At 46.1% G+C, this 62404-nt stretch overlaps 1 protein-coding gene across 2 annotated transcripts; it reads right to left on the reverse strand.

Moving 5' to 3' along the window:
- Window positions 1-38802: 38802 nt before the first annotated feature.
- On the reverse strand, window positions 38803-60048 carry LOC147678846 (uncharacterized). 2 transcript variants are annotated; one of them, XM_086946271.1, is made up of 2 exons: window positions 59919-60048; window positions 38803-41755 (listed from the first exon to the last, which is right to left on the reverse strand). In XM_086946271.1, the coding sequence occupies exons 1-2, from the start codon at window positions 59974-59976 to the stop codon at window positions 40140-40142; spliced, it is 1674 nt and encodes a 557-aa protein (XP_086802397.1). In that variant the 5' UTR covers window positions 59977-60048; the 3' UTR covers window positions 38803-40139. The 2 variants fall into 2 exon arrangements, with proteins under 2 accessions (XP_086802397.1, XP_086802398.1); XM_086946272.1 differs by having other exon boundaries at window positions 59924-59982.
- Window positions 60049-62404: the final 2356 nt, after the last annotated feature.

Genomic DNA, 62404 nt, shown 5'->3' on the forward strand with positions numbered 1-62404 from the left:
AATATTGAATTTAGGGTAAATAATAGCAAATCCTAAAATATCGAAGTCATAAATATCGTTCAATAATGAATGATTTTTTAAAATGTAATAATATTTATTTAATTCATATTTAATTATGTTATTTGTGTTTTTCATGTTTATTGTGTTTATAGGGGTAAAGGTTGGGAAGTAATTTATTTCGAATTAATTAATAAATAGTTGCTCATTAATATTAATTAATTAATTGATTATTAATTATGTTAATTGTGTAATTTGTTTTAGGTGCGGGTTCTGGGTTTATGGGGTAAAGAGTGGAAAGTAATTTATTTTTAATTAATAGTTAGTAATAATTAATTATTCAATAATTTATTATGTAATTATTTTTTTAGGTGTGGCATGTGGAGTTTTTAGGGGTAAAGGGTGAGAAGTAATTTATTTTCAATTAATGAATAATTTGTTGATAATTAATACTCATTAATTGTTAAATATTGTTAGTTCTTTAATAGAAAATTATTATTATTTTTTTTTCTAAAGTTTAATTTTAGGTGCAGGTTGTAGGGATTATAGGAGATTATAGGGGTAAAGGGTGCCCCCACGCTATTCATGCTATATATTAATGGAATAGCTGATTGTATGAGTAGAACTCCTACTGATGCCCCTACACTAGCTGGAGAAAAAGTACCCATCCTGATGTTTGCCGACGACACGTTTATTTTCTCCAAGACCCATAGTGGACTAAAAAAGGCACTAAAAATCTTTGAGGATTTTTGCTGCGAAAGGGGCTTGGAGGTCAACGTGTCTAAGACAAAGTTAATGGCGTTTAACGCACGGAAGGCAAATATGAGGGGTTTTAACATGAAGGATGGACCACTAGAAGTAGTTAATGAGTTTGTCAGGTTTCAGGTCAGCGCGCCTGCCTAATAAACTACATTTACCAGTAACATAGGGCTTTCAACTACTGTTCCCAGAAGTCCCTGCGGTGTTGCAGGATATCACTGGGTGGAGCCTGGCGATCGGGGCTCGTGATTCCTGTTTGACGGAGGTAGCGGCTGCTCCTCTGTGTCCGGAAGATTCCTGTGAATACTTCGTTCATATCGTCTAAGGGTTGAGACTGTTGCCCGGTATAGTAATAGCGCTGGCTAGCGCGTTTGTATTCTGTTCTAAGAACATTTGCGGATCGGAGCAGCTCTGTGTTTTGTCTTCTCTTGCGGAGGCGAGAAACATTCCTTTCCAGGTCTACAGAGTTCGGATGTACACGCGCTGTGCTATCGAACAGTGGTGTGTTATTCAGTATTGTATTTTGGCTTAGCAAGTGGCGGAGTGCAGGGAGGGATGAGGACCTCCGCACTACCGTCATGAATCAGTGACGTTTTTGTTGTTCATACCGGATTTGGATCACTAAATACCAAAGCGGATGGCTGTAGTGAGGGAACTACCACATGCCGTGTTTGGGTTAACTCTTGTGTGTACTCAGCGTAAAGGAGATATTTGCGCTATCGTAGCTAAGGAGGATTACTGTCACCATAAAGCGGATATCCTTACTTTCTTTTAGCACTGACGTGCTGCATATTTCATTGGTGCATTTCTTGATTATTACGGAACTATTCTTCAGAGCTTGCTGAGTAGTGGCTATGGGGTATGATGCTAGTTAGAATTAATGCTGTAGGCAGATGGTGTTTATGCTTCATGTTTTATACGTTTTTTTGTGTTATACAGGATTGAAGGAAGGTAGAAGAAACAGCAGTATGGTGTCTGTGCGCCTTTTACCACAGGTGAATCTATTGGCTGTGGTCTAGTGAGAATTACATGAGTGTAGGGTTAAGAATTGTATTAACCTTTGTACTTTTGTCTTACAGTTTCTTTTTTCCTGCTGCCCCTTCCCTCTTCTCTTTATTCTTTTGGGTTTTTTCCCCTTTTTGGGGTTTTTCCCTCACTGTATCGTCTGAACACCCTGTGTTTATACTTCAGGGTGTTCGGAGGGTCCGCAGGTGGAGCATTGTTACTGCATGAGGATCCTGCGGAGTGCAATCGTGGCAGAGTTCACCTATCTAGGAGTAAACTTCCAAGGTAGCATGAAGTGGGATCAGAAAATTCACTTAGCCTCACATAAACTTAGACAGATTTCGGGGCCCTCTCTCAGCAGTATAACCGCTCCCATTTCAAGCCTATTAGTCCAGCCCTTGATATTTGAAAACTGTCAGTTCAGCATTGTATGGTTCGGAAGTTTGGGGCTGTGAGAACCTGGTAGCTTTTACTCTCTCTGAAAATAGGTTTTTAAGAAATATTACTGGACTTCCCCAGGGCACCCCTAAGTGTCCGCTGTTATTGGATCTAGGTAAGAAACCTATTGCAGCTATAGCCAAACTGCGCCCCCTCCTGTATTGGAGGAGATTATGGTCTACTCCTGAACGTTCTGGCTATGCTCAGGGTTTCTTAGATATTATTAAGGCTGACGCATTGTATCACATTAAATGGCTTGGGGCAGTCCGAAACTTTTTAGGAGAGCTAGGGCTGATTGTATTGTGGACTGATCCTGCAAATGCCATCTTTCCATCAAAAGCCATGCTGAAGGCTAAGTATTGGGACTTGGTCCGAGCAAAATATGCAAGGCAGCAAGTGTCCACCTCCCTTAACAGCCGGTTTATGGATCATAAAGTTGCCCCGAGGCTGGAACCATATTGAGATACAATTACCAAGCCCAAGGATCGCAAGTTGTACTTTCAGTATAGGGTGGGGACACTTCAAGTAAGGTCTTTTACGATGAAATGGTCATCTCAATCGCTAACTAGGTGTCCGGGGTGCAGTGCCATTATTGAGTCTACGGCTCAAATCCTCTTTGTTTGTGTTACCTACACTGCCCCACGTCAGGCTTGGTTGACACCAATCTGCAGGCTCCTAGGTACAACGGTGGCGGCAGAGGCTGAGTGCATTTTGCGTACTGACAACTCACTACCCATTGCATTAGCCATGGCGAAATTTCTAGGCTGGGCATGGATTTTGAGGGCTCGCCTAATTGCACTGAGTCTTTCATATCAGAAATAACAAACTTTTATAATGTGGTATGTGCACATATTTGAATGGTTTTTCTTTTTTAACCTGCTGTTTGAATTGTTTATTTGTCCATATCGTATTCGAGGGGATGTGTATACATTTTATATTCTGATACATATTTTAAAGTGAATCCTGATGTATTTGCCGTTTTGCACATTGCTTTTATGATTATAAAAATCGAATAAAGCTTTATGACTGGGGTGGGAAGTTATTTAATTGTAATGAATTATAATTTGTTTTTAATTAATATTTGTTTAATTGATCCTTAATTATGTTAATTGTGCAATGAATTTCTTATTTAGATTTTAGATGTGGGTTGTTGTAGGGGTTTGGGGTGGGAAGTAAATTAATTTTAGGCAACTGATAAATCTTATCAATTATATTTAATTATTAAATTAATAATTAATTAGGTTAATTGTGTAAATATGTTTTTGTTAAAATATTATGAGTGTGTTTTGTGGGGGTATATTGTGGGAAGTACACTAATTATAATTAATGAATAGGTAATATATAATTAATGAAAATTAGTTTGTTGACTATTTATATTAGTAGTGTAAATAATTCTTTAGGTGCAGGTAGTGAGTTTTGTGATGTTATATGGTGGGAAGTAACTAAACTACATTTATGTAAATAATGTTTTTGTTCATAAATAATTTCTAAATAAAATATATATTTGTATGAAAATTATTGTTTTATTGTATTTATAATAATATTTGAAGGTATTTGTGATATGTATTTAACATTGTAATACGTTTTTGTTTTTAAATTATTTTAATACTAAATATATTTTTATTTTATTTTTCAACATATTTATATATTTTATTTTGTTGAAGATATTTTGTATGTTTTTAATGTTGTACTAACTGGAGTGGGAATAGTACATTTAACCCCTCCGCTATCTAACACTTAATCTACTGTTGTACTAATTGGTGTTGGGAGAAGTACATTTTACCCCTTTGCACTCCAACAGTTTTCTTACTGTGGTACTGGCTGGAATGATTACAGTAAATATTACCTACCCGCAATCCAACGCTTTTAACACTGTTGCATTTATTGAAGGGAGATTTGTACATTTTAACCAGTTTCATAATTTTTGCCATGTGTGAGGTGGGGGTAGTACATTTTGTATATATGTATTTTAATAGTTTGGCATAAATTATAGTGAGAATACTATATGTATTACATTTTTTATTTTATAATTTATTTTATGCTGTTATAATTTATATTATGTTTTTGTTTATTTAAAATAATTTAAATTAATGTTTAAAATAATTTTGACTAAATTTAAAGAATGGCAAGTTGTTGCTTTGTTTTATTTAATTAGAACAGTTTTTTTTTAAAGATTCTATGTTCATGGTATATGTATATCTATTTATTTGTTTTATATTATTTTTAACTTATAATATAAATGTAAATTATTAGTTTAATAACTTTTTTGTAAGTAGATATATAATATATATATATGTGTGTTTACATTTTTATTTAAGTTTATTTGTAATATATATATTAAGATACATATTTTTTTAATTAATGTTACTATTTATTATAGTTAATATTTATTATTTTATTCTATATATATTTAAACATCGATATTTAATACAACTATATTACCAACATTGGTATTTTGTTTTGATCTTTTTGTAGTTTCCATTATAAAGATATGTTATGGTCTCAATATTTTTGTATCTCGACATTTGCAAGGTCGATATTTTGCCAGTAAATCACTCTGAACGAGCATTCAGGAACAGCTCACTTTTCACTCACACTTGGATGCAGAGAGGTACTTGTGTTTTAATACAACCACTGCCAGAGAGCGAATTTCTTTACAGAAAGCCAAAAATTAACATAAATATCCAGGAAATTTGTGGTTCTGAGAGCCAGAGCGCTGACCTCATTGCTGACCTCGTTGCACTAGACTCGGACAGTACATTAAATCTTCAGGAAGTTTGTGATTCTGAGAGCCCCAGCACGGCCCTAGTTGTTCTAGTCCAAGGCAGTACAATAAGGGGCTCATTACGAGGTCAGGAGTAAAGCCTCCGCCCAACCCAGACTCGGAATTGGGACCGACTGAGTTGCCGTCAGCGGCTCCGATCGCTGGATTACAATGTGACCAAACACTCTTCGTTCGGATCCCCATTGTTTCCTGTGGGAGCTTGTGTTCTGCCCGACAACTGGCCGTAACACAGGCTCCCATGGGGAAATGGGGTGTTTGTGTAAAACCTTGCACCCTATCGCAGGCATCCCTTGGTAATTGCTACACAGTGAAGGGTTTTAAAGGGGGGTACCTTGGGTACCCCCTCGGCCACCAACTGCAGGCTGTGTGGCCTAGGGGGCCCTGACAGGGACCCCCAAAATCACTTTCTGACAGCCTTTTTTTGTCGGACAGGCAGACGCGGAAAGGCTGTCAGAAATCGTAATCTCGAGGGCGGCAACGCTGTCCATAAGGGTGTATGATGCGGTTCCAACCGACACAAATACTCCGCGGGTCGCTCTGAACCAATTTGGAATGACCAAGCTGTCTACATTCTGACAGTGAACATCATAATCAGGCTGTTGGAATGTAAACCGTCGGGTTTTGTCTTGAATCACTTAATTGGAACTGTGTTTACAGATCATTAAAGTTCATAAATACATAAATAGTTCATCAGTATTTTCATAAAAAGTATTAAAAAAACAGTGAAAAACGATCATAAAAACACTTAGGGCCCGATTCTGATGCAGGTTGGAAAGCTTCCCGACCGAATCGGTTTGGAAATGGTTTCTGACCCACTCCGATCGGGAGAGTCCCACCGACGGAGTACGATGCATCCGGATACTTCCCGATACGATTTGGTTTGACTCCCATGGACTTCAATGGGAGCATTTGTTCCTAACCGCATCATACTTGGGCCCTTGGTCGGGAAAACACGTTCCTGATCCGATTTGGAAGGAGCAAATGCTGTTGGGAAGCCTTCCTAACTGCATCAGAATCAGGCCCTAGGTGGGAATGCTTTCCTAACCACATCAGAACCAGACCCTACAAGAGAACCTATAACTCATCCCGGGCAAATGTGCTATCTTCTGGAGCATAGTGATCAGGCAGCATTTTTAAGAGCGACATTCCAGGACGACATTGTCTGAAATTGCATTTGGACATGATTGGCAGAATAAACCTTTTGCAGTTTGCCAAATAAAACTTACTAAAGAATAAAATATGTATGTCGGATTATGAAGATACCCCATCACAAGCACAGGTCGGAGGAGCTTGCAAAGAAAAAATACCAGATGGGTAACCCAACATACAGGGAATTAGGTTTAGCCTGAATCTCAATAGTAAAAATCTGTGGCGCATTTTGTCACGGCCGTCAGGTAAGAAAATTGCCCCTCAATTAGTGACGGTGCCTCACTATATACTCGCACCATATCCTGAGTGGATTCCTTTTTTCTGCCATATAATTTAACAAAAGTATGGCGGGCCTTTATAGAGGCAGTCGGTACGAGGAGTTGGGAGCTTGTTACCGTACACGGTGAAAGACAGGAGCGGCGTAAGGTCTGAGAAGAAATACATGGAGCTATCATCAGCTGGAGTATTTTTGACTGCATCTCATCGCTGGTGGAGTAAGGAAGATGGAGGCAACCGCTATTTTTTTAGAAACGCGACAGCAGAAGAATCAGTTTGGTAGAGACTCTCCAGGTCTTGGAGTACATTGGTTTTCACACGGTGAAATCGATTTTGCATGCTTCACTTAATCGACGCTATCACCCTCGTAGACTATTGGAGCCTTCCAGTCGGTAAGAGAGATTAGAGGAAATGGCACTGGTAATGTAGGTCTGAATATTGGCTGTAAGACCACAATTTACAACGCTGACATGCAGGGAGGCACCTCCAGTCTCATGAATTTTAACTGCCAGTGCGGAGAACTGCTGTATGCCCAGTTACCACCAAACTGAGGCAGAATATGGTCAATTGTGACCTTGCACACTGCAATTTTCATCAATTCTGGAATCATTGGTTTCTGACCTTCTGGGATGAACCCGATCAGCCTGAGGATTAAATAAGAATGAACTTTGCCTGACCAAAAGATGGCCGCCACAGTCGACATCATCACGATGTACTGCGAATCCTGGACAATCAAAAAAACTGGTCATCGATCTGACCTGATCTTCCCCCTCTCTCTTCCCCCTACCCTCTCCCCTCTCCGCTCCTACTCTTTCCAGCTTCTGTCCACTGTCATCACCTGCCCCTGCCTCTTATCCCCACCCTGTTTCTGAGTGAACCTCTTCCCTCGACACTTGAGACCGAACTATTTTTTCTGATGCCCGATGGAGCTTCCTGGTTTAGCTATAGGGGAGATGGGCCATGGATTCCCTCCGTGGTCGTCACCTACCCAGTCAGTCTTTAGACAGGCTTCCTTTCATCTCTACGGTTGTCTCTTCCTTTATCCTCACTTTCTCACCTCTCCTATCCCTCACTACTTTTCTTTCTCCTTTCTCTCCTCTCCTAATGTGTTGCTGATTGCTTTATGTAATGTTTAATTGTTGATCTTTTTCTATTATATTGTCGAATCCACATTGTTCCACTTCCTTTCGTCTCTCCTGTTCTCTCCTCCTTCATCCTCCCTCTATTTTATGTCTCTCCTTCTCTCCTCTCTCAATGTATTGAGACTGAACTATGTTATCTGATGCCCGATGGAGCTACCTGGTTTAGCTACAGGGAAGATGGGGCGTGGATTCCATCCTTGGTCGTCACCTACCCAGTCGGTCTTTAAACAGACTTCTTTTTGTCTCTCCTTATTGTCTCTTCCCTTATCTTCACTTTCTCACCTGCCCTACCCCCCACTACTTTTCTCTCTCCTTTCTCTCCTCTCCCAATGTATTGCTGATTGTTTGATGTAATGTGTAATTGTAGATGTTTTTCGGTTATATTGTTGAACCACATTGTTCCACTTCCTTTCTTCTCGCCTGTCCTGTCCTCCCGCATCCTCTCTCTATTTTATGTCTCTTCTTCTCTCCCCTCTCAATGTATTGAGACTGAGCTATTTTGTCTGATGCCCGATGGAGCTACCTGGTTTATCTATAGAGGAGATGGGCCGTGGATTCTCTCCTTGGTCGTCACCTACCCAGTCGGTCTTTAGACAGTCTTCTTTTCGTCTCTCTTTGTCTCTTCCCTTATCCTCCCTTTCTCACCTCCCCTGGCCCCTCCACTACTTCTCTCTGTCCTTTCTCTCCCCTCCTAATTGAACTACTTATTTTTTGATGAACTGTGTAATGTGTTGAACTTGTTCTGTTACATTGTTGATTCTCATGTAAAGCGCTCTGATACCTTCGGGTCTAGCCAATGCTATATAAAACTCTTTAAATAAATAAATAAATGCCCAATCTGCAGAAAGAGATGGAAGTCCCATCACACAGACATGACGGAGCAGAAGAACTGCACCCTAGGGGGCTGATTACGATGTAGGGCGGATCTGCCGTGCATTACCCTTTGCCCGCCACCCATTTTCCCCCGCCGTATTAGTATGGCGGGGGACCCCGGTGGACGGAAAGACCATCTGCCGATTTTTCGCCTGTCAACTTGTCGACCGGGTAGAAAAAGACCACAATATGGTGGCAGTGTCTGTGAGACACCCCATTCATATTATGATGAGTGCAGTAATGAGCCTTTCCATGGCAGCGAAAGGCTTGCTGTCTTTGCTGTTGGGGGTCCGTAGCGGGCGCCCATGGTGTTGGGGGATGCACATGGGGGTACCTATGGTACCCCCCTCCTTGCCATGCACTACGTGGCAGGCATCATGTGGTGCCTGCCATGTAGTGCATGGGAATGCCGTGCACAGTCCATTTACACTGCGAGGGGGCCTGCAGCCAGCAGATCGACCCGCAATGTAAAGGGACGAGGATGCGCCCGCCAGTGTGGCAGGCGCATCGTAATTTACATGGCGGGACCGAAGCAACTTCGGCGGTAGGTCCCTGGCTCTCCTACTGTGGCATCATAATGGACCCCTAGGTGTAAATGGCTAATGTTCATCTTGTGATTGTGCATTCTTCCATGTGGATTGGGACCAGTTGCAACATTTTGTCGTAGACATCTTGGAGTGGGCACTCCTGTCAGTCTGAGATGAGTCAGAGACCATACGGGTGGAGTATTAGGCTGCAGCGAAACCAACTCGTTGTGCAAGTATCAAAAAATAAGGTCTGAGAGTTGTAAATCACCCTGAGACAAGCTGGATATAATAGCATATATTGAATGTTGAATTTTCTCAGCCTCTCTTTTGCTGCAACAAAGAATTACCGCTGCTGTTGGATCATCTTTGTACAGTCCAGGAATATCATTATTTGGAGAGAGTCAAATAGAATCTGGCCTCGACGTCGAGCATATGTCAGGAAGGCCTCCCTGTCTACATAGTTCAGGAGTTTGGCAATTACTGGTCTGGGCCTGGCAGCCAGAGGGGTATCACTCACTAGGGCTTGATGGGCCCAATCAAGCACGAAGCACATCAAGAGGGAATCCACTGGGATGAGAGATCATGGCCACTGAGTGAGGAATTCCATCATAGATGAGCCCTGCCATCTCTGCGGGAATCCTACAAAGCGCATGTTGTTGTTTTTCACACGTCCCTCTGCATCTTCCACATGTGCTACTAGTTCCTTGGTGATTACTGTCAATTTGTTGGCCTTCTGTTAGAGAGTAGATACAGAGTCCTCCATGCTCGAGACCTTTACTTTGGCCTCTGTTATGAGGTTGAATGCATTTAGAAGATCTTGGCGGAGTAGAGTCACCTTAGATCCCACTGCCTCTATCTTGGCACCAAGCATGTCGCACAGCTGTGTTATCACCACCTGAAATGCAGCATTACCTAGGCCCGGCTCAGGAGCCGCACCCTGGTCTATCGCCACAGTGCCCGGGTTTGTATACTTGTCCGTAGTGCTCTGTCTGACTGATGATCCCATGGGTTTATCTTTAGTCATGTTGCGACACCAGGGGTCATCAACATCAAAGCAGTCAGCGTCAAGGGAAGATCCGTGTGACCCACAACACCCCGATCACCCCTTCAAGGGGTGGCAAGACCGGTCAGCCCCTCTAAGAAGGGGATGTGTGGTCCGGGGAACCATTTGTCCCTAGGCGGAAAGCCATACCAGAATCTGGCCTGACCGCTTCCGCGAACCCGGGACTGGTTATAGAGCTGCTCGTCCAATGGGAAGTCGCACCAGGCAGCACCATTTCTATGGTAGGTAGAGAGAGGAAATGGTATAGTACCTTTACAGGTCGACTGGGTCACAAAAGGGTAGCACAGCCTGATTCACGTATGTGATGAAATATCCACGAACTCAATGCCATTTGTCACAATTCATTAAGTTTATTCAACAATTTGCTCCATCTTGATGAGTCACGCCAAAGAAACAGAGTTATATCTTTTCTTGCATCTTCGATTGCACAAGAATTGCCCATCCAGGCTTATTCATTGGCACGTAAACAAACTCCATTGCTCCACCACATTAAAGTCACCCACTGCATTTCTGTCTTGAACCCCTCTACTCCGCCCGCGAATTTGCGGAAGTGCAGCACTTCCACAAAACGGGCGGGGCCGCGTCAGCCATTGGCCAACGGCAGCACCAGCGAGGTAGCGTTGCCGTCGCCAATGGCCGACAGCAGCACTTAAGGGGTTAAATGACCTTCTTCAGGGGTATCTACGATGATTAAAAAATATATATCAGTCACTACTCATTCTTAATGTCAAATACATTAAATATGTTGATTATAAACCCATAGGCAAAATACAAATCGTCACATGTAAAAAAATGTTTAAAAAAATAACAACAATCCCTTGTGCCCGACCTCACCCCACCAAACAATCACATACACCCCCCTGGCTGTGAATTACATAAATCTCGTGATAAACGCAAACAGAATTTCACTAACTCATGCCCTTTCTGGTAATAAGCCTCCAAAACCACAAACATTTGCCCCGTTCCCTGATCTGCCCCCATGACCTCATACTAAAAACACAAAATGCCCCGATATCTACCTGTTGGTGATTAGCTATTAACCAAGCAGTCTTCTTGCCTCAGAACTCTAGTGCCATACTGAACACGATCTCCCTGCGACTTAGTTTTTCAATTAACCATTGTACTCTACTCTGCACCACTCCACTCTACACCACTCCACTCTACACCACTCCATACCACTCCACTCCATACCACTCCACTCTATATCACTCCACTCCACTCTATACCACTCCATACCACTCCACTCTATACCACTCCAGTCTACTCCACACCACTATACTCCACACCACTGCACACTACACTACACCACTCCACTCTACACCACTCCACTCCACACCACTGCACTCTACACCACTGCACTCTACACCACTGCACTCTATACCACTCCACTCTACTCTACACCACTGTACGCTACTCTCCGCCACCCCACTCTACACAACTCCACTCTATACTACTCCACTCTACACAACTCCACTCTAAATCTTGTTCTTATATTGTCACATTTGATATGCATTTACATACAAAGTCCACTCTATGATGCTCCACGCTACTCTCTGCCACTCTCCTACAAACTTTTAGCCATGCTGAACAGCAGCCACGCTCGTGTACAACAAGGCTAAAACACATTGCAAAGCCAATAGCTCTTGTGTGGGTGAGACCTAGTGGCTTTGCCAATGCTAGTTTGCTGTTGAGATTCCTTCCTCATGGCACCTCATAAATCAGTGTCAGCTTCAGTTAAAGCATCAGATGTACTACAGATATCACTGTCCTTCATGTGTTGCCCCGAACCACTGATTCGCTGTTGTTTCCAAGGCACCACCTCTCCATGTGGCACATCCTCGCCTAGCCTTCAAGAACCCCAGACTCAGCATTGCTTTTACAAGTGGCACATCCTTTAAGAGGTGTTTCTGTATTTCCATCACAAAGCCTTCAAGGATTCTACACTCGGCATCACCTGTGCATCTAACACCTGTAGGCCCCCACACATTCTACTCTGCACCACCCTATGGTTCTTGTGCCCTGCAAATCTGCTCTTACAGCTGCCGGTAGGTCTGGGGAAGATGTTTGTTGCTGCCATTGGGGAAGCTGAATTGGACGACAACTGTCTAGGTGAACTAGAGATGGGCGGTTAGTGCTGTGGTACTGGGCTGTCAACTTCTGGGCACCCTGAGATCATGGGCTTCCTCCAGTGCCTGCATGCCACCCTACTGTTCCTGAACTTCTGATGTCCTTCGCAGAAAGCCCTAGATTTATTGATGCACAGACAAAATATCGACTCCAAAATATCGAATGGACAAAATATCGAGTCAAAAATATCGACAATAATAAAATATCGATAACAAAAATATTGTTGGTCAAAATATCGAATAAAATAATGATAAAAAAATATCGAGTACAAAAATATCGACTTAAAAAAATGGACAAGATAAAATATCAATAAATAGTCAAAGTAAAAAATATTGATAATATGTAGAAAAAAGGTTAAAAAAAAAAAATTATTAATAGTAGTATAAATTGTAGTTAATGTTTAGGAGCGGGATGTTGGGTTAATAGGGGATAAGGGTGGGGAGTAATTTAATAATAATTAATTAATTAATAGATGTTTGTAAATATTTTTAATTATTAATTAATTGGTAATTAATTAATATTAATTAGTTAATTAATTAAAATAATTTTGTACATATTTTTAATTAGTAATTAATTGGTAATTAAATAATATTAATTAGTTAATTAATTAATATAATTTTGTACATATTTTTAATTAGTAATTGGTAATTAAATAATATTAATTAGTTAATTACATTAATTAGAGTAATTTATTTATATATATAATTTTTTGTTATTGTTAATTAATTAATTGGGAAAAAATAATATTAATTATTAAATTAAATTAATTACAGCTAATGTGCTAATATATTTACTTTATTGTTATAGTTAATTCATAATTAATTGGTAATTAAATAATATTAATTATTTTTGGGTAAAGGAGTATTTTTAGGGTTCAGGGTCAGTTTTCAGTTTTTGGGTAAAGGGGTATTTTTAGGGTTCATGGTCAGTTTTCCGTTTTTGGGTAAAGGGGTATTTTTAGGGTTCAGGGTCAGTTTTCCGTTTTTGGGTAAAGGGGTATTTTTAGGGTTCAGGGTCAGTTTTTAGTTTTTGGGTAAAGGGGTATTTTTAGGGTTCAGGGTCAGTTTTCAGTTTTTGGGTAAAGGGGTATTTTTAGGGTTCAGGGTCAGTTTTCAGTTCTTGGGTAAAGGGGTATTTTTTGGGTTCAGGGTCAGTTTTCAGTTTTTGGGTAAAGGGGTATTTTTAGGGTTCAGGGTCAGTGTTGGGTTTTTGGGTAAAGGGGTATTTTTAGGGTTCTGGGTATTTTTGTATTTGTATGTCGATTTATAGAGCGCGATTGCTGCCCGGGGGCGTCCAAGCGCTAAAAACCAACAGAACAGGAGGGGGTAGCCAGGGCGTTATCAGACGGCAGTGAAGAGGAAGGTTTTTAACTGTTTCCTAAATGAGGTAAGATTGGGGTTTTTCCTTAGGTGGAGGGGTAGGGTGTTCCATAGCTTGGAGGCATTGTAGGTGAAAGTCCTGCCGCCAGTTCTGGATTTTTTAATTTTGGGGATAGTGGCCGTGAAGGTCTGGTTGGAACGCAGATTCCTAGTGGGTTGATAATGTGACACAAGGTTACGGGTGATGAGGGGACCCGTTTTCCAGAACGCCTGGTGTGCAATGCATAAGGCTTTGAATTGAATTCTTTGGGGAATGGGTAGCCAGTGCAGTTTTTTCAGTCCGATTTTGACTGATTGACGTCGAGGGATCTGAAGCAAAGTGCGCGCGGCGCAGTTCTGTACTGTTTGTAGCCTCCGTATTGTGTACTCTGGGGCAGCGAGGTACAGGGCGTTGTTATAATCCAGTCGTGACTGAATAAGGCCTTGGATGGCTACTTGTTTTGCCTCCATCGGTAGGAGATGGAGTACCTTCCTTAGCACTCTGAGCAGGCCAAAGCAGGTGGCTGCTAGTTTGGTGGATTGTGTGCCAAAGGACAGAGATCTATCGAGCCACACCCCAAGGCTCTTGATACTGTCCTTTGGGGCAGGGGGGGTACCCAGACAGGGTGGCCATATAGTGCCAAGGGAGTTGGGTTTTGCAGGGCCCAGGAGCATAAGCTCTGTCTTGTCCCCATTCATTTTTAATGAGGAGGAGGACATCCAGTCCTTAACTTCCTCGAGGCATTTCTTGAGCCCTCCTTTCGAGGTCTGGCTGGCCTCCTGTGCCAGAGAGACCACTAGCTGAGTGTCGTCAGCGTATGAAAGGATCTTAATTCCATACTGACGAACTTCAGCCAGTGGCCTCATATATATGTTGAAGAGCGCCGGGCTCAATGAAGGTAAAGGGGTAAAAGTGCCTTCAAGGGACTTTATTCAATCTATGTTTGGTGATTTGATTTATTTTGTAAAGAACCAATAAATCGTCCTTATAGTGAATTGATCCAAATTAATCAATTTGTATTATCAACATATAACATATAAACAAAGATATAAGGTGTATACGAAAAAAATGTTTTTATCAAGTAGTTCATTGAAGAAAATCAGTTTCATATACAGATAATTAAGCAAATAAGATTTTAGGACTGTGGGTACACATAAAAATTAATTAATCAGTGACTCAACAGAACCTAAAAGACACCTATCCCAAAACACATTTGAATAAAACAAAAGAGAGGGATGAGGTGTATTGTCGACGTTTCGGTTTCTAGCAGTTATTTGATGAAACCATCCTCAGGACTGTTATTGATTCAGATCTGTATAGAAATATTGTAATCTGCTTGCAGGTTGTTTATGCAGTATACAACGAGAAAATAGTGGACCAGTCACAGTATCCCCGTAGCCTAAAAATTGCGAAAACCGCTCATCAAAACTGAATATCAAGACACAACTTCACTTGTATATGGTTCAGGAGATTATAATCAGCACAATCCGTCCGGTGTAACTCAGACCACGTCTTGTCGAGTCAAAGGAGCGTGTCATCCGAAATGAAACCATGGTGGTTTCATTTCGGATGACACGCTCCTTTGACCGCACCTTGCTGTGATTCTAGACGCTGCAGGACTTGAGACTGCCCACAAGACGAATTAAGCTTCAATTGGTCGTTACGTCTCCTACTTAGTTTTGAGACTCGACAAGACGTGGTCTGAGTTACACCGGACGGATTGTGCTGATTATAATCTCCTGAACCATATACAAGTGAAGTTGTGTCTTGATATTCAGTTTTGATGAGCGGTTTTCGCAATTTTTAGGCTACGGGGATACTGTGACTGGTCCACTATTTTCTCGTTGTATACTGCATAAACAACCTGCAAGCAGATTACAATATTTCTATACAGATCTGAATCAATAACAGTCCTGAGGATGGTTTCATCAAATAACTGCTAGAAACCGAAACGTCGACAATACACCTCATCCCTCTCTTTTGTTTTATTCAAATGTGTTTTGGGATAGGTGTCTTTTAGGTTCTGTTGAGTCACTGATTAATTAATTTTTATGTGTACCCACAGTCCTAAAATCTTATTTGCTTAATTATCTGTATATGAAACTGATTTTCTTCAATGAACTACTTGATAAAAACATTTTTTTCGTATACACCTTGTGTCTTTGTTTATATGTTATATGTTGATAATACAAATTGATTAATTTGGATCAATTCACTATAAGGACGATTTATTGGTTCTTTACAAAATAAATCAAATCACCAAACATAGATTGAATAAAGTCCCTTGAAGGCACTTTTACCCCTTTACCTTTATTACCCAAGCCCTCAAGGGTATTCCGGGTCGCTCACTTCCTTAACTAGGGCTCAATGAAGAGCCCTGCGGGACTCCGCATTTTAGAGGTCTGCTGGTAGAGGAGGATGTTCCGTCGAATACCCGAAAGGTCAGTTTTCAGTTCTTGGGTAAAGGGGTATTTTTTGGGTTCAGGGTCAGTTTTCCCTACTGTTGCACCCACTGGAGTGGGTATAGTAATTTTAACCCCTACGCTATCCAATGCTTTCCCTACGCTTGCACTCTTTGGAGTGGGAATAGTATTTTTTACACTTCTGGTATCGTACGGTAATATAATAGTATCTTATTTAATTATAGTATGTTACTATATATATATATATGTTTTAACAAATAATATTGTAAAAAGATATTTTTATTATTTTTATTTATTATTTAATTATTATAAGTTAATTTAAGCATTTATAAGTATATTTTAGTAATTAAATTTGAATATTAATTTAATTTAACACTGTTTTTAATAAAGTCGATATTTTTTACAACTATATTATTGTAAACGATATTTTGTACTCGATATTTTTGTACTTACCTGTTTGTAGATACAAACTCGATATTTTGACTGTCGATATTTTGTCCACGATATTTTTGCAAGTCGATATTTTGTCCCTCGATATTATTTCAGTGATCCAGATTTATTGTCTAACCAAACTATGGGCCACTAGTGCACTAAACAACTACTTTAGAAAGGTGACCAATAAGGCAGCGAAGCTACAATCCTGTCTTGAAAACAAAATCAAATTCAGCTCCTGCTCTCCTGCATGCATGGTAATCAAACACTGCAACACCCTGGCCCCAGCGCCTTACCTGGCAGTCCCCTTTTCGGCACGCATAAAGCGCAGGATCATGACTCCGCGCATGGTTAACTTACCAACACTAGCAAGCCCACCAACTTGGAAACACGCAGGTCCAACATCATGTAGACTTTGCAAAGGAAAAAAAGATCTTACTCATTGGCTCTGTATCTGTCCCTAACTTCGCACGCTTCATTTACAACTTTTAAAGAAATGTTTCAATAACAGATCTCTACATGTAGTGAATCCATAACAGCATGTCTTAATCCTGGAGACCTGCAGTTAAAGGGCAAATTTTTTTTATTTCTGGCTTTAATGCATTAAGTGCAGAATGATTAGACATATGCCTTTCTGGCATCATGTTTCTCCGCATCTGCGTGAGCTCCATTAGCTCCCAGTAGACAAAATAATCGAATTTAAGGCCATGACTCTGGCTTACCGGACCCTCAAGGGAAAATGTCCTAGTTATCTTTAACAAAGACTTTGCTGTTATAAACAAAATCGATCTCTCCGGTCAAATTCTCAGAATTTGCTTTGTACTCCCCACTTTGAGAAAGCCTGTTTGGGTGGTAGAGCGTTCGCAGTAAGAACAACCAAAATGTGGAAAGCCATGCCTGGGAACCTCTGCCAAGCCACCACAGAGACCCGTATCATAAAAGCGCTGAAGACATGGCTCTTTAGTCTTGACTAGACTTGGATTCAGTGCTCAAACCTCCCTGTGCGTAATGCCTGCTACTAGAGCGCCGGGACACCTCTGTCTTTGAGGTAGCTGTTTGCGCTATACAAGCTCCAGTACTATTATTATTATTAAATTGTGAAATTGTCCTGGCCTTGCATTTTTGCACATATACTGTCACTGTTTCTCAGAATGTACTATTTAATCAACTAATAGAAATATTTATTCATAAATTGAGAAATATTTATGGTTTTAAGAGACCGGATTGTCTTGTGTGGAGCCCCAAAAGTATTGCCCACATCTAGGGAGTGTGGCCCCTGCATCGTGGGGCCTCAACACGCATAAGTGTCTTGTTGGTGGTGAGCAGATTCACCAGTTGTGAGATAAAGTGTGGCCCGTTTCATCGATTGTGCTGCATCTTTCTCGTTCAACACGCCAACTCCATGCTCATTGCGTGAGGTGTCTGATTTAAAAGTTGCGACCCTCGGATGGAGGACGTACATGTAGTATTGTCTCATTCTACCTCGTGCTGCACTGGTGAACTGGAGCCTGTGTGTGACCGGAATTGTCTGGTGCAACCCGTATCAACATGCACCAGGGGTTAAGCCTAATTTCCAGGGTGGTACGGAATATACAACTATTTATTGCGTGTGAATGGTATTGTCTGGTGAGACCCGTATCAACACACAACAGATGCTGTGCCTCATTTCAAGGGAGGTATGGAATTGGCAACTCTTTGTTGTATGTGACGGAACTGTCTGGTGTGACTCAGATTAATGCGCACCAGACATTGTGCCTAATTTCCAGGGAGGTACGGAGTTTTACAACCCTTCCTTGTTTGTGACTGGAACTCCCTGGTGCAACTTTCATCACACAGAACCAGACGTTGCTCCTCATTACTAGGGAGGTGTGAAAGAGCAGATTTGTGTTTCGCTGTGCCCAGATTGCCTGGGTGCTACTGTCATCGACATGTGTCTGATGGGGCGCCTCCTTCTTCTGAGAGGCTCGCCTGCTTCACCCCCATTCCATTGTTCCTTTTGCTCCTTCAGGGTGGTGGATCAACTGCTCTCTCCTTTCCCGGTCCGACGACTTCATGTCGCCAGGTAGTATTGCCCTGATCAGGCCTAGGTGGTGATTGTAAATGACTGGGCTAAGGTAAACTTCCACGAACAATCGGAAGTAACTCAAGAGACTGTGTGACCCCCCCCCGCTGTGCTTCGCAGAACTGGGCTTTGATCAAACAAATATCGCCCTCAGCCTGCTTATGCTTTGCATACCGTGGGTGGACTTTCTGAGTGGTGGCCAAATGCCCATCGGTTGACTGCCTCCTAATTAGGCCTGCTACCTACCGCCGCCTTCTTCCGGGGGGTCCTGACTGAGAGTGACTTTGGCTGCAATCAGCCTAGTATCAGAGAGATGGTTTCCTTTATCTCCAACCCATGGGCGTAGGGTAGTCGGGGTTAGCTGAAAGGTGGAGGAAGGCTTGAGCTATGGGGTCTGCATTTGTGTTATCAACGGACCTATCGGATATAAGTAGCACCGCATCACAGTGCTGTGCGAGTGTGCTCTCCATACAGACCTGCCTGATATCCGTTTGCACACTGTGTTTACTGCGTGAAATTGCTGTGCCAATGCAGTACACATTGACTCAATGATGAGGCAGACTGCTCAGTGCAAGCTACCCAAGGGTGAGCGCAGGTTACACAATGAGTGTAATCAACCCCCCACGCCCCATACCCCCGACAGGAGTGCTAGATTTTGCCTGGTTAGGGCAGAGCCTCAGCCAACCACACAGTGGCAATTCCAACACTTGTTTTCAAATCTGTTTGGTGGATTTTCAACTTCACTTCTGATAACGGGATGTACAATTCTCATTTTTCACCTAGTAGAGCAATTAAGTCAGCATGCCCCCATGAATGGAGGAGAGATCTACTCAATTGAACAATGTTGTTAAACTATCTATGCCATTGTACTTTGGCGAGAATTATTGAACCAGATAAGTTTGGACTCTGTCAAAGTTCAAGATCCTCAAGTGGGTCCTGCTTTTTGGTGCATGAACTGTTTGAAGCAATTTACTTGAATGTCCCATTGGAACAAACACCGATAGTATCCCTCAATACGAACAAAGTGATTCGACAAATGAGATTGCATCAAGTACGCTGTGGTGCAAAGCAGTGAGTAATGCTAAAGTACACAGTGTATGCCGGCTCACCGATGCCAGCGGCAACTGCAGACTCTGGTGAGAGTCAGACGCCAGCAGTGTCTCCGTCCTCAGATTCTACTGGTGCTGTGCGCAAACCTCCTCTTCAACAAGTGCAACACTGTCAGATTCTGCTGGTGGTGTTTTTTTTCATTTCAAAATGAATTACTGACTCTATATTGGTTAGCTAAACACAGATGTTTGCTCCTGTGAAACTTGGTGAAATGGCCCCAAAGTTCTGGATGCGAGAGGAAGCCAAAACCTTTTTCTGATCTGCTGGCCTAGTGATTTAGTTTGTCTGTGTGAAGTGGATCTAGCCAGGGTAGATGTTGTTTCATACTCAATCTTCATTTACTAGTACAATACTGATCCGTTTATAAAGAGTTCCTGTTTCAGTTAGTAAGGTTCAGCATTCACAGTCAGCACTACCTTACAAGGTACGTCTGAAGAGAGATTCAGCTTGAGTTGTTCTACAAGGCATTACAGCATCACCTTAAACATCCTCCAGCCTCAAGTTGATGCCTCTAATCAGACCCTTTTCATACATATGATCTCAATGTCCTCATTCTTTGAGATGCACAAGTTACTTACCTTCGGTAACGATATATCTGTAAGAAAGAGTAGTTAGTATTAGATTACTTACCTTAGAATATCCCCAGGCGTCAGACTGGATCCGGAAATTTTTTGCGTAGCAGTACCCCTGCGCGTCGGTAGGCGTCGTCTGTGGCTCCTTGTCCGTCGCCGTTGGCGCCGGGATGACGCTGCCCTCGCGCGCTGACGTCAGTTCTTATACACAGCTTTTCCGCGCCAGAAACACAGAGCCATGATAAAAACCATGAATCTAGGGCCCTGAAAGGGATGACCTTAACCCTAGATATCGGTTCGCACAACGGGGAGGATGGGTGGGGCGGTAAGGAATCTAATACTAACTACTGTTTCTTACAGATATATTGTTACCGAAGGTTAAGTAACTTGTGCTGTAGTGTAGTTCCTATTTTCCCTATAGGCCCTGCGCATTGGAATAACAAACAGCAGTGTAGACGTAGGACTGAGGTCATCTAGGTCTCTACTGACTATGTTAGACTTAATTTAGGTTGTATGTGAAATACACGGAAGATTATAGGTACTGTACGTTTTTAAGCAGTGTAATCATTCAAAAATAATGCATATATTTTTAGCTGAATGATTTGCGAAAATTACACATGAAATGTCTCTTAATTACAGAAAAGAAGGTCGAGACTATTTCATCACATATAAATGAAATTACTTGTAAGTGTGCTAGAGGCTGAGGTAATATATTGTCTCTAGAATTACTAAAAATAGAAGCTCTGTTCTTTATGAATAGTTCTACTGTAAGCAGAGTACATGTGCCAAAAAAAAAAAAGGTAAATATTTTGGAATTTGGAAAAAATAATTTCTTTTCAGAGGAAAAAATAGTTCCAAATGTTTTCAGTAGCTTTTGTTTTTCAAAGCTGAAGGCTGAATTCAGAGTTCAGGGGAACGCTGTGTGCCGGTTTGCTTAAAAGTTATTCTTTTGGTTCAGGGGAGAACATTACTTCCGATAGATGTGCAAAAAAACAGTCTACAGCTTCAGGTGAAAGTTCGACCATGGTTGAAAATGCTGTAACTGGGCAGTCGTGAGAATGATTGCTATAATCGGTGTCAGGATCAGCAGTGCTCACAGAAGGTCGTACCTGGGTGATGTTGCGCTCATTTCTTGCTTCACTGCCACCACCTAATCGTAGTGGAGAAGTCTCAACGAATGCCGCCATCAGGATTGGTAACCGCTGGGGACAACACGATGCATGATCTGTTACAGGACTTAGCAAAGTATTGATATCCATTGGTACTGCTGATTGTAGTGTAAGACAGGTGTCCAACACGCATTCTTCTCCGCATAGCATACATCGAAGCACAGGTAAGATGCAGTTCTGCCATATAGGTCTGAATGAAAGAAACTAGGTCATATTCAGATCTCTTAGCCGGGCTAATCCAAGGACTTTAGTTATGCGGTCCGGGTAGCGTATTGCAAGGATCGTTTCCTCCATTGTTGCTGGAGTCATGTCTGCGTTTTGGCTTGCCATATCGGAGCAGAAGGGTCAAAAATAAAATTCCTGCTACGAGTCCCAAAAGTAGTGGTAGGCCGCCAAAGACCGAATGGACAAAATTGGGAAAGATGCCCAGGACTGCTTCGAAGGGTGTTAACAGTCCCGAAAAAATTGTCTTAAATACATGTGCGATACCACTGGCATCTGACATATTTAGGATTTGGCTTAGCATTTCTATGAAATGCACGGGGCAATTAGTTGATAAAAGTGTATGTATCTCTGCTGTTGTCCTTGCAACTTGAAGATCATACGTTTCTTTTGATGACGAAATAGGCACAGTTGTCAGTAAAAGCACAGACTTCATTCTGCTTAAAGCATCAATTCGTATAGAAGAGATATTCAACGGAGGCCAAATCGTCGCCTCGGTATCAGTAGGGACGGTTGGATACAATGCTTGCATACAGCAAGTGACCATGGAACTAACGCTTACGAGATATGCTTTCCCTGGCACCATGCCACAACAGCTGTGGTCCGTTATTAGAACGTAACTCCCGTTAGAAAGTTGCCTAAAGAATGGCTCTATTTGTGTTGCAGGTGTGCCGTGCTGGTGGCATGAAAGGTTATTTGAAGTCCCCAATACCTTGGCACAGAAGTATACCGCTTAGTGATTGTTTACAATTATTACCACTAAGAAATACACTCTGGTTTTTGTCACTATAACACGTGTGTGTATAAGGTAATTTCCATGATGACTTAATGTACCCTTTACCCAACCTTTCATAATGGCCTACGGGTATATACTCTTGGCATTTTTTAAATTGGAAAGTTGTTATCGGAATTGGGATTATTCCGTGTATTATCCATTCAATGACAGGTCTTTCTCACATTATCAATGGTAATCTCTCACGTTTTTCAATGCTCAGAATCGTATAGTCTGCTCCTTTTTGTGCCAAACTGATTTGTTTATCAGTAAGGTTAAAGATAGACAACAATGACGTTGTGTTGATTAAACGCCAAGGCATATAGCCTGAACGCAGATTTTGCAACGTCCAGCCTAGCTGTACAATAGAATGTAATTGGGACTGACCATGTTGTAACATTAGCAAGTCCTGATCTATTATATCTTTAGCAGATGATACAATACTGTCCAGTGAATATATTCTGGAGGACAGAGTCATTAACCCATTGTCCACAACAGAAAGTGATTTTTCCAAATTAATACGATCAATTTCTCGTACTTTCTCAGCCGTCTCAATTTGAGTCACTTTCCAAGCTTCGTTGTACGCAGCGTATATACTGGCCACTATGAAACGTTTTTGACGCTGTTTGCGTGGTCCCATTATGAAATCGCGCAAGTCAGCACCGTCTTTAAGTAAAGTCAAGTGTTGCTTAATTTCTGCCAGTGTGGATGTTTGTAGCCATTCAAGGCATAGTTTCCCTACACTGTATGTTGTTACTATCCCTGGATGTTGTCTCTGGGAGTATCTAGGGTCTGGTCTGGTCATTTTTAACCCCTGTATTTTGTTCAGGTATCTATCTTGACATTTATTTGTGTCTGTAGGCCAGATCAACCACTTTTTCCAATCAGGATGTGTTCTATTCTGATGTAAAATTTGGGATATGTCTATCTTAATATCTGTGGTTGTATTATCAGGTATTGGCTTTGGAATAGACGGTTTGTTTAAGTCTTTGATCTTGGCCAGGCCAAGACAGGTAGTCTGTTGATACCATTCAAGAATATTATTTGTTCTGGGATCATGCATGCTCCAAATAATGCTTCTAGGCCTTGCACTTGCCATTCTTTTGTACCCCAGATGGTTTTTGTTTCAATGCTGTTTTTCCAGAAATCAAAACCAAATGTAATAATTTTTTCATAAAATGTTTCCGAATAAATCAATTTGGTATTTGTCAGCATGTTTTTTGTCCCTGTTTTATCTAACAGTTTGTAATAAAATGTTTCTGCATCGCTTGTGTTAAACCCTGAGAAGTATGGGAATTTTTCATAGAATGTTTTTGAACTGCTTTGAGGTGGAGTTGCACAATGTTCCCATTGATTATATTTAAAAACATTTCTAGGTTGAGCAGATTAATGCAAGTAGTGGTGTGCATAGTGGTTATAGCAATATATCTGTTCATAGTTCGATGAACCCTGTAAATAATCATGTTCTGTAAATTTTGCTGACATTACTAAATCTGACATCATATTATTTATACTTTCAAAGTCCCAATCATCAAAGAATGTACTTGGTTTTACAAAATCACTTAATGAAACCATAAACTGGTGAGGATATTTCAAGAGTTCGACCGGACCATAGATTTCGTAATCCGTTTCGTCCCAAACTAACCCGCCGGGTATCGGAATGGCTGTGACATTCACTGATGACAGTTCTCTTTTCTCGATATGAGATGACTTGTGTGGCTTTAGGACCAAGTTGATGTTCTGACTATGTGTGTCCATTGTACTGTATTTTCCCTCAATGAATTTTCCCAAACAAAGTACCATGATGAGCCAAAGCAGGAGGAAAAGTACACCTAACACAATCCAAAATTCTATCCATGGAGAAATAAGATAGGTTTCTTTGAGTTGATGAAAGAGTTCTGTTCCTTTGTCTTTAAAACTTTTTGTTGCTGGCGTTACTTCAGGGTCGCTTTGATCTTCAGAAAAGTTATCGAAATTGATGAAGTAGCCAGATGCAGTTCTGTCAATTGTTGGGATTGCTTTTTCAAATTGTCTTTCATTAGCACAGTCTGAGGCTACATCGTTGTAGACTGGTGTTTCTTGACGAACTGTTTCAATTTGGGTTTCAAGAGGTACAAGTTCCATGGCATTGTTGCATAGTCCTTTTGTATTCACTGCAGGTTTATCAAATGTGATTAGTCTCTCAGTTTGAACCTCTTGGATTGTAGCAAATTTTGGTATTCTGCTATTTCTTGGGAGTCCACTGGGCCTACTACTTATTATTGGCCACATGATTGTGGTTTTACCAGGTCGATGGATACAACTCGGTTCTCCTTTTTACCAGCAAGGGGCGGTAGTACAACTGATCTCGTTCCTTTGACTGCTAAGACAGGTACTGCTTTTCTGTAAACAGGCCCAAATTCCTTCTTCACCGCTATTTTCTCTCTGACCAGATCCCCAATCTTTGGAATCCAGACAGGTGGTGTGTCTTCAGTGGTTGTTGGCTGCTGTTTTAACTTTATGTTGCTCAGGGCTTTTCTTGTTTCATTTAAGTCCTGTAAAACAGCCAAACGATCTTTGATGTCAAAGCATTTTTTCTTATCGTCTACCACTGAAGTTAGACTATTTAAATCCTGAATATACAGTCTAGTTCCGAACAATAGTTCGTACGGGCTGAAACCTTTTAGAGAATTTCTTGGCAGATTGTTAAGACTACGTTGGACACTTGTTAAATGCTGGACCCACCCATCACCCGAACCAAGTACCTTTGCCGTTATAGATTGCTTTATGTCTCGTTTTTTTTTTCCACAATCCCGTTTCCCTCAGAATGGAAGGGACAAGAGTACCGCAACCCAATGCCCATGCTGGTCATGGCCTCCTTATAAGCTCGAGAGCTAAAAGCAGGACCCTGGTCAGAATGAAGCATGGCAATTGCATATGTGCCGATAAAGACTCACAAATCTTTTATAACAGTTCTGGCGTCAGCCGAGCGCTGGGGCCACATCCAAATGAATCTCGTACAGGAATCCACTGCAACCATGATATATTTATAGTTGCCATACCTTTGTAAGGGACCACAGTGGTCCAGGTACACACATGCTAATGGTTTATCTGAGATTAGAAGGGGTGTCTGCACCGGTCGTTTCACTGTTGATACTTTCCTTCTTTGGCATATTTCGCATTCTAGCACATATTTCTTAGTTTGTATTCTCATGCGTGGCCACCAATATCTCTGTTTTAATAATGATATTGTGGCGGAAACACCGGCATGTGCAGAAGCGAGCCCTTCGTGTGCCACTGTAATTAGTCCTAACCTGTGTTTCATGTTTGGAATTACTCTATCTCCCACTTCAGGGATTCGAGCAAAAGGAACATTATTTGCATCGGTTATGTACGAGTACTTTTCTGGAAAGCCTTTTGGGAGTGTTTTTCTGTAATCTTTTACTGACGCACTGACAGCTTGTAGTATGTCGCTGTCTATTTTTGTTTTTGAGCGGGTGATAGCAGCTACGGAAGCCGTTTGCACAGCTGCCTTCGTGGCTTCATCAGCCAATGAATTCCCGCAACGTGAACGCCATCACGTTGATGACTCAATGGGTGTCGTGAACGCCATCACGTTGATGACTCAATGTGTGTATCACGTGAGTCTTTTGTAGTTCTTTCTGTAAAAGAACTACTTGTTGCCAAAGCATTTTATGCTTGATTGTGCCACCTTTTGCATCTTTGAACCCGTTTTCAACCCAATTCTGCAAGTATTCATTATAAGACTGAACGCAATAATATGAATCGCACACTATAAGTGTGGGGAATTCGCGATCGGTATTTTCAAGCACCATCTTAAATGCTAGTAGTTCAGCTCGCTGAGCTGTACAATCTCCTAGAGATTGTGTTTTAGTGACCAGTGGTCTAAATTTTCCTTTGTGCCAACGACCTTTAACAATCGCGCACGCAGCACTGTAAGCTTGTTTACCCCCAACTGCGGGTTGTGCTGATCCGTCTGTATATATTATACATCCGTGGTGTTCTAGAGGCAGGATTTCAGTTGGCAGAGGACATTCATATTCATATTGTAGAAATTCTTGTGTTTTAAGATTAGGATCAAATTCTGTTGCAGCAAGAGAATGAACCCATTGGATCCATCTCGGATGCAGAGCTTTAGCATTTGGAATGCTTGCTTTTGTTACCGCTTCTAGGGCTGGTATCGGTGTAACGATCATTATTCGTTTACCTTGTGCTAGGGCCCTTTCTTTTGCTACAGCAGTCTGAACCGCAGTTAGATTTTTTTCTGTTGAACTGAATTTTATTTCAGCTTTTGTGTACAAGTGTGATTTGTAAGCTATTGGTACTGTTTCTCCCTCATTAGAGGTCAGGTACGTGAATCAGCATCTCCCTGGGATGGCTCGGATTACAAGGTTGCGTGTATTGTCGCGTGTTTCTAATTTTGTTTTAGCTAACATGTCTGTTTGCAGTGATCTCAAAATTTCTGTGTGTTTTTCAGTCCAATTTATTGGTTTGAAATCAGGTTTTATTAATTCGTAGAGGATTAACCCTCTCCGGATAATTTAGAATGTAAGTTCTTCCGAAATTCAGGAAGCCTAGTATCGATTGTAAGTTCTTCAGCGATTTTGGTGCTTGGAGTACAGCGCACTTCTCTAAGAAGTTGTCTGCTAAGCTTTTGCCTTCACTTGATAATTCATATCCTAAAAATAGGACAGTTAGATGGGCAATTTGTGACTTTCTAAAGTTGAATTTTTAACCCTCTGCTGCGAACCCAAGAATTATGGTGTTCACTCTTTTCAAGTGAGTATCCAAGTCGTCGTCTGTGAGATAGATGTCATCGACATAAGATAATGCCTCATCATCATACATTTGTAGTAACTCTGTTACTCTTGCTGAGAATAATCCTGGGCTATTCTTGAATCCCTGTGGGAGTCGACAGAAATTTTCGGTGACCCCATTAGTGAGAAAGCGGTTAAATACCTGCTTTCTGGTGCGATATTTTGACAAAAGAATCCATTAGAAATGTCTAATGTTGTTTTGTATTTTTTGAGAACTATGTTATTCATTAGTGCCGCACTGTGCGAATTTTGTACCGCAAATGTCTTGCAACATGAGTTAAGGTGTCTGTAGTCCAAGACTAGACGATATGAATCGTCTGGTTTGGAGACAGGAAACAAAGGATTGTTAATTTGAGAGGTGCATGTTTCAATCACCCCTTGGTATTCAAGTTGATCCAAGATCTCCCTGGCCTGTTTTTGTTTTCTTCTTGCTTAATTGGGTACTGCCTTTGTGCAGTTGGTTGACTTTTTAACTGGATTTTGTGAGGAGGAGAGTCCTCATCCCATCCTACATGAGTCTTATATAATGCAGGTGCTTGAGCTACTGCCCATTTTCTGGCATTTATGTATTTTCTATGTATTGGAATACGATTTGAGAAGGCAGGCATAATCATTTCCTCGCCATGAGGGCACTCCCTGGCAAACTCTGGTGGCCAATCCTTTTCAGTTAACAGAATGTCATAGCCTTTTGAGAGTTTATCCCAATATAGACCCCTTATTTTCCTAGTCTTATCACCCTCTATACGCAGTGTTATTTCGTATATCTTATGAGGTTCGCTAACTGGTGTCTGCAGTTTCCACTTGAATGTATTCATCTGTGTCCACTGTCTCCAGATGATTCATCAGGATCTTGCGAGCTATGGTGATTTCTGCTGCGCTGTCTAGAATGGTCTGTGCCCACTCTCAGTTTTTCAGCTGTGTCCTCAGTATCCTCGGCATGTTAGATTATTTCAATACTGGCTACCTTCTTTCTTGGAACTTGTAATTTTTTACTTTGAGCAGGTTCCTTGTCTTTGGACTTGACGTGCTCTTCCCTGTGTTCTGACCGTCCTCTTCTTTCCGATTTCTGCGAAAAAGATCGAGAGGGACGTGTATCAATATCTTGATATCTAGCAGGTTTCTTCAAATTATCCCTATTTCTAAGGTTGTATCTTTTTTCAGAGGGCTACCTTTGGGGAGACTGGTGTTCTCGGCTCGGAGCTCTTTCTCTCCGCTGAGGAGACCTTCCTCTGCACTGGAAACTTTTTTCTTTGGGAGTGGATTGTTTATTTCCATCCCAGCTCTTTTTTGGAGTGTTTAGATTATTTTTAATAAATATCTTTTCAGGATTTTCAAGTAGTTGGGGTTTTACCGGTTTCCCACCCAAACTATCTCAACCTAGTTATTCATAAGATTTTTCTATGATTCTGGCAAGTTCAATTGGTTGGTCTGTTATATCTGTTTCTTTCAATTTTTGGCGGATCGTTTTATCCTCCATTGCCAATTGAACTAACTCTCTATATGCCTTTGTTAATTCTTTTATTTTAACTAAGAGTTCTTCACTTGACATTTTATCAATGTCTGGATGTGGTGTGTAGCTGGCTAGAACCGGCCACGTTGCTCCTGGTATACCTAGTGGACCGAGCCTGGTGATGTGATCATTATGTTTTAGGGAGCCTTTAAACCAGAGCAGGTGCTCTTGGTAATTTAGTGGGATTTCCACATCCTCGAAAGGAGTGTATTGTTCCGGAAGTTCCTCTATTTTGTAATAGTGGAATTTGTGTGTTCTAGCGTTTGCCGCTGGAAAGTTTGTCCATTAATAGAAAACCTATCTCTGCCGATATTCGTGTGCCTCTATCACGAAAATGACTGTACCACCTCGTGATGTCAGTCCGTTTTCTATAAGTTTTAAAGTTATAATTTTTCTTATGTTTACCGGAATGAGGATAGCATTCTGGTCATTCTGTAGGAGACTCATGTCATCCTTCATTAGTTTGGCTGCTAATCTAGCTGCTTCCCTTTCGTCTTCACTATCTGGCATTTTTACTGCCAGAAAGGTTTTTTGTTGCAGATCAGGTTTCAAGGAGACAAAAGATTAGGTGCACAATATTTTGGAACACTGTATCCTTCAACGTTGACTATACCAAAAACTCTACATAGGAATCTCTTCTTACTAAATTCTGGCGGATTTTAACCTTTTTCCCACTCCAGACGTCTATTGGAGTATTTACGGGAAAAAGGGTCTGTGTGAAAAAGCACGACTGAGTTACTCTAACGTCTTGCGTTAGTTTTATCGCCTTACCAAACGTTGGGCGCCATGTAGTGTAGTTCCTATTTTCCCTATAGGCCCTGCGCATTGGAATAACAAACAGCAGTGTAGACGTAGGACTGAGGTCATCTAGGTCTCTACTGACTATGTTAGACTTAATTTAGGTTTGCGCCAGCTAGCTCAGAGGTCACTGGAAACTTTCTTGACTGAATAGGAAGGGATCAGCTTCCCTGGTTCAGACAAGAAGGGATTCAGCTTCTGACAACCGAATAAACATGACAACTTTGCTCCATCAGAATAAGAGTCAATCTCTAGAGTCGTGTGAAACAATAGACAGCTATTTCTCTCAGTCAGATGTGCATTCTTAGTTTCACCAGAGAGCAGAGAATAGAGAGACGGGCGTTTTCAATAAAAGGTATTATTTATTGAGCAGTCTTCCTTCTCATGCAAGAGAAATGAATTGCCACAATTGCAATACTTAATGTAAAGTACGTACAGTAAAAGGAGTATTATGAAATAATACTGTAAAAGCATTGATATGGTTTCTTAGCCATAAGACACTTTAAAATGGATAAAATATATATACATATATACATAGGCTAACGTGCTCAACTGGTGCTTCTAAAATACGCCTGTACCTGACCTAAGCCTACTACGTGGGAAGAATTAAGTAAGTAGCAGTTTAAGTTAAGTAGGTTTTTTGCCAAGAATCTGACTCAAGAATTCTCTCTAAGGGATTAGTCAGCACTGTACCTTGGGAATAGAATGTAGGAGGTCTGGTATTTCTCTCTCAGGACTCGATATCCCAGTCACCCGCAAGGGTAGGCTGGAAACGCCGGAGCTGGATTTTCTCGGCAGGATAAAAGACAGCGTCTTTCTCAGCGCTTTCTAGGAATCTAAGGAAGTAGCTTTTGCCATGCCTTGGGCTGCAAGGGCGATTTACTGAAATATGGATCTGTTTCTTATGCCATTATAGGGATATTTATTGATTATAGCCGTGTAAGGGCTTAAAATGGTGATATTGATTCAGGTTCCTAGATAAAAACACTACAGTGCATCTGAAAGAAACAGGTTAGTATTAGATTCCTTACCTTAGAATAGATTCCCCAGCAATACCAACCCCGGTGGTGGGTCTGCGAACCAATAATCACACCCGAAAGTCCTGGAGGACGGAACGGCCAAAGAAGCCATCCCTCCGGACTTGGCTGTCCAGTCAGTAGTGTCTTGCGAACGTGTGCAGCGAAGCCCACGTAGCTGCCTGACAGATGTCCTGTAAGGGGACTCCCCGGCCCAGGGCAGTAGTAGCAGCCGTGGCGCGAGTGGAATGGCCCTCAGCCCAACAGGAGGCTCCTTTTTAGCCAAAGTGTAGCATACCTTGATGCACAACACGACCCACCGAGAGATGGTCCGCTTGTGCACTGCCCGACCTTTCTTAGCGCCCACGTAACCAACAAAGAGTTAGTCATCCACCCGGAACTGGTGTGTGCGATCCAAATAGAATGAGAGCGCACGTTTTGGGTCCAGACGGTGGAGCCGCTCTTCCTCTTTAGAGGGATGCGGAGGCAAAAAGAAGGTGGGCAAGGTGATGGACTGCCCGATGTGGAAGGCTGTGACTACCTTGGGCAGGAAAGAGGGTCTTGTCCGCAACACAACCTTGTCCGGATGGACAGAAAGGAAGGGAGGCTTGGATGAAACCGCCTGGAGCTCGCTCACTCACTCACTCTCCTGGCAGAGGTGATGGCAACCAGGAAAGCAGTCTTAAGGGTAAGAAGACGGAGAGAACAGTTATGAAGAAGCTCGAAGGGAGCGCACATCAGAAAAGTAAGTACAAGGTTCAAGTCCCACTGAGGCATCACAAAAGGAACAGGGGGAAACATACAAGGGATGCCCTTAAAGAATCAGTTAACGACCGGGGACTTGAACAAAGAAGGCTGATCAGGTAGCCTTAGGAAGGCGGAAAGAGCAGAAAGGTAGCCCTTGAAAGTGCCCAGAGCAGAGCCCTGCTGGGCAAGAGAAAGAAGGAAGAGAACCTCAGAAAGAGGGGTAGAAAGGGGATCCACAGCCTTTGTTGTGCACCATGCCACAAACTTGTTCCACCTGCAGGCGTATACCGACTTTGTGGAGGGACGCCTGGCTGCCAGAATACATCACAAACTTCAGGAGGCAAGTCAAATGGCCTCAACTGTCGCCGCTCAATCTCCAAGCATGGAGGTGGAGACTGGACAGATTCGGGTCGAGGACCGTCCCCTGCTGCTGCGACAGAAGGTCCTCCTGAAGAGGCAGACGAATCGGGGGATCGACAGACATACTGAGTAGCTCGGGATACCAGTATCTTTGTGCCCAGTCCGGAGCCCGGTCACGCTTGATCCTCTTCAGCACTCTGGGCAGAAGTGGTATAGGCGGAAAGGCGTACAACAGACCGCAGCTCCACTCGCGGCGAAAAGCGTCTCCGAGCGAGTGCCGCCTTGGAAATTCTAACGCGCAGAATTGATGACATTGCGCGTTCTCTTCTGTGGCAAATAGATCTAACCAAGGCTCTTCCCACTGCTGAAAGAGGCCTTGCGTCACGTCCGAGTTCAGACGCCATTCGTGATCCATCATGCACCGACAGCTTAGTTTTTCCGCCCTGGCGTTCAGGGAACCTGCCAGGTGTTGAACCACTAGGGTCACGCCCTGATGTTCCAGCCACTGCCAGAGGCGCAGAGCTTCCTGGCATAGGGTCCACGACCCCACCCCGCCAGGTTTGTTGCAGTACCACAAGGCGGTGGTGTTGTCCGTGAAAAACCTGCACTACACTCCCCTGGACAGAGGGGAGGAATGCCTTCAGTGCAAGCCGGATCGCCCGCAGCTCTAGAAGGTTGATGTGGAGCCGGGACTCCGCCGGAGACCAGAGGCCTCTGATCTCCGCCTCTCCCATGTGGCCTTCCCAGCCCTGGAGGGACGCGTCCGTTACAACAACGTGCTCCGGTTGGGGTAGGGAGAGGGAGAGGGGTCTGCCGCTGACCCAATCGCGGTCCGTGAGCCACCACTGCAACTGTCTAGCAGTGCCCTCCGAGATCAAGACATGGTCGGACAGGTTGCCCTGAAGCCCTGATGCTGGGCCCTCTGAAACTTCAGGTCCCACTGCAGAGCCCGCATCTGCCACCTGGCGTGATGCACCAGAAGGATGCAGGAGGCCATCAGCCCCAAAAGCTGCAGCGTCAACCTGACCGAGACTAGGGATAACGGCTGAAAGATCGGAATCAGAGCCTGAATATCCCGAACCCGCTGTTCGGGAGGATAAACCCGAAACTGCGCCGAGTCCAGACCGCTCCGATAAAGAGGAGCTTCTGAGAGGGACACAGGTGTGACTTTGGCACATTGATGGAGAACCCCAGCTGGTGCTGGAGGTCGCTGACGACTGTCTGGGACGAGCCCGCCTTCAACAACCAGTCGTCGAGGTAGGGGAAGACTGAAACCCCTAACCTGCGCAGATGAGCTGCGACCACCACCATCACTTTCGTGAACACCCATGGGGCGCTGGTAAGGCCAAAGGGGAGCACGGTAAACTGAAAGGGCTCGTGGCCTACCATGAACCGCAGGTAACGTCGGTGGGCCGGCAGGACGGGGATATGAAAATAAGCGTCCTGCAAGTTTAACGCTACCATCCAGTCTCCTGGGTCCAGGGCAGCTAGGACCTGAGCTAGTGTCAGCATCGTGAACTTCTCCTGCCGGAGGAAACCGTTGACGTTCTGCAGGTCCAAGATAGGGCGTAGGCTCTCTTTGCCCTTCTTGGGTATCAGAAAGTAGTGGGAGTAACAACCACACCTTACTTCTGGCCCAGGAACGCGCTCAATGGCCCCCTTGGCTGCAGGGGCGGGTGTGGACTGGCCTTGCCTTTGTCCCTGACCGCCGCCATGACGGTTTCCACATCCGCCACCGCGCTGGACGGTAGTCTACGGCCCGTGGCTGGCAGGACGTGTGGGGGCGCCCCTTCCTTGGCCACGAAAGGAGCGAAAAGCAGCCGTTTGCTGGCGTGGGGCAGAGAGGCACAAGGACCTGGCCGTAGCCCTGGAGTCCTTAAAGCACTCAAGCGCATGGTCTGCCTTGTCGCCATAGAGGCGACGGCCATCACACGGCATGTCCATAAGGGTGTTTTGGACATCAGCTGAAAAGTTGGCAGACCTCAACCAGGCGTGGCGACGAATCACCACATTTGTTGCCATCGCTCTCTCCAGTGAGTCTGTGGTATCTAGTCCACACCGGATGGAGTACCGTGCTGCATCTCAACCCTCCGCAAGGGCTTGGGTGAGTTTAGTCTGGACCTCCGCCGGACATTGTGGCAGCACGTCGGCGACCGTGTCCCACAGAGAGTGGGTATAACGGCCCAAGAGGCACGCTGTGTTGACTTACCGCAGCCCTAAGCTCAGGGAGGAGAATACCTTTTTTTCTGTATTGCTCGTACCTCTTGGATTCCCGATTGGGGGAGCCGTCGGGAATGCAGTCTGGGAGTTAGAGGCTTAGATGACCAGGCTCTCGGGGGTGGGATGGGTGGACAGGAAGCAAGGGTCACCCGGAGCCGGGCGGTGGCGTCTAGCCACGTTCCTATCTACAGGCTGACCTGAAGCGGGCTTGGACCAAGTGCCCAAAAGAACGTCAGACAAGGCCTCATTAAACGGCAGCAGAGGCTCGGCAGAGCTTGCCTGCAGTTTAAGGATCTCAGTGAAGAGGTTAGTCCGCACGGCAGCGACAGGGAGCTCCAGGCCCAAGGCCTTGGCCGCCCGCATCAGTACCACACTATAGTCAGCCCCCTCCTCCGTTGCCACGGTAGGAGGGGAGACAAAACCAGTGTCTGGCGAGGTGTCCAGACCCCTGGCCTCCCCTAGCTCACCTGTCCAGTCCTGATAAGACTGGCACTCCTGTGCCAGAGGGTCCTCAGACCCCTCCAATCCCCCTCGCCACCCATCTCCTGAGACTCAGGACCAAAGGATGGGGCCGGGTCATAGAAGTAGAAATCTCCCATCGGCATCGAGAGCAGCGCCGTTCCGGCGCCGCACCCGAATCGAGGGAGGGATCAGGACCGGCGCAGCTCGGAGGCGGCGCCGGGGGCGACACCCTGGGGGCCGGCGCCAGCGAGGTCGTGAGGTCGACCGGCGACAACCAGGATCCGGACCCGGATCCTGTGGGGGCCTGCAGCACCACGACCGAAGTCACCGGCGGCGTCGGGACCGAAGCACCCGACTGCGTCGGGCCGACCCGATGAGACCCCCAGTCAGGGCCGCTGAGTCCGGAGGCGCCGCGGAGCCTGATGGAGCAGTGAGCGACCTCATGGGCGTGAGGAAGGCCTCGATCTCCTCCGGCGTCGCGTTCTGCCCAGGGACCGACGGGTATGAAGCAGGCTGTGACGCCCGTGGCTCCGGCGGAGCCGCGAGGGCGGTGTGGCCCGAACCCCCGGCCGCGCCACGCGAGCATCGGGGGGAGTCGGAAGAGCGATGGCGTCTCTTTGACTTCTCGTGCTTACCTGAGGACTTCAAGCCCGAAGACAGAGGACGACTCCCGGAGCTATGGTAGCTCCGACCCCGCAACCGATCCCTTGACCTCTTCGCGGATCAGGACCTCGAGCGGCTTTAAGAAATAAGTTTTATATGCCCTGGTGAGGGAAAACTGCCCATTTAATTTTCCCCATTGTAGACACTTCGCTCCATAAGCTAACATAGCAATATTTTATGCAGAGATAAATATTGCTAGGAAAGGAGTGGAATATCATTGAAGGACTTAAAAGATTGTTTTTGATAACTGCAACAACTTGCCACTGTTGAATATATCATAACTGGTACAGACGATAAATTATGGAACTTTCTCTTCTGCAATCCAAAATCCAGATTTCTAGTGCTCGCTGCTGATTGGTCAGCCTTAGCCAGGATGCTTTGAGTAGGTGGTAAGTGGCCTGGCAGGAGCAGAGGTTATCTGATGGAGGGAGCTCTGCAAGTGGGTAGCATGGGTCCTGCAGATGGGACTGGGTAATTCAAACTGAGCTCAATGAGAGAGCAGATCAGTTAGGAATGCCAGGCCCACCTTCCCCCACATCCTCTGTCCCAGCCAGATGGCAGGTTCAGAACAGGAATTTGCAGGGGTCAGGGGGAGAAGAGCTAATGGAAATGAGCCACACTGTGAGTTGGTTTAGCTGCCTCTTACTCCTCTGGAGAGATTTCATCCATGTTGGATTGTGGCAGTGCAGTGGTTTGTGGGATAAGAAGATGTCACACTTTGGAGGAAGTTGTCATGCTTTTGGGTGGCACCTAGCATCTCACTGGAGAGAGGTGCCCCTGCTTGTTGCCACAGAAAACTGAATAAATATCTGAGAGATGCATAGCCTCTCAGTTCTGCTGCTTGAAACTACAAGGAAAAGAAGTATTGTCCTGCTGGAATCTGAGTTTGCACCCAAAGGTCCTGCACTCTGAATGACTGTGCTTGCTGCACAATTTGGTACTACAGCCCTGGGGACTGTGCCTTGCTTCAAGAAGGGTTAAAAGTGGCCTCTGTGTAAGCTACAGGTCAACAGAGCTCACCTGCATCATCTCCACCAAGAGTCCCCAGCCTGGAGTATGTCCAGTGGATGTTTAAGGATTTGGCCAGGTGAAGTTTGGGAATTGTGGTACAGACTTCCCAGAGATACCAGAGCTTAGAATTTGGGCTTTGCACACTGTGAATCCACAAGGAGACCTTTAGGAAGCACCTCCTGAAGTTTGGGGAACTTTTGGGGAAAAGCTCTGTAACGTTACCAACCCGACGATAGAGTCAAGCAGGCCTCCTTCAACCGCGACCCAGACAGAATTTCAGGTTCGCCTCACTGAAGGCTCCAAACTTCCAGGATTTAACCAGGGCCTCAAGAAACGTTAAGGCGGCGAACCTGCTCCGAATAAGCACTATAAAGTGGTTAATCTTTAAAAATGCCTATCTCCGGTACCCTACATTGGATTTTTGTCATTTTGGTGTCTATTTCCTAATAAAAATATTTCCTATTTTTTAAAATTAGCGTGGGAATTTTATTGGGCGTTGTGTCTTACTTATTTCAAGTATTGGTGTTTTTAAATGCTTTATCCTCCTGTCTCGCAAGTTAGGCCTGACTGCTCGTGGTCAGCTACCAAGGGTTGAGCAACAAGCTAATTTACTGAGACCTTAACTGGACTCTATACTGTGTTAGTGGATTTATTAATAGTGGCAGGTGCAAATTTAGCCCTACCAATAACCCACTTCCAAACAGAAGTCTTCAGTCTTGCACCGATCGGTGTCTGTCCAGCAGCTCTCCAGGTGCCTCCCTGCTCGTCTGCCTACACTGTCACGTCAGGCAAGTGTTGCAACAGACTAGCGCTGCAGTGGGAAATGGCCTGGCAATAAACATCACTGCAGCTCGTTAGGTGTGTGCAGAATGCACTGACAATACTTGCACTGGGAATGGCAGTGTACTAGGACTCTGGGAGAGAAGCAGCAGAGGCGGCATCAACCAAAAGGAGGCAAGCAGACTGCACAATGCAATCACAGCTCCAGTGGGGCGACGGAAGCTGCTGTACGTATGAATTCATTCATGATAAGCATTTCATGGTTAGTTTACTCAGCAGGAAGTGTCCCCTTCACACATTCTAGGTGTTTTCAGTTAGTGTTACAGCTTAGAACGGACTCACTTTGACAGACATAGGGCCTGGGTCTCAAGTTTGCCATCATTCATAGAAAATACAACACAGCACTCAAGAATAACAGGACCCTGCCTGCTGGGGGCAGGAGGAAGGATTGTAGGACGCTGTCTGCTGAGGACCGGTGGAAATATCGCAGGACCCTGCCCGCTGAGGACCGGTGGACATGTGGAAGGATCGCAGGACCCTGCCCGCTGAGGACTGGTGGACATGAGAACAGATGGCAGGACCCTGCTCCCGGAGGACTGGTGGATATTTAGAAGGATGGCAGGACCCTGTCTGCTGAGGACCGGTGGACATGTGGAAGGATGGCAGGACTCTGCCCGTGGAGGTCTGGTGGACATGTGGAAGGATCGTAGGACCCTGTCTGCTGAGGATTAGTGGACATGTGAAAGGATCATAGGACCCTGTCTGCTGAGTACCGGTGGACATGGGAAGGATGGCAGGACTGTGTCAATCTAGGACCAGTGGACATGGGGAAGGATCGTAGGACAATGCCTGTCGAGGTCTGGTGGACATGTGGAAGGATCGTAGCACCTTGTCTGCTGAGGACCGGTAGAAATGGAGAAGGATCGTAGAACCCTGTCTGCTGAGGACCAGTGGACATGTGAAAGGATTGTAGGACCCTGTTTGCTGAGGACCGGTGGACATATGGAAGGATTGTAGGACCCTGTCTGCTGAGGACCGGTGGACATGTGGAAGGATTGTAGGACCCTGTCTGCTGAGGACCGGTGGACATGGGGAAGGATCGTAGGACCCTGTCTGCTGAGGACCGGTGGACATGGGGAAGGATCGTAGGACCCTGTCTGCTGAGGACCGGTGGACAAGGGGAAGGATCGTAGGACCCTGCCCACGGAGGACAGGTGGACATGGGGGAGGATCGCAGGACTGTGTCAGCTGAGGACCTGTGGAAGGATCGTAGGACCCTGCCTGCTGAGGACCGGTGAACATGGGGAAGGATCGCAGGACCCTGTCTGCTGAGGACCGGTGAACATGGGGAAGGATCGCAGGACCCTGTCTGCTGAGGACCGGTGAATCGCAGGACGCTGTCTGCTGAGGACCGGTGGACATATGGAAGGATTGTAGGACCCTGTCTGCTGAGGACCGGTGGACATGTGGAAGGATTGTAGGACCCTGTCTGCTGAGGACCGGTGGACATGGGGAAGGATCGTAGGACCCTGTCTGCTGAGGACCGGTGGACAAGGGGAAGGATCGTAGGACCCTGCCCACGGAGGACAGGTGGACATGGGGGAGGATCGCAGGACTGTGTCAGCTGAGGACCTGTGGAAGGATCGTAGGACCCTGCCTGCTGAGGACCGGTGAACATGGGGAAGGATCGCAGGACCCTGTCTGCTGAGGACCGGTGAACATGGGGAAGGATCGCAGGACCCTGTCTGCTGAGGACCGGTGAATCGCAGGACGCTGTCTGCTGAGGACCGGTGGACATGGGGAAGGATCGCAGGACGCTGTCTGCTGAGGACCGGTGGACATGTGGAAGGATCATAGGACCCTGTCTGCTGAGGACCGCTGGACATGTGGAAAGATGGCAGGACCCTGTCTGCTGAGGACCGGTGGGCATGTGGAAGGTAGTAGACAGCACTGCAGGCCACTCTTCAGAGTGTGTTCTGCGCCTTCAGTTCTGTAAACTGTAGGAAATTACTTCTGGAGTTTCTCGGACGCCACTTATTTAAGTTATTCAATTCAGATTTTTTGGACAAATCCATTAATCCAACATCACAAGTCACATACTTATTAAAGAATAAGAAGCAGGGAAATAATGCACAAATATAAGTCAACACATCTCATTAGTAGTAAGATTTCATATATATTTATTATTTAATTGGTTTATTAAGTAGAACCTCTTCCCAACCTTTATGAAGCCCTCATTTGTTTAATACTGAAATATCACAGCTCACTTCTGTTACGGTTGATAGCCTGGAACTAGAACAAAGTGTGTCCAAGTACAGGAGCCCGCCAGTCTCTACTGAAGTGGCTGTAATTATGCACAAGCAGAAGCACAGAACACAGCGCTTCCAATGCAATCATGTGAAGTAATTTTATAAGCCTTGCTTTCTACAGTACTTTAAATGAAGAGCACTGCTGCCCCAGTCCTATCACGAACTACCTAGAGTTTTACACACAAACTTCCCCAGTCATCTTTAAACCTATATTGAACCTTTGACTGCTGAGATGAACTCTTTTTTATTCCCCTCAATAGGAAAGGTAACCTTTTCTCATCCCGAAGCTGCTTCTATAGTCCGAAGTATGTTTTTGCTACTGGGATAAGCCGTATGTCAGGTGCCTCCAACCTTTTCAGTAATAACAGCTACCTTTGTCCAACGAAAAGCATAACGACCTACTCGTACTGGGTTGCAGTAATGATCACATCAGACAAGGTTACCTCAATGGCAACCCTATGCAGGATTACCAGCATCAGGCAGAGTCACCACCAGTGATCACTTCCATGCATCAGGCATGGTAACCAGCAGTGATCACCTCCATGCATCAGGCAGGACCGCGAGCAGTGATCACCTTCATGCATCAGGCAGGGTCGACAGCAGTGATCACCGCCATGTATCAGGCAGGGTCGACAACAGTAATGTAAAAAATAATTTGTCTATTTAGAATACGTTTACATGGGTAATACATAACAGCCATAACTGCAATGACCCAGGCACCAAGGCAATATTATTAGTAATAACCTTCCCCATCACCACATCATTTATCTGTTTTAAAGGCATAAAAAAAGTCAACCATTTTTCTCCAAACATTAGATTTGGAGTTCTGGAAATACACAATTTTTTGTCTCAAATACACACTTCTCAATATTGGTATTTGTATATTAATTCAGCCAACCAAAAGCTTCTATTTTAGTAGGATGGGCTGCACACAGGAGAGCTACTTACAGGTAGGTTTCACCATGCATACTTAATCGAAAAGTATATCAGCCAGTGCAAGTGAACAAGTGTGTCCTCATTAACATGACCACAAGTACATGCCTCCTGTGGTCTTCTGGTTTGTGTTTGTCTGTTCTTTTCGATAATAATAACACCCACATTTTGTGTTTTAGAGAATTAACCACCAATGATATTGGATCCATGGTCTTAAAATACCCCCAGTCCCTTGTTGTGCAGTGCCTCCATTACGATACTCTTCTGTGTGATCCTTGATGCGTCCGCATGTTTGTTGCCCGATTGAAGCGCTTTCCGCACTCCGAGCACTCATAGGGCTTCACCCCCGTGTGGATCATCTGATGTCTCATCAGATCCGAGCTCTGGGTGAAGGTCTTCAAACACTGGGTACAGTAGTATGGTCGACCTCCCCCATGAGACCGCAGATGCTGCTTCAGGGTTGATGCCTCCCTAAAGTAACTCCCACATTCTGTGCACTCAAAAGGCTTCTCCCCACCATGGACTTTTTGGTGCCGTTTTAGGTCTGAGGAGTGAATAAAACGTTTATCACACTTTATACATTGGTACGGTCTCTCCCCAGTGTGGCATTTTTGGTGATCAATTAGTTGTGAGGTCCGGCGAAAGCACTTCCCACACTCCATGCACTCAAACGGCTTCTCCCTCGTGTGGATCCATTCGTGCTTGCAGAGATCAGCCTTCTGGTTGAAGCTCTTCGCGCACTGCGTGCACTGGAAGGGTTTCTCCCCAGTGTGGATCTGGTGGTGCCGGTACAGTTCAGCTCTGCGAGTGAAGCTTTTCTGGCACTGCGTACACCGATACTTCCTCACCCCGGTGTGAGCCCTCTGATGCTCCCTCAGGGTTGACATCTGACTGAAGTGCCTCCCACACTCGGTGCATTCGTAGGGTTTCTCTCCAGTATGGATCACTCGATGCTTGACCAGATCTGCCTTGGAAGAGAAGCCTTTATGGCACTCCATACACTGGAAAGGCTTCTCCCCGGTATGAACCTTCTGATGGCTCAGGAGAGCCGAGCTCCAAGTGAAGCTTTTATCGCACTCCATACACTGGTGTGGCTTCACCTCAGCATGGCGTCTCCGATGGCGATTCAAGTTAGCTGCACTCAAAAACTTTTCTCCACATTCCATACACTCGAAGATCTCCCCTGTTGGATGCGTATCCTGATGCCTTCTTAGTGTTGAGGGGTGACTGAAGCTTTTCTCACAGTCGGGACACTTGTGCGGCCTCTCTCCAGTATGCGTCATCTGATGTTTGTACAGATACCACTTTCGAGAGTAGGATTTCTCGCACTGTGTACACTGGAATGGTCTCTCACCCGTGTGGGATCTCTGATGATATATCAGGTATGAAGGATGTTTAAAATGCTTGCCGCATTCTGTACAATCGTAAACCTTCTTCGGGGTGCTGCTCCCCTGAAGACCAAACAGATCTGTACTAAGAGTGAAGTTTTTCACACAGTCCACACACTTGTATCGTCTCTCTCCCTCATGCAGTCCCTCATCTGTAACTAGACTCGGGGTGGAAGTGAAACATTTGCCACAGTAACTGCAGGCTATAGCAGTGCCTTCTGTGTGTGTCTTTAGATGTTTCAGTAGAAGTGAGTGATGGGTGAAACTCGATTCACAGAAGGAGCAGTTATGGGATTTCTCTATAATGGGACAGCTCTGTGGCACAAGGATGCCACCAGGATCCAGCGAGGTTTCCCCACAGTCTGTAAACGTGGGAGGCATTGGGCTGTCTTCTTCTGTGGGTTTTTCGTTCTCCTGATGTGTCTCCCTTGCTCTATGGGGTAGCAGCAGACCCTCGGGTTTGGTAGCAGATAAATTCTCTGTTGAAGGAAGTAGAGGTTCCAGATATTAGTTTATGGCATCAGACAGCCCAAGAGTTAAGCATATAACATTGAACTGTGCGTGCCACTCCTCTGCCAATTAACAACATGCAATTCATTAGTAATCTATGGTCTCTCCGTCCCTTGATGAAAGCAAAGCTAGAGTCTCTTATGAATATACTTTTTAAATCTAAACTAAAACATTAGATTATTTCGAAACTTTGCAATATACAATTATTAGCGAATCCTCCACTTGCTGGATCACCTTACAGCGCTTGAACAATAAAATAGGGCTAAAGGCTGCAAAGCATGTTCCTTTCTTTGCTCCCCACTGCAGCTCACGTCACGAGTAAATGATAAACCTGCAACAAATAACACCCAGGAATAGAATCTTCCTCTACAAACACCAACTCTAAGAGTCAAACAGATAAGACGTTTAAAGGCTCCCAATGCCTACTTCTGTAACAGGGGGCCGGGCATGAATCCTTCGAGCTCCTTCCCAATGACATTCATTTTTAAGGAAACAAATATTTCAGGAGTCGCTTTGCCCAGTTTACTCTTACTGCACATTAATGACTATGTTCTATCATGTAACGGCACATGAGATTCACAGATATACAAGTTTAATTCCGAAAAACAAAAACCAATGCTGAGCAGGTGCTACAAGATCAGTCTCTAGACTAGCAGCACCTCAGTTAGCAGTCTTAGTGTTTAGACTGGCAGCGCCTCAGTTATCAGTATCAGACTCTAGACTGGCAGCGCCTCAGTTATCAGTCTCAGTCTCTACACTGGCAGTGCCTCAGTTATCAGTATCAGGCTCTAGACTAGCAGCGCCTCAGTTATGAGTCTCAGGCTCTAGACTGGCAGCGCCTCAGTTATCAGTCTCAGGCTCTAGACTGGCAGTGCCTCAGTTATCAGTCTCAGGCTCTAGACTGGCAGTGCCTCAGTTATCAGTATCAGTCTCTGGACTGGCAGCATCTCAGTTATTAGTCACAGGCTCCAGAATGGCAGTGCCTCAGTCATCAGTATCATGCTCCGGACTGGCAGCGCCTCAGTTATGACTATCAGTCTATAGACTGGCAGCGCCTCAGTTATCAGTATCAGGTTCTAGACTGGCAGCGCCTCAGTTATCAGTATCAGGCTCTAGACTGGCAGCGCCTCAGTTATCAGTATCAGGCTCCAGACTGGCGAGCCTCCGTTATCAGGCTCAGGCTCTAGACTGGCAACGCCTCAGTTATCAGTCTCAAGCTCTGGACTGGCAGCGCCTCAGTATCAGGCTCTAGACTGGCAGTGCCTCAGTTATGAGTATCAGGCTCTAGATTGGCAGTGCCTCAATTATGAGTATCAGGCTCTAGACTGGCAGCGCCTCAGTTATCAGTGTCAGTCTGCAGACTGGCAGTGCCTCAGTTATCAGTGTAAGTCTCCGGACTGGCAGCGCCTCAGTTATCAGTGCCAGGCTCTAGACTGGCAGCGCCTCAGTTATCAGTGCCAGGTTCTAGACTGGCAGCCGCTCAGTTATCAGTCTCTAGCCTGGCAGCGCCTCAGTTATCAGTGTCAGTCTCCGGACTGGCAGTGCCTCAGTTATCAGTGTTTGTCTCTGGACTGGCAGCGCCTGAGTTATCAGTGTGAGGCTCTAGACTGGCAGAACCTCAGTTATGAGTATCAGGCTCTGGACTGGAAGAGCCTCAGTTATCACTATAAGGCTTTAGACTGGCAGCGCCTCAGTTATCAGTCTCAGGTTCTAGACTGGCAGCGCCTCAGTTATCAGTCTCAGGTTCTAGACTGGCAGCGCCTCAGTTATCAGTCTCAGGCTCTGGGATGGCAGTGCCTCATGTATCAGTATCACGCTCTAGACTGGCAGTGCCTCAGTTATCAGTCTCAGGCTCTGTACTGGCAACACCTCAGTTATCAGTCTAAGGCTCTAGACTGGCAGCACCTCAGTTATCAGTAGCAGGCTCTAGACTGGCAGCACCTCAGTTATCAGTAGCAGGCTCTAGACTGGCAGAGCCTCAGATATCAGTGTCAGGTTCTAGACTGGCAGCACCGCAGTTATCAGTATCAGACTCTAGACCAGCAGCGCCTCAGTTATCAGTATCATGCTCTAGAAAGCAGTGCTTCAGTTATTAGTCTCAGGCTCTGGACTGGCAGTGCCTCCGTTATCAGTATCAGGTTCTAGACTGGCAGCGCCTCAGTTATCAGTATCAGGCTCTAGACTGGCAGCGCCTCAGTTATCAGTATCAGGCTCCAGACTGGCGAGCCTCCGTTATCAGGCTCAGGCTCTAGACTGGTAACGCCTCAGTTATCAGTCTCAAGCTCTGGACTGGCAGCGCCTCAGTATCAGGCTCTAGACTGGCAGTGCCTCAGTTATGAGTATCAGGCTCTAGACTGGCAGTGCCTCAGTTATGAGTATCAGGCTCTAGACTGGCAGTGCCTCAATTATGAGTATCAGGCTCTAGACTGGCAGCGCCTCAATTATGAGTATCAGGCTCTAGACTGGCAGCGCCTCAATTATGAGTATCAGGATCCGGACTGGCAGTGCCTCAGTTATCAGTGTAAGTCTCGGACTGGCAGCGCCTCAGTTATCAGTGTCAGTCTCCGGACTAGCAGTGCCTCAGTTATCAGTGTCAGGCTCTAGACTGGCAGCCCCTCAGTTATCAGTGTCAGTCTCCGGACTGGCAGTGCCTCAGTTATCAGTGTTCGTCTCTGGACTGGCAGCGCCTGAGTTATCAGTGTCAGGCTCTAGACTGGCAGCGCCTGAGTTATCAGTCTCAGGCTCTAGACTGGCAGCACCTCAGTTATGAGTATCAGGCTCTGGACTGGCAGAGCCTCAGTTATCACTATAAGGCTTTAGACTGGCAGCGCCTCAGTTATCAGTATCAGGCTCTAGACTGGCAGAGCCTCAGTTATCAGTGTTAGGTTCTGGACTGGCAGCACCTCAGTTATCAGTGTCAGGCTCTAGACTGGCAGTGCCTCAGTTATGCTGAGGCTCTAGACTGGCAACGCCTCAGTTAAATCAGTATCAGGCTCTAGACTGGCAGAGCCTCTGTTATCAGTATCAGGCTCCAGACTGGCAGCGCCTCCGTTATCAGGCTCAGGCTCTAGACTGGTAGCGTCTCAGTTATCAGTCTCAAGCTCTGGACTGGCCGCGCCTCAGTATCAGGCTCTAGACTGGCAGCGCCTGTTATCAGTATCAGGCTCTAGAATGGCAGCGTCTCAGTTATCAATATCAGTCTCTAGACTGGCAACACCTACGTTATGAGTGTCAGGCTCTAGACTGGCAGCACCTCAGTTATCAGTGTCAGGCTCTGGACTGGCAGCACCTCAGTTATCAGTATCAGTCTCTAGCCTTGCAGCGCCTCAGTTATAAGTATCAGGCTCTAGACTGGCAGCGCCTCAGTTATGCTTAGGCTCTAGACGTGTAACGCCTCAGTTATCAGTATCAGGCTCTAGACTGGCAGAGTCTCATTTATCAGTGTTAGGTTCTGGAATGGCAGCACCTCAGTTATCAGTGTCAGGCTCTAGACTGGCAGTGCCTCAGTTATGCTTAGGCTCTAGACTGGCAACGCCTCAGTTATCAGTCTTGGGCTCTAGACTGGCAGCACCTCAGTTATCAGTCTCAGGTTCTAGACTGGCAGCACCTCAGTTATAAGCCTCAGGCTCTGGACTGGCAGCACCTCAGTTATCAGTGTCAGGCTCTAGACTGGCACAACGCCTCAGTTTCAATATGAGACTCTAGACTGGCAGCGCCTCAGTTATCAGTCTCAGGCTCTAGAATGGCAGCGCCTCAGTTATCAGTCTCAGGATCTAGACTGGCAGCGCCTCCGGTATCAGACTCTAGCCTGGCAGCGCCTCCGTTATCAGGCTCAGGCTCCAGACTGGCAGAGCTTCCGTTATCAGTATCAGGCTCCAGACTGGCAGAGCCTCCGTTATCAGGCTCAGGCTCTAGACTGGTAGCTCCTCCGTTATCAGTCTCAAGCTCTGGACTGGCAGCGCCTCAGTATCAGGCTCTAGACTAGCAGCGCCTCAGTTATGAGTATCAGGCTCTAGACTGGCAGCGCCTGTTATCAGTATCAGGCTATAGACTGGCAGCACCTCAGTTATGAGTATTAGGCTCTAGACTGGCAGCGTCTCAGTTATCTATATCAGACTCTAGACTGGCAGAGCCTCAGTTATCAGTATCAGGCTCTAGACTGGCAGCGCCTCAGTTATGCTTAGGCTCTAGACTGGCAACGCCTCAGTTATCAGTATCAGGCTCTAGACTGGCAGAGCCTCAGTTATGCTTAGGCTCTAGACTGGCAACGCCTCAGTTATCAGTATCAGGCTCTAGACTGGCAGAGCCTCAGTTATCAGTGTCAGGCTCTGGAGTGGCAGTGCCTCAGTTATGCTTAGGCTCTAGACTGGCAACGCCTCAGTTATCAGTCTTGGGCTCTAGACAGGTAGCACCTCAGTTATCAGTCTCAGGCTCTAGACTGGCAGCACCTCAGTTATCAGTCTCAGGCTCTAGACTGGCAGCACCTCAGTTATCAGTGTCAGGCTCTGGACTGGCAGCACCTCAGTTATCAGTATCAGTCTCTAGCCTTGCAGCGCCTCAGTTATAAGTATCAGGCTCTAGACTGGCAGCGCCTCAGTTATGCTTAGGCTCTAGACTTGTAACGCCTCAGTTATCAGTATCAGGCTCTAGACTGGCAGCGCCTCAGTTATCAGTCTCAGGCTCTAGACTGGCAGCACCTCAGTTATCAGTGTCAGGCTCTGGACTGGCAGCACCTCAGTTATCAGTATCAGTCTCTAGCCTTGCAGCGCCTCAGTTATAAGTATCAGGCTCTAGACTGGCAGCGCCTCAGTTATGCTTAGGCTCTAGACTTGTAACGCCTCAGTTATCAGTATCAGGCTCTAGACTGGCAGAGTCTCAGTTATCAGTGTTAGGTTCTGGAATGGCAGCGCCTGTTATCAGTATCAGGCTCTAGACTGGCAGCACCTCAGTTATGCTTAGGCTCTAGACTGGCAACGCCTCAGTTATCAGTTTTGGGCTCTAGACTGGCAGCGCCTCAGTTATCAGTCTCAGGCTCTAGAATGGCAGCGCCTCAGTTATCAGTCTCAGGATCTAGACTGGCAGCGCCTCCGGTATCAGACTCTAGCCTAGCAGCGCCTCAGTTATCAGTATCAGTCTCTGGACTGGCAGCGCCTCCGTTATCAGGCTCAGGCTCCAGACTGGCAGAGCCTCCGTTATCAGTATCAGGCTCCAGACTGGCAGAGCCTCCGTTATCAGTATCAGGCTCCAGACTGGCAGAGCCTCCGTTATCAGGCTCAGGCTCTAGACTGGTAGCTCCGCCGTTATCAGTCTCAAGCTCTGGACTGGCAGCGCCTCAGTATCAGGCTCTAGACTAGCAGCGCCTCAGTTATGAGTATCAGGCTCTAGACTGGCAGCGCCTGTTATCAGTATCAGGCTCTAGACTGGCAGCACCTCAGTTATGCTTAGGCTCTAGACTGGCAACGCCTCAGTTATCAGTATCAGGCTCTAGACTGCCAGAGCCTCAGTTATCAGTGTCAGGCTCTGGAGTGGCAGCGCCTCAGTTATGCTTAGGCTCTAGACTGGCAACGCCTCAGTTATCAGTCTTGGGCTCTAGACCGGTAGCACCTCAGTTATCAGTCTCAGGCTCTAGACTGGCAGCACCTCAGTTATCAGCCTCAGGCTCTAAACTGGCAGCACCTCAGTTATTAGTCTCAGGCTCTAGACTGGCAGCGCCTCAGTTATCAGTATCAGTCTAGCCTCGCAGCACCTCAGTTATGAGTGTAGATCTCTGTAAATTCATCTAAGAGGCACCGACAGTTGTATATTGTCCTGACTCCGACTTATCCAATTTAAATATTTCTATAGATATTACTATAATCCTACACTGCTTTGGGAGATGGGAACAGCAAGAGGTCCCAACGGCCTGACATGCAAATCCTACTGCCATATGATTTGGGAATGTCCTGCAACTGGTCAGAGACTGTCACAAGATAAGAAATACGCTGCAAAGAGTTGTGGGTAGAGCTGCAGAACTAGGCTCTAAAAGTATGTTGTTGGGAATCATGTAGGGATGGGACAGCTCACGCTTATCGCTATCAGCTTACTGGCAGGAAAAGAAGCCTGGCATGCCAGTGGCAAGATGAAGACACCCCCACATTAGATGAATGGACTTGGGGCAGGGACTTGTGTGCAAAGACATGATGAAATGGTGTACAAGCCAAGAAGCATCCAAAAAAAGCATACCTGAATATGGAGCCATTGGTGGGAACACTCAAATACTGCGACATAACTTTCTATGCAGGGCTGGGCTGGGAACTCAAAGCAACCCAGGCAACTTAGTCGGACCAGCCCCCACACAGTGCATAGTGAGCGAGCCGGACTACTGGAAGGGGAGTCTAGGGATTGGAGAGGGTCGGGGGGACGTTGTGCAAGTGTGAAGCACTGGCTCGCCCCAGGAGGCTGGAAAGGTCCTCTGCAGCTCCATCCTTTGACCTGCAAGGTAAGTGGGTGGTGGTGGAGACTCTTCGCTGCCCACTGAGTATTCTACTGTTTAAAACAGCAAGCATCTTCTTGGTGATTGGTTTGCCTTGCACTAAATGGTTTGTCTTGAGTAGCTGAGCTTGAGCTGAGCTCGTCATGAACAATGATAAATCCCACTTTGCAGCACAGGAGGGGAAAACCTCTAGCAGACAAGGTGTTAAACCAAACCCTCTCCTAACCGGTCCAGATCCTACAATCTTAACAAGTACCGATCATAGCCTCACAGACTTGATCCTGCAGCACAGGGAAGATTTCTCCATTTGGGGCATAGAACTAAATAAGGTGGAGCCCCCGCGTTAATCCTAGTCCATTACAACAACAGCAAACACAGAAACAGAGTTTTTCAAAAGGCGCAAAAGGCCCGGATCAGACCTACATCAAGGAAGAAGGGGGTCATCCAATTAGAAAAATAACAATTACAATTGCACAAAGAGAAGCAGTGGATCTCAAGGCACTTCCCCAAAACACATCGGGACCTAAACAGCGGGGACAAGTATGAACCAGTTCACAACAATCACTTAGGAAATCAAGGGGCTTTAGGATTTGCTCCTGGAATGTTAATTCAACAAGTACAAATTTAGAAGAAGATTTTGTGGAATTTATCCAACATCATGACATACAAAGAAAATATTATTCCAGCAAAAATGGAGGCAAAGCATGGAAGGGCCAAAGGGGGCTTGTCGACTTCTATATCTACGGAGCTCTCCTTGGAAGACATAAGCATCGACCTCGACTCCTCATGGATGCAATGTACCAAATTAGATCTTTCACCTTCAGTGGACCTACTAATATTGAATATAAGAATCAAGCAATTAAAACGCTGAAAAGCACCTACCCAAGTGCCAACATAATAATTACAGGGGATTTTAACATACACGTAATCCAAGGCCAAGAGCGCAACCTACATACAGCCAAGACAGGGTAACCGAAGCAGACAAGACCTTATGGGTAAGAAATGTTCTGCAAAATTTGATGACCTTTTCCTACACACGTTAAATGGTAGAGGCCCCTTGAATAGTCCAGCCGCATTCACGAGGGTTACATCTAAAACAGGATCAACAATCGATTTTATGCTAGCTGACCCTGATCTATTTTATAACAGATTTTAAAATTCAGGATCGAGTCGAAAGCAATCATTACCCTCAAACTTTTATATTAACTATCACTCCAATTGGGTCAGAGCAGGCAAATCCTCTTACATTAAAGACACAACTCTACAACCTAAAACGGTTAATTTAGGATGAAAAGAACATCGACAAAATAATGGAGACATGACGGTCATTGTTAACACCTACAGACGCAGACCACGCTGGAGATATTATGGGGCTCTAAGAGTCTTTTACAAACAACATCAATAAAAAATTTCAACCTACCCACAGAGATCATAATACACCCAGAACTGGAGGAGGGCCATGGTACACGCCAAATATACGGGCAATAAAACCAAGAACTAATGGCCACCAACCTTCGCAACAGACTCAATTATAGAAAAGACGAAAAGGAAACTAAAGCACGAAATAAAGGAGGCCAAACGAACATACAAGGAAAATTTTGAGACCAACTTGCTCCACGCAAGTAAGCAGAAAAACTCGAAACAGTTTGAGGCAAAAATCATCTTTCTGCTAAATGGCAAACATCGCCAATTTACCTTTGACATAATAGAACAATCTTGGAGCATTCATTTTGAAGACACATACAATTCCAGAACTGTACAGACAACAGTCAGCACTGGTGACAATAAAAACAAGACTAAAAGGTGCTTCAGTCCGGAGAATATATCAGAGGCTAGGAGTCAGAGTACGGAAAAATGGACATCGGCGGACGCATCAGTCACGGACTTAAAGACTTTATCCAATGCCAAACCTAAATCAGAGAAGTACAGAAAATCAGCAGCATTTTTATCAGGCATGCGCAAGAGTAGAACATGTACAAAAGCAGATTCTGCATACAATAAAACACTTTAAATCGGACGGGGCACCCGCCTCAACGGTCTACCAAATGCACTGTTCAGGTACGACCCAGAGTTTTGGTCCTGCTATTTAACCCCCTGTTCTCCAATAGCTTAGAGACTGGAAATATTCCTGACTCTAGGAGGGGAAGCATATTTCAACCCATGTATAAGTCAAGAACACGCTCAGACCCCAGCAATTACAGACTGATAGCCCTTATAGATGTAGAGGCTAAGATCTATGCAACAAATCTACTGGCAGACTTGGAGACATGGGTAAGCTGCAAAAGTCTAATCCCGAAAACACAGACTGGGTTCAGGGCCGGCATGAGGTCTTTAACAAATATTTCAGCACTCACCCTCTTATCAAAGAAAGCGATCGCCAATTCAAACATCCTCTACACATGTTTCGTAGATCTTAAAGCAGCCTTTGATAAAGTGCCAAGAGCCAAACTATGGGCCAAAATGAAAGCTTGGGGAATCCCCCACCCAAATTACTAGAAGCAATCATCAACCTATATTCACAAACCTGGGCTCAGATAAAAAAAGGGGATGGCCGGAGTTTAACCAAGAAATTTCCAACAAAAAACGGGCTAAAGCAAGGATGCGTGCTGGAGCTGTGTGTTTTCAACCTCTACACGGCTGATTTAGAAAGCAACCTTAGTCTCATTCATGGAAACCCACCCAAATTGAGAAAGACAGTCTGCAATATGTGGACGACATTGTGTTACTCTTTCAAACTCCGCTTGGTCTACAGCGCCTAATCTCTCACCTAGCAATATACATTTCAAAAGAACAACTGATAATCAATCTAAAAAAATCTAACGTTTTATGTTTTTCCAGCACTCATAAAAAACGCCACCAATTCATCTGGAGGATAAACTCAAGTATCTTATCGCAGGTGGAAGTATTTAGATATCTGGGGGTTCTTTTAGGTTTCCATTTAAGTTTCAAACAACACCTAGAACATGCCAACACAAAAATCAAACAATTATCAGCATTTGCTATCAAAACTTTACAGAAAAGCCTAAATGGCAGCTCAACAAACCATCTCCGAAAGGTAGTGGCTGCAAAATTTTCGCCTGCGATAACATATGGCTCGGAAATACTGAATACCAAGGACTCCCAAATGCTAAATGTAGCCCAGTCCAGACTGTTTAAAAAACTGTTTCTAATCCCGCAACACATCTCTCAGGCGCAGATACGCCGGGAATATGGATTAATTAACCAGACGCAGGCCAGACAAGGAGTCCTGGCCAAATATTATTGGCGATTGAGGGCTACGGAGACAACAAGATTGCCCACTACTGCTGGGAGGAGGTAGAAATACAACCAAGGAACAGAAATTTGATATGCCAAATTTTAAAACAAGCGCTGTTAACGCTAAATCTGGAGGGAACCTGGCAAACACCTATGTCATACCCTGTTTTAAAAAAAATCATAAACAAATCAATTAAAAAAATATCATTTCATACCGATGCCATCCTATAAGGATATGAAACCCCAACCCTATCTGCAAGAAGGCTTCAGAGACCACTACAAGCGGAAACTGACCTTACAGAGATTGGGTTCTTTTTCAAATAAAGATCTCACTCCACAATGGCTACTGACCTGGCCATCCCAGGACTGCTGCCTCTGTGGTAACGGAGCAGTGTCACTATTACATCTATTATACCTCTGTCCGGCCATAAATAACCTAAGGACGTCACTTTTAAGGCCAATCCTAAGAGAAACTCAAATCCGGACTTGCAGAGCAGCCATCATAAAATGCCTCAGCGGTTCTTCAGTTCAACTGTCTTGTAACACTGTCAAATGTTTGTCACTAGTAGCACAAGAACTAGAAAAGAAAGAAACAGCACAAAACCTTGTAAAGAATGAAACACCAAAATAAGAATTTGGCAGAAGGGTACAATGAGGCCGGCCTAAGTCTTTTTCAGACATTTTTCTGTACTTCCTTTCTTTCAAAGCTCCTTTTTTATGACAAGCCCTCGGAACAAACACAATCATACCAGCAAATGTTCCGGGATAGGAAACTATAGAGACTTAAGAAACTGGATAGAAAATTATTCATTTTGCTGCCTCCCCATTTTCCGTTGGCATTAGCGCTTTAATTACAACAGAAAGCATAGACATGTTTACATTGTCGTTATAACAATCCGCTGTTCTTTGGTTCCATATCACAAGAGGGTTACGACAACTAAAAATGTTTAATGCAACTTTTATTCTGTATTTGAATTATGACGTTTTCATCATGGTGGTATGTTCCACGATTTTAACAGATCAAATAAAAGTATTTTATTCTAAGTTCTAATCATGGAACTGGATGGTGGTTGGTGAAAGAGACAAATTCTAGATTTTCTACATTAACCAATTCATTGGAAATGATAGTGGTGGAAATGTTATAAGTGAAATGACCTTTCCCTCATGCGCCCTCCAATCGATTACCTTCTTGTCATCTTTTCATTAATTTAGACTCCCTCAGGGGTAGGGATCTTTCAAAGGGCCAGAGGCTCACATCCAACCTCCTTCTCGGGCAGTAAGGGAGGTATGTGGGCAGTAATGGTGGAACTCAGGCACCTGCCTGGCCAGAGGCCTCAAAGATGAGCAGCAGCCGAGTCATCATAGGAGGGCAGTCTTAGGTGCACTGGGGACAAATATGACTACTCAGAGTGACCAGGTCCTGTACATAAAGAGAGGCCGATCTCTGGTGTGGCGCGTGCGCTGGCAGGGCAGAGGGTGTGGCTTCAGATGTAGAATCACTGGACAGACATATCTGGCTTCCAGACGGCCTGCTGAATAAATCTGCTAGGAATCCCCGTGGCAGGGTATACTCAGACATGAGTCCCTTTCTCACTGCACCATCAGGATTCAAGCAAGCCGGGCCGAAGACGGCTGAAATGCCAGAAACCGGTCCCCGGTAGCTTGTCTCCTTTCTGGTGAAGAATTGGCTTGGTAGTTTAGTCTGCCCTGTTCCCATGATGCACTGGGCCAGGGACAGACTGATTTGCATATAGCCAGGTTCTGAGCTGGGATGGTGCAGTGAGATAAATACCAGTGATGGATCAAGCCCTGATCTTTGGACTGGGTAAGAGTGGTCTGCTTAATTCAGACACTCTGTTCATCAACACCCCCTTTTCTAAATCGATTTTGGCCACTATAGGTGTGGCAGGGTATACTCAGACATGAGTCCCTTTCTCACTGCACCATCAGGATTCAAGCAAGCCGGGCCGAAGACGGCTGAAATGCCAGAAACCGGTCCCCAGTAGCTTGTCTCCTTTCTGGTGAAGAATTGGCTTGGTAGTTTAGTCTGCCCTGTTCCCATGATGCACTGGGCCAGGGACAGACTGATTTGCATATAGCCAGGTTCTGAGCTGGGATGGTGCAGTGAGATAAATAACGGTGATGGATCAAGTCCTGATCTTTGGACTGGGTAAGAGTGGTCTGCTTAATTCAGACACTCTGTTCATCACCACCCCCTTTTCTAAATCGAGGAATCCCCTGGCCCCAGCACTTGCCGCACTGAAATACTCTGCAGGGACCAACCACAGAAATCCAGTCAGCGCTGAAATTAGGGGACTACAGAGAGCTGAAGGTAGCCTGGCTGCCACTTGTTACTGACAGAGCACTTACACCATCCAAGACAGAGGTGATCCAGGCAGACTGATAGATTTAAACTCTTCATTGGTGTTTAAAAGAAGATATTAAAGCCATTCAATTCCTGGCCCCTCGGTGTAGAAAAGGACGGAGTAACCCGGGCTGGATCCACCCTTTGCACAATCTGTGGCTGTAGAGGGGAAATTTGAAGGACAGTGAATGTTGGTGGTAAAAGTTCAAATAGAACTGGTCACCTTTAACCCCTTCCGTGCGGGCGGTTTTCCCCGCCCATGCTGACTCCGCCTTGCGCGGGCGGAGTCATGACGGAACGGTTCCGTCATCCGCACAGCTCACCCGTAGTGCATGACGGAACCGTTCCGTCAGCAGCATGGAAGGGGTTAAAGAGAACATCGAAGTCAGAACATCTTGGAGACACGTAAACTGTAGTTTTCAATACGTCAGATCTGAGAAGAGTGAACTTAACAGATCCTGGTTTTTGGAATCAACTAAAACTGACACTTAAGTGATGAAATTGAAGAAAAGAGAACGGATAAGAGAGATCATGTGATGATGATGTGATGCTTCCAAACAAGCGACAGAGGCAGACTTGGAAGGACTGACTGCCTGATGAGCTCTTGATGGGGGGGAAACTGAAATCCCACTCTTAAAGCTGTAACTCCCATCTCACCTCCGTGGGTTGTTCTGACCCCACAGACCCCTTCACTGATCGTCAGCTCCCACCTGTCTCCACCTGACCAGCTGAACTCCTCGTGAAGCGGTTGCTCCCAGCTCACCTCCCACTCTTCAAGCGCCACTGTGGTATCGTAGCGCTATATATCGAATTGCTTTTTGCTTGTTGTTGGCATTTTCAATCATCCCTGACAAGCGCCCAGCTCCCTGCGTAGCGCTCCGCATTTGCGTAGTCAATTTCAGCTATTGTTTGCTACGTTCACTGCTCTCTAACTGCAGCTGTCCCTTTCAGGCTTGATTTCAGTTGTTGCTGACCTGTATGTGTAGCGCTGCTGCTTTGAAACACTGCATTAGTGTTTGGCTTGCCCTCGCATAGCGTCCTGTTGCTTTATTGTAAGCCCACCATTTTGTTGTGCCTGCAGACCGTCCCTCCCCCTTCGCTAACGCCTCCCAGCTCACCCTCCCACCCACGAAGGACTAGGAACCTCTCTGCTGAGGAGCCCCTGTGACCAGCTGAACTCCTCGTGAAGCGGTTGCTCCCAGCTCACCTCCCACTCTTCAAGCGCCACTGTGGTATCGTAGCGCTATATAATCGAATTGCTTTTTGCTTGTTGTTGGCATTTTCAATCATCCCTGACAAGCGCCCAGCTCCCTGCGTAGCGCTCCGCATTTGCGTAGTCAATTTCAGCTATTGTTTGCTACGTTCACTGCTCTCTAACTGCAGCTGTCCCTTTCAGGCTTGATTTCAGTTGTTGCTGACCTGTATGTGTAGCGCTGCTGCTTTGAAACACTGCATTAGTGTTTGGCTTGCCCTCGCATAGCGTCCTGTTGCTTTATTGTAAGCCCACCATTTTGTTGTGCCTGCAGACCGTCCCTCCCCCTTCGCTAACGCCTCCCAGCTCACCCTCCCACCCACGAAGGACTAGGAACCTCTCTGCTGAGGAGCCCCTGTGACCAGCTGAACTCCTCGTGAAGCGGTTGCTCCCAGCTCACCTCCCACTCTTCAAGCGCCACTGTGGTATCGTAGCGCTATATATCGAATTGCTTTTTGCTTGTTGTTGGCATTTTCAATCATCCCTGACAAGCGCCCAGCTCCCTGCGTAGCGCTCCGCATTTGCGTAGTCAATTTCAGCTATTGTTTGCTACGTTCACTGCTCTCTAACTGCAGCTGTCCCTTTCAGGCTTGATTTCAGTTGTTGCTGACCTGTATGTGTAGCGCTGCTGCTTTGAAACACTGCATTAGTGTTTGGCTTGCCCTCGCATAGCGTCCTGTTGCTTTATTGTAAGCCCACCATTTTGTTGTGCCTGCAGACCGTCCCTCCCCCTTCGCTAACGCCTCCCAGCTCACCCTCCCACGCTCCGCCCCCTCCTCTGCCCATTAATGTCAGATGGTCCCACGCGCAGCGTCCACGCGCTACGTACACGCCGAAGGTGCGCCAAAGGTAAGCCCGTCTACGCCCGTCCGCGCCTGGACCGCGCCCAGTGCCAGACCCCCTGCCCCTCGCGCTGCCCAGCCCTCCCGCATTACCTACGATGCAGCCTCCCTCCTAGCCCTTAACCCCTGTCGCGCCCCCAACTGCGTCCAAGCCGCCCCTGGACACACCCATGGACCTTTCTCCTGCTACTCCTGCAAATTCAGCGGCACCGACAACATCTCCGCTACGACCACACCACTGAATCCCGACCCCAACCACCTAGAATGCATCCTTCTCAACACCCGCTCGGTCCACAGGCACGCCATTGACCTTTGGAACCTACTAGACACCATCTCTCCTGACGTCGCCTTCCTAACGGAAACATGGATGAACGCTTCCTCCGCCCCTGACATCGCCATCGCTATCCCTGATGACTATAAGATCACACGCAAGGACCGCACCGACCATACAGGAGGTGGAATCGCCATCGTCCATAAGAAAACTATCCGCATCTCAACCAGCTCTGATGCCAACCTCGCCAACTCCGAACACCTTCACTTCCAGATCCACATCGACCCCAAGACCACACTCAGAGGCACCCTCCTCTACAGACCACCAGGACCACGCGCAAAATTCAGTGAAGACATCACGGACTTCATCACCCCACACGCACTCCCCTCCAAAGACTACATCCTTCTGGGAGACCTCAACTTCCACCTTGAAAAGATCAACGACCGCAACACCGCCACCCTTTTGGACAACCTCGCCAACCTCGGACTTAAACAACTGGTCACTTCCCCCACCCACATCGCAGGTCACACTCTCGACCCCATCTTCACCTCCAGCAACCATGTCTCCTTCAGCCACACTACGGATCTCCTCTGGACTGACCACAGCTGCGTTCACTTCACCTACAACAAGCCGAAACCCATCATCCACCTCCAACCAACTCTACAAAGAAACTGGAACAAAATCACCACAGAACAGATCGCCACATCGCTCCTTCAAACCTCCCCAGCCCTCTCTTCTAACGCCAACGAAGCCGCCTCCAACCTCACCCTTTGGTTATCCAACACCGCCGACAACTTAGCACCACTGAAAAAACGTCAACACAAACCTGGCACCAAGAAGGCCTCATGGTTCAACGACGACCTCAAGAAGTCCAAGAAACTATGCCGCTCCCTTGAAAAGGCCTGGAAAAAAGACCCATCCACAAGCAACAAGGACGCCTTCAAAAGCGCCACCCGTACTCACCACCAACTGATCCGGAAAGCCAAGAAAACAGCATTCAAAGATCGACTTGACAACAACGCCCACAACAGCAAGGAACTTTTCAACATCGTCAAGGAATTCTCCAACCCCTCGGCCAACTCCAACGACATCACCCCCTCTCAAACCCTCTGCGATTCCCTAGCCTCAAGAAGTCCAAGAAACTATGCCGCTCCCTTGAAAAGGCCTGGAAAAAAGACCCATCCACCAGCAACAAGGACGCCTTCAAAAGCGCCACCCGTACTCACCACCAACTGATCCGGAAAGCCAAGAAAACAGCATTCAAAGATCGACTTGACAACAACGCCCACAACAGCAAGGAACTTTTCAACATCGTCAAGGAATTCTCCAACCCCTCGGCCAACTCCAACGACATCACCCCCTCTCAAACCCTCTGCGATTCCCTAGCCTCAAGAAGTCCAAGAAACTATGCCGCTCCCTTGAAAAGGCCTGGAAAAAAGACCCATCCACCAGCAACAAGGACGCCTTCAAAAGCGCCACCCGTACTCACCACCAACTGATCCGGAAAGCCAAGAAAACAGCATTCAAAGATCGACTTGACAACAACGCCCACAACAGCAAGGAACTTTTCAACATCGTCAAGGAATTCTCCAACCCCTCGGCCAACTCCAACGACATCACCCCCTCTCAAACCCTCTGCGATTCCCTAGCCTCTTTTTTCCACAACAAGATTGCTGACATCCACAACAGCTTTGACAACCAACCCGGAAGCCAACTCACCCTACCATCAGCTGACCATCTTCCCCCCGTTAACACCCTTAACGCCTGGAACCCAATCTCCACTGAGGACACCATCCGCCTGATGAATTCCATCCACTCTGGATCCCCCACAGACCCATGCCCTCACCACTTCTTCAACAAAGCAGACTCCGTCATAGCTCCGCACCTCCGAGACGTCATCAACTGCTCCTTCAACTCCGCTACCTTCCCAGAAGACTGGAAACACGCTGAACTCACCGCCCTTCTGAAAAAACCAACAGCAGACCCCACCGAACTCAAAAACTACCGCCCCATCTCGCTTCTTCCATTCCCGGCCAAAGTCATCGAGAAAGCTGTCAACAACCAGCTCGCCGCCTTCCTCGAAGCCAACAAATCACTTGACCCCTCACAATCTGGCTTCCGAGCCAAACACAGCACTGAGACCGCCCTCATCGCAGCAACAGACGACATTCGAACTCTACTGGACAATGGAGACACAGTCGCCCTCATCCTCCTCGACCTCTCTGCAGCCTTCGACACAGTCTGCCACAGCACCCTGTTACAACGCCTCAGAAACATCGGAATCCAAGGAAAGGCACTGGAATGGATCACCTCGTTCCTCACCGGAAAAACCCAGAGAGTCCGCCTCCCACCATTCAAGTCCGAAGCCTCAGAAATCATATGCGGCGTACCACAAGGATCCTCACTCAGTCCAACCCTCTTTAACGTATACATGAGCCCCCTCGCGGCCATCGCCCGCCAACACAACCTCAACATCATCTCTTACGCGGATGACACTCAACTGATCCTATCCCTCACCAAGGACCCCAGCACCGCCAAAACTAACCTACACGAGGGAATGAAAGAAGAAGTCGCCGAATGGATGAAACAAAGCCGCCTGAAACTGAACTCAGACAAAACAGAAGTCCTCATCCTAGGTAAATCCCCCTCTGCATGGGACGACTCTTGGTGGCCGGAAGCCCTCGGAGAAGCACCCATCCCGACAGACCACGCACGGAACCTTGGCGTCATCCTGGATTCTTCACTCTCAATGAACAGACAAGTCAGCGCCGTATCCTCTTCCTGCTTTAACATTCTTCGCATGCTCAGAAAAACATTTCGCTGGATCCCCTCCGAAACAAGGACAACAGTCACCCACGCTCTGGTCACGAGCCGACTGGACTACGGAAACACCCTCTACGCAGGTACTACCGCAAAACTCCAGAAGAAACTACAACGAATCCAAAACGCCTCAGCCAGGCTCATATTAGACATCCCACGCAACAAACACATCTCTGGTCACCTTAAAGACCTCCACTGGCTACCCGTCAATAAGAGGATTACTTTCCGACTGCTTACCCACGCACACAAATCACTCTACGACATCGGACCAGAGTGCCTCAACTCTCGACTGTCCTTTTACACCCCCTCCCGCCAACTTCGCTCTTCCAGCCAAGCCTTCGCCACTGTACCTCGCATCAACAAGACCTCCATGGGAGGCAGATCCTTCTCTTACCTGGCTGCCAAAACATGGAACTCACTCCCCGCTTACCTTCGCCTCACCCAGAATCACCTAGCGTTCAGAAAGCAGCTTAAAACGTGGATATTTGACAAATAATCCCACTCCCCTTCCTAAGCGCCTTGAAACCCTCTGGGTATGTAGTGCGCTATATAAATGTTATGACTTGACTTGACTTGACTTGACCTTTCATACATTATAAATCTTATACTCAAAATATGAGAATCTTTTCCTAGAATCCCCTCTCGATCCAAATGACTATCTGGCATTAAGAAGCACCCCTGGGGGGCTCGGTGGGTGAGAACAATGACTGCAGAACTCCCTTCTCAGTTTATATTCTGCAGGACATCCCTTCTCAGTAACAGACTCCTCTCAACATGAAATTCACGAATACAATGCAAGAACAAAACGAACCTAAAACATTAATAATCTCATTTTAAAAAGAAGACAACGGTTACCTGACATTTCACGCCCCTCTTCCTGGGGGCAGGGGGGCGGCGGTGTGTCCTCTGCCATTTCCTGTTCACTGCAGACTGTGCGTGACCCCGCACTGACCTCTGCGCCCTACGCCTGTCTGCTGAGGGGTCACAGAGGCCACGGCGCACGCGCAGCGCGTGACACTCCACTGACCTCGGCGCCCGCACGCGGCTCTCAAGCATACCGACGCCCCCTCCGGAAGCCGCGCTCCACTTCTGGGTCAGCGGCGGCAGCGTCACCATCGGAGGCGAACTCGACAGGATCCGCCTCTTCCGCCGCACATGAATTCTACTTCCGGGTTACCGCATGCAAATTCTTCTTCCCACTTCCTCTTTGCGTCCGTCTGTCTTGGGGGGAAGGATCCCTGACAGAGAGTAATCGTCTTTAAAATGTATTTTCTGGACTTCGTATCAGAGCAGTGCCCCCGGCTCCAGGCGTCGCGGCTGAAATGTATTTGTTATTAAAGTGGATCAATATTTCGTGTCAGTGGATGCTCGCTCCCTGCCACAGCTTTGCCTGGTGCTGCTGCCCCGAGCTCCCTGCTGCCTCTATCTGACCCTCTGGTCAGAGGTTCGAGGCCTCCTCCGCCCGCCTCATACCTGAGGGTCTAGTGGTTTAACATATCTGCTGGGCTGCCATCTGCCTCTCTTTTCTGCATTTCTCTGATTCTTTTCTGTCCTTTCACGCTTTTTTGCACTTTTTTCCTGTTTTTTTTACACCTTGTTTGCCCTTGCGATCCCCGGTACCCCCTCCTTCCAGTGCCACTTTCCTGCTCCCAACATTCCCCGCTTTCTAGCCCCCACACACAATTTAATGGCAGCCACTGCCTGGCAGCGCCGCTAGTGCAACAAAGGTAAGCCCATCTGTGCCTGGACTGAGCCCAGCACCGACAAACCAAGTCCTCGGACCTACTACTGTTATTACGGCAGCACCCTCCGCGCTATCAACCTCAGACACAACACCAACTGCTGCCCCACAGCCCCTTCTATTGCCGCTACTGCTGCTGCACCATCACCTACATCTGCACTCCACCTCCTCCCACCGCCGGATCGACTCACAGAGTACCTGACGATCTCAGCTGCATCCTCCTCAACACTCACTCCACAAACACGCTGAAGAAATCTGGGACCTGCTCAGTTCCATCTCTCCCGACATCGCCTTCCACATGGAAACCTGGATGGATCCCAGCTCAGCCCTATATATCAAAACCAAGCACTCTGCCTCCAGGATTGTGAAGGCCTGTGTGAGGAGGAGCCCGCTTTCACCCCCGTAACCGATCCTTACCGCGGCTCTTGGGACGCGTTGCCGGCTGACACACCACCCGATAGGTAAGGGTTAATTCACCCGACCTGCTCTTCCCCGCATAAATGCCCGAGGAGTGCCACAACCAATGGGAGGACGCCCAGGACAGTAGAAAGAAGAAGCGGGCGGATGAGGGGGCGTATCCCGAAGGCGCCAGCGATACAAAGGATGGAGCACAGAGACTCTGCAAAGGACGACTGCTGGCTCTGAAGAGGACCAAAACAAGAACAGCACCCAGCCCAAAGAGGATGAAGACGACGTTCCCGCGGAAGTCGAGGCTTGGTCAGAAGACTGGTGGAAGCCCCCGGAGGACGGATTCCACGGTACGTGGATCGGACAGGGGGGGTTGGGGAGGAGGAAGTAGAAATAATTGCTGGGGACACAGGGCACGGGGATTTATCTTCTTTATTTGTGTGTTTTGGGGAAGGGAAGAGGGCGCACCACTGAACACTACCGCCTTGAAATACCGTTGCTCTTCCTCGCCAAAAGTGACTCTAGGCCAGAGAGCACACCTCAATACTCATGGCCTGAAGTAAAGGAACAAGTTTTGCTGCTTTCTCTCAGTTTTCCCCTTTATTTGAGCACATCCTAATCCCATCCTCCACTTCCCGTAGTAGCTCCATCAGAGTGCACCTGGTGTTCTCTTCAACTTGGTGGTGGTGCTCTTTTCCAATAATAAGATTTTGTGACAGCCTTACTTACCGCCCTTTGCCTCTTTTCCTCCTATGATACCCGGGGAACGTCATCACCGCCTACCTGAGGGGAACGTCATCACCGCCTACCTGAGGGGAACGTCATCACCGCCTACCTGGAGAGGACAACACCACCAGAGCCCTCAAGCAACACCTGGAATCCACATCCCGGAAGCCACACTTATGTTTGCTTTTTGTGTTCTGCACTAAATCTTGAAATAAATATGCCAAAATAGATCCACGCATAAGACCTCCAAGCTTCTTTTTCCGCCCGTCCCTCTCACAGCCTGCCATAGGAGTGACTTAGTAAGGGGTGATTACACCACCTTACCCAGGCTGCAGGTGCAGACCTGTGTTGTCAGTTTGGAAGGCTAACCAGGGGTGGCATAATACATGCTTTAGCCCCTGGCAGGCCTTGGGTGCACCTATGCCCTGCGTACCTAAGGTACCATATACAGGGCTCACAAAGGTGA

This window comes from Lissotriton vulgaris, chromosome 12, assembly GCF_964263255.1.
Source record: "Lissotriton vulgaris chromosome 12, aLisVul1.2, whole genome shotgun sequence".
Lineage (NCBI taxonomy): Eukaryota > Metazoa > Chordata > Amphibia > Caudata > Salamandridae > Lissotriton > Lissotriton vulgaris.

Coding starts and splice junctions, on each gene's coding strand:
- LOC147678846 (XM_086946271.1), bottom strand. CDS start 59,976: ATGGCAGAGGACACACCGCCGCCCCCCTGCCCCCAGGAAGAGGGGCGT. Junction 41,756..59,918: donor AGAGGGGCGTGAAATGTCAG/GTAACCGTTGTC, acceptor TTCCTTCAACAG/AGAATTTATCTGCTACCAAA.